Below are 72,089 nucleotides of genomic sequence, written 5' to 3' on the forward strand. Positions count from 1 at the left end.
TATACTACAGGTGTATACCGAGTGTGTTCTCCAAAAACTCTCTTCACCAAGAGACTGAACCTCCGCATTAACTCTGTACACAGTTGTACATAGCAGTGTACCTGTGTCCTGGTGGCGGCTGTGTTAGTCTTGTCTTCGCTCTCTCTGTTTTAGTCCACATTTTTTGGTTGTCTTTTGTCAGAGGTGTAAAGTGGCTCATAGCCCGGCCCTCTTACACTGCTTGTGGCTGTGATACCCATCTGTGGCACCATCACACGGCACTCACGACTTATATATGACACCATCACATGTCCCAGACACCATCACGTATCCCAGACATCATAACTGACACTATCACGTGTCCCAGACATCATAACTGACACTATCACGTGTCCCAGACACCATCACGTGTCCCAGACATCATAACTGACAACAACACGTGGTTCAAACATCATAACTGACACCATCACGTGGTCCAAACATCATAACTGACACCATCACGTGGTCCAGACATCATAACTGCCACCATCACGTGGTCCAAACATCATAACTGACACCATCACGTGGTCCAAACATCATAACTGACACCATCACGTGGGCTAAACATCATAACTGCCACCATCACGTGGTCTAAACATCATAACTGCCACCATCACGTGGTCCAAACATCATAACTGACACCATCACGTGGTCCAAACATCATAACTGACACCATCACGTGGTCCAAACATCATAACTGCCACCATCACGTGGTCTAAACATCATAACTGCCACCATCACGTGGTCCAAACATCATAACTGACACCATCACGTGGTCCAAACATCATAACTGACACCATCACGTGGTCTAAACATCATAACTGCCACCATCACGTGGTCTAAACATCATAACTGCCACCATCACGTGGTCCAAACATCATAACTGACACCATCACGTGGTCCAGACATCATAACTGACACCATCACGTGGTTCAAACATCATAACTGACACCATCACGTGGTCCAAACATCATAACTACCACCATCACGTGGTCCAAACATCGTAACTGACAACATCACGTGGTCCAAACATCATAACTGACACCATCACGTGGTTCAAACATCATAACTGACACCATCACGTGGTTCAAACATCATAACTGACACCATCACGTGGTCCAGACATTATAACTGCCACCATCACGTGGTCCAGACATCATAACTGACACCATCACTTACACCATCACTGACACCGTCAGATAACACATAATGCAGCATAAAACAGTAACCATCAACAGTAAACAGAGAGATGCGGCCGTCATCTCCTCATTTTTCACTTCCCTGTTTTTTTTGTGTCATCGTCGGAAGCTAAATGTTGTGTCATGATAATAGACCATATGCCCACACTGTGTATTCTTTTGTGGTACCTTCCCTTCCCTTCCCTCTCTCCCTCCTTCCCTCCCCACATCATCACTGTCTCTCCCTCCTTCCCTCCCCACATCAACACTGTCTCTCCCTCCTTCCCTCCCTCTTTCCTTACGTTCTCTCTACCTTCCTACATACTCTCATCCCGTCTCACTTCTCTGTTCTTCTCTTCCTCTTCTTTCCTACCTTCCTCTTCTCTCCATCTACTTGCCTCTTTTTCTCCCGCCCCTCTCTCCCTTTAATCCCTCTCATCTCCCTCTGTTCCTTACTATTCCTCCTCATCTCCCTCGCTTCCCTCTCTTCTCTTTATCTTTTTTCCCTCCCATCTAACTTCCTCTCCCTGTCTCCCTCCCCGGTATCCTCCCCACTACCCACCCTCCCTCCCTCCCCCCTTCCCTCCCCAGGATGCTCCCCACACCTCCCCTCCCCCCCACCAACCACTCTCCTCAAACTTACACAGCAGACACAGGGTACATTACGTCTCTTAAGGGCCATCTTCTCGCGGTCCCAAGGCAGAAATTTCACCCCTATAGCGTGCTTAGCCGAGTGGGGGATGGCTCCTTCCTGGCCCCTCTGACAATGGACTCTGGCTCTTACGAGGTCCGGACGTAAGGTTGACCGGCTCCTCCCTCTCAGCCAATTTGAGACTTAATCCCAAATGAATGAATGTGTTAGATCTGAATTAAAACACGATGGCTACAATAAAGTGTGATATCCATGGGGGGGGGGGGTGATTTATCAGCGGAAAGACTGGTTGAGGGCACCTTCCCCCATTTCTTCCCCCATCTCTTCCCCCATTTCTTCCCCCATCTCTTCCCTCATCTCTTCCCTTATCTCTTCCCCCATCTCTTCCCCCATTTCTTTCCCCATCTCTTCCCTCATCTCTTCCCTCATCTCTTCCCCCATCTCTTCCCCCATCTCTTCCCCCATTTCCTCCCCCATCTCTTCTCTCATCTCTTCCCTCATCTCTTCCCTCATCTCTTCCCCCATCTCTTCCCCCATCTCTTCCCTCATCTCTTCCCTCATCTCTTCCGCCAGCTCGTCCCCCATCTCTTCCCCCATCTCTTCCCTCATCTCTTCCCTCATCTCTTCCCCTATCTCTTCCCCCATCTCTTCCCCCATCTCTTCCCTCATCTCTTCCCTCATCTCTTCCCTCATCTCTTCCCTCATCTCTTCCCTCATCTCTTGCCTCATCTCTTCCCCATCTCTTCCCCATCTTTTCCCCCATCTCTTCCCTCATCTCTTCCCTCATCTCTTCCCCATCTCTTCCCCATCTTTTCCCCCATCTCTTCGTTCCTTCTTTCTCCTTATCGTCCGCTCGTTTCCTTCTAATGGTGGGGAAGTTCACTAGCTCAAGTGTGTATCTAGTGGGTTAAAGGTGGAATATTGCGTGTGTGTATGTGTGTATGTGTGTGTGTGTGTGTGCACTCACCTACTTGTGGTTGCAGGGGTCGATTCATAGCTCCTGGCCCCACCTCGTCACTGGTCGCTACTAGGTCCGCTCTTTCCCTGCTCCATGAGGTTTATCGTATCTCTTCTTAAAGCTGTGTATGGATCCTGCCTCCACTACATCACTTTCCAGACTATTTCACTTCCTGACAACTCTCTGGAACTCATCTGAGTTTTCAACTTCCAGTTGTGACCCCTTGTTACTGACTGTGTGTGTGTGTGTGTGTGGCGTCGCAAGCGACTGTACGACTTGCGGCAGACGGGTGCGACTCGCGGCAGACGGGTGCGACCTGCGACAGACGGGTGCGACCTGCGACAGACGGGTGCGACCTGCGACAGACGGGTGCGACCTGCGACAGACGGGTGCGACACTTCTGGCCACCCTCCCTCACCATGGTTATTTGTAAGTCATCAATATCGGGTCTGTGATCGCTCCCTAATGTTGACTTTGGAACCAGATAAAGGGAATAAAAATTTACAGCGCCATTGCGCTTTCTGTCCATCCTATTGTATCATGGTAGATAATCTACCCGAGGGCCATGATGGAGTAGATATATATTTATATCTGGTGGGTTTAGCGCGGCGCATGGCAGTGCGGGGCTCCTCGCTGCCACGCCATAACTAACGTTCGCCTTCGCAACCCTCCGTATTTACCGACTTGGTTTTGCGCACGTGGAAGTGGATACGGAAATTAGGTAATGAAATTTAGGTTACTCATAACCGGAGGGACCCGGGTTCGATCATAGGGTGACTCGAGTTCTACGGGCGAATTTCTTGACTTTTTTGCTGTCTATGTTCACTTAGCAGTAAGTAGTATCTAGGAGTTAGGTGACATGCGCCTGGCAAACGGAAATTAATCCACAATATATATATATATATATATATATATATATATATATATGTATATATATATATATATATATATATATATATATATATATATATATATACGACACACACACACACACACACACACACACACACACACACACACACACACACACACACACACACACACACATATATATATATATATATATATATATATATATATATATATATATATATATATATATATATATATATATATATATATATATATATATATATGTCGTGCCGAATATGTAAAACTGGTCAGTTAGCAAGAAATCATTTAAAATTAAGTCCTTTCTAAAATTTTCTTTTATACATTTAAAGATACATTTTTTCATTAATAATTTTGTACCAAAAGCACTTTAGAAAACTTACCTAACCTTATTATAACAAGCGCAATTTAATTTAGAATATTCCAAATAAATATATTTTAGATAAGTTTACAGTTTAATAATTGTAGATGAATGGTTCAGAGAACCGACATGTTGATAAATTAGACACATGTGCAACTCTTGTGTATCTTTATTGAGGAAACGTTTCGCCCCACAGTGGCTTTATCAGTCCATACAAAGGAGAATCTTGAACAGGGGTAGAATGAGGTAATCAGTCCCTCAACCTTGAGTCGATGTGGTCAGTCCAGATTGATGGACTGACCACATCGTCTCAAGGTTGAGGGACTGATTACCTCATTCTCCTCCTGTTCTTCAAGATTCTCCTTTGTATGGACTGATGAAGCCACTGTGTGGCGAAACGTTTCCTTAATAAAGATACACAAGAGTTGCACATGTGTCTAATTTATTACAGTTTAATAATAAACAAACACAATGGAATATATTTTTTCGTTAGGTTCAGAATGATTTTTACGAAATTATTGCATACACAAATTTTTACTTGTCTTATTCGGAAAGAAGAGCGTTGCGATTTAAGCCAAAATCGCAAGTTTTACCTATTCGGCACGACACACACACATTACCCAGTAGCAGCCATTGAAGAGGCGGGGCCAGGAGCTGGGACTCGACCCCTGCAACCACAACTAGGTGAGTATATATATATATATATATATATATATATATATATATATATATATATATATATATATATATATATATATATATATATATATATATATATATATATATATATATATATATATAAGCATATATTTTATGACTGCTGTTAATATTCATATTTATATTACTATTGCTAATATCATATTAGTACTATTACTACTGCTGTTACTACTGCTATTACTACTACTATTACTGCTATTATTATCTGTATTGTTACTACTATTAATAATACTATTACTACTACTATTCCCACTATTACTACTACTATTACTGCTATTATTACTACTCTCTCTCCCACTGCTTCCCCTTCCCACCCTTCCCCCTCCCTTCCCCCTCCCTTCCCCCACCCTTCCCCCTCGCTTCCCCCACCCCTCCCTGCCCCAGGGGGGGGGTTGAGGGGAGGTGTGTTGACAGAAGATAAAACTTCACGTGTCGCCTGGGAAACCCATTGTTTACTGAAGAATAAAATCAGAATAAAAGCATAATGCTGGAGAATACGCGGGATAAAGGCGGGGTAGGGATGGCACGCACGCCCACACGCCCACATTGTGACGCTGATACCCTCCCGTCACGCCCACTCCTGATTTATGGGCGGGGGGACAATACGCAGTGGTGGCGGTGGTAGTGGTGATGGTGGTGGTGGTAGTAGTGGTGGTTATCGTGGTAGTGGTGGTGGTGGTGGTGGTAGCGGTGGTGGTGGTGGTGGTTATCGTTGTGATGGTGGTTATGGTGGTGGTCGTGGTGGTGGTAGTGGTGATGGTAGTGGTGGTGTTGGTTCTATTGGTGATGGTGATGGTGGTTATGATGGTGGTAGTGGTGGTAGTTGTTGATGGTGGTGGTTGTTGATGGTGGTGGTTGTTGATGGTGGTGGTTGTTGATGGTGGTGGTTGTTGATGGTGGTGGTTGTTGATGGTGGTGGTTGTTGATGGTGGTGGTTGTTGATGGTGGTGGTTGTTGATGGTGGTGGTTGTTGATGGTGGTGGTTGTTGATGGTGGTGGTTGTTGATGGTGGTGGTTGTTGATGGTGGTGGTTGTTGATGGTGGTGGTTGTTGATGGTGGTGGTTGTTGATGGTGGTGGTTGTTGATGGTGGTGGTTGTTGATGGTGGTGGTTGTTGATGGTGGTGGTTGTTGATGGTGGTGGTTGTTGATGGTGGTGGTTGTTGATGGTGGTGGTTGTTGATGGTGGTGGTTGTTGATGGTGGTGGTTGTTGATGGTGGTGGTTGTTGATGGTGGTGGTTGTTGATGGTGGTGGTTGTTGATGGTGGTGGTTGTTGATGGTGGTGGTTGTTGATGGTGGTGGTTGTTGATGGTGGTGGTTGTTGATGGTGGTGGTTGTTGATGGTGGTGGTTGTTGATGGTGGTGGTTGTTGATGGTGGTGGTTGTTGATGGTGGTGGTTGTTGATGGTGGTGGTTGTTGATGGTGGTGGTTGTTGATGGTGGTGGTTGTTGATGGTGGTGGTTGTTGATGGTGGTAGTTGTTGATGGTGGTGGTTGTTGATGGTGGTGGTTGTTGATGGTGGTGGTTGTTGATGGTGGTGGTTGTTCATGGTGGTGGTTGTTGATGGTGGTGGTTGTTGATGGTGGTGGTTGTTGTTGGTGTGGTAGTAGTGATGATAGAGGTAGGTTTACACATACTAAGAGTAAATAGCACTTAGAGTAACAGTAGCAGACAAGACAACTGGACAAAGTATAACACATTATACCAGTGACACTGTACTAACTGACATACATAAAGTACTTTATAGAAGACCCTGGTTATATAGAACACTTCAGTCAATGATAAATTAGACACATGTGCAACTCTTGGGTATCTTTATTGAGGAAACGTTTCGCCCCACAGTGGTTTGTTTAGTCCAGTAGAAAGCATAGAGGGGTTTTCAATCATTTGTCATTTCTTCAGTCCAGTATACAGGAGACTACAGCAGTAGTAGAGGTGTAGAGACGATGTAATAGTGTTCCATGGTCAGGAACATTGTTCCATGGTCAGGAACATTGTTCCATGGTCAGGAACATTGTTCCAGACTATGGAACAAAACACTTCTCCAGGCTGAAGGACTGACCATTTCAAAACTACGACTTGAAGGCTGATGGACCAATTACATCGTCTCTATATCTCTACTGCTGCTGCTGACTCCTCTGTATACGACTGAAGAAGCCTGCTGTGAAGGCGAAGCATTTCGGAGAAAAGGTACCTAACTGTGTCTTACTTATCTGTGAAGTACAATAAATTTTATGCTATTACTACATATATGTGTGAACTACATAGTGTCACCGTCAGTATTGATGGTGATAGTGTCACCGTCAGTATTGATGGTGATAGTGTCACCGTCAGTATTGATGGTGATAGTGTCACCGTCAGTATTGATGGTGATAGTGTCACCGTCAGTATTGATGGTGATAGTGTCACCGTCAGTATTGATGGTGATAGTGTCACCGTCAGTATTGATGGTGATAGTGTCACCGTCAGTATTGATGGTTTATTGAGAACATTTGTGAAGCAGCTGACTGTAGGGACACATTGGTCCCTCTACAAGGAACCTCTATATTTAAGGTCCCTTTATTTGCATGGAGTTGGTGTCTAGGTTGAGTCCAACACCTGGTATATCAAAGAGGTACTTATTTCTTGTAATGTGTGTTGTGTTGTATCGCAGCTCTCCAGGAAGTGTCGTAGCGTTGTGTTGACGTTGGTTCTGACGCTCCTGCTACTACCATTATCTCTACCAATACTTATCCACGTCTTTTTTTCTTCCTGTGTTTGTGCCGTCCGTGTTCTCCTCTCCTGTGTATACTGGCTCCCTCATCTTCGTGTGTTAGTGTCACTAGTCAATGCTCAAAGTCGGACCAAATGTACTATGTGTGTAAACACATGAAAGCACTCAGGTGTTTTTCCTATTTTTTACTGTAGCATTTTTCTATACGTAGTAATAAGCGTAGATGTGTTGCATGTTCAGTGAGACTTATAAGTTGCAGGGGATGAAGAGGTGTTGTCTGCACCCTGAGTGAGGGATTATTCTGACGGCTGATTTCTGTTGAGTAACAATGGGTGATTACCTGAAGCACGTCCCCAGGGCATAAATATCGTAAGTGAAGTCAAGATATGCACTAGAGTAGTACAGAGTAATGTTGCCTGGCCAACAAAGTAGCGTGTTTGTGATAGAACCACCACAGTTTTGGAAATTTTCTTAGCTATTTGTTAGATGGGAGTGTTGAATGTCGGGTTACAGCTCAGGTGAAGCACCAATAATTCGTCCCCTGGTCTTGGATTTCTACGAGTGACTTACTTATTTTCAAATGGATATGTTTAGATTTTCCCGAACAAAATATAGATGGTCTTGTCAGCACTGAGAGTAAGTTTGTTGGTTAACATACAGGTGGAAGTCTTGACTGTCTACTCACTCACTGTGTTGTTGAAGACCACACCACCTGGAGTACATACAACTGTAACATTAATAAGTATGACTGGTTTAAATTCCTGGAAGGCTTTTGCTAGCTCACTGATGTAGATAAGGGACCGAGGTAGTGTGATTGTCACATGCTTGTGTCTGTTAGTAAGGTACGACTGTGTGAGTGCATGACCTCTCATGTGTGAGTGCATGACCTCTCATGTGTGAGTGCATGACCTCTCATATGCAGTAATACTCTACTTTTAACAGGAAGATGTTGTGTTTTACAATGGATAGTTTATTGTGCACCTCATATCCATCCTGTGGAGGGTAGCACCAGAACATATATGTGTCTGCCAAACTTCCAGAGGTACTTGCAACCCAGCGTAAGCCTGGCTACTACAACATCAGTCAGTCTGTGTGTCTGCCAAACTTCCAGAGGTACCTGTAACCCAGCGTAAGCCTGGCTACTACAACATCAGTCAGTCTGTGTGTCTGCCAAACTTCCAGAGGTACTTGTAACCCAGCGTAAGCCTGGCTACTACAACATCAGTCAGTCTGTGTGTCTGCCAAACTTCCAGAGGTACCTGTAACCCAGCGTAAGCCTGGCTACTACAACATCAGTCAGTCTGTGTGTCTGCCAAACTTCCAGAGGTACCTGTAACCCAGCGTAAGCCTGGCTACTACAACATCAGTCAGTCTGTGTGTCTGCCAAACTTCCAGAGGTACTTGTAACCCAGCGTAAGCCTGGCTACTACAACATCAGTCAGTCTGTGTGTCTGCCAAACTTCCAGAGGTACTTGTAACCCAGCGTAAGCCTGGCTACTACAACATCAGTCAGTCTGTGTGTCTGCCAAACTTCCAGAGGTACCTGTAACCCAGCGTAAGCCTGGCTACTACAACATCAGTCAGTCTGTGTGTCTGCCAAACTTCCAGAGGTACTTGTAACCCAGCGTAAGCCTGGCTACTACAACATCAGTCAGTCTGTGTGTCTGCCAAACTTCCAGAGGTACTTGTAACCCAGCGTAAGCCTGGCTACTACAACATCAGTCAGTCTGTGTGTCTGCCAAACTTCCAGAGGTACCTGTAACCCAGCGTAAGCCTGGCTACTACAACATCAGTCAGTCTGTGTGTCTGCCAAACTTCCAGAGGTACTTGTAACCCAGCGTAAGCCTGGCTACTACAACATCAGTCAGTCTGTGTGTCTGCCAAACTTCCAGAGGTACCTGTAACCCAGCGTAAGCCTGGCTACTACAACATCAGTCAGTCTGTGTGTCTGCCAAACTTCCAGAGGTACTTGTAACCCAGCGTAAGCCTGGCTACTACAACATCAGTCAGTCTGTGTGTCTGCCAAACTTCCAGAGGTACTTGTAACCCAGCGTAAGCCTGGCTACTACAACATCAGTCAGTCTGTGTGTCTGCCAAACTTCCAGAGGTACCTGTAACCCAGCGTAAGCCTGGCTACTACAACATCAGTCAGTCTGTGTGTCTGCCAAACTTCCAGAGGTACTTGTAACCCAGCGTAAGCCTGGCTACTACAACATCAGTCAGTCTGTGTGTCTGCCAAACTTCCAGAGGTACCTGTAACCCAGCGTAAGCCTGGCTACTACAACATCAGTCAGTCTGTGTGTCTGCCAAACTTCCAGAGGTACTTGTAACCCAGCGTAAGCCTGGCTACTACAACATCAGTCAGTCTGTGTGTCTGCCAAACTTCCAGAGGTACCTGTAACCCAGCGTAAGCCTGGCTACTACAACATCAGTCAGTCTGTGTGTCTGCCAAACTTCCAGAGGTACCTGTAACCCAGCGTAAGCCTGGCTACTACAACATCAGTCAGTCTGTGTGTCTGCCAAACTTCCAGAGGTACTTGTAACCCAGCGTAAGCCTGGCTACTACAACATCAGTCAGTCTGTGTGTCTGCCAAACTTCCAGAGGTACCTGTAACCCAGCGTAAGCCTGGCTACTACAACATCAGTCAGTCTGTGTGTCTGCCAAACTTCCAGAGGTACTTGTAACCCAGCGTAAGCCTGGCTACTACAACATCAGTCAGTCTGTGTGTCTGCCAAACTTCCAGAGGTACTTGTAACCCAGCGTAAGCCTGGCTACTACAACATCAGTCAGTCTGTGTGTCTGCCAAACTTCCAGAGGTACTTGCAACCCAGCGTAAGCCTGGCTACTACAACATCAGTCAGTCTGTGTGTCTGCCAAACTTCCAGAGGTACCTGTAACCCAGCGTAAGCCTGGCTACTACAACATCAGTCAGTCTGTGTGTCTGCCAAACTTCCAGAGGTACTTGTAACCCAGCGTAAGCCTGGCTACTACAACATCAGTCAGTCTGTGTGTCTGCCAAACTTCCAGAGGTACTTGTAACCCAGCGTAAGCCTGGCTACTACAACATCAGTCAGTCTGTGTGTCTGCCAAACTTCCAGAGGTACCTGTAACCCAGCGTAAGCCTGGCTACTACAACATCAGTCAGTCTGTGTGTCTGCCAAACTTCCAGAGGTACTTGTAACCCAGCGTAAGCCTGGCTACTACAACATCAGTCAGTCTGTGTGTCTGCCAAACTTCCAGAGGTACCTGTAACCCAGCGTAAGCCTGGCTACTACAACATCAGTCAGTCTGTGTGTCTGCCAAACTTCCAGAGGTACCTGTAACCCAGCGTAAGCCTGGCTACTACAACATCAGTCAGTCTGTGTGTCTGCCAAACTTCCAGAGGTACTTGTAACCCAGCGTAAGCCTGGCTACTACAACATCAGTCAGTCTGTGTGTCTGCCAAACTTCCAGAGGTACTTGTAACCCAGCGTAAGCCTGGCTACTACAACATCAGTCAGTCTGTGTGTCTGCCAAACTTCCAGAGGTACCTGTAACCCAGCGTAAGCCTGGCTACTACAACATCAGTCAGTCTGTGTGTCTGCCAAACTTCCAGAGGTACCTGTAACCCAGCGTAAGCCTGGCTACTACAACATCAGTCAGTCTGTGTGTCTGCCAAACTTCCAGAGGTACTTGTAACCCAGCGTAAGCCTGGCTACTACAACATCAGTCAGTCTGTGTGTCTGCCAAACTTCCAGAGGTACCTGTAACCCAGCGTAAGCCTGGCTACTACAACATCAGTCAGTCTGTGTGTCTGCCAAACTTCCAGAGGTACTTGTAACCCAGCGTAAGCCTGGCTACTACAACATCAGTCAGTCTGTGTGTCTGCCAAACTTCCAGAGGTACCTGTAACCCAGCGTAAGCCTGGCTACTACAACATCAGTCAGTCTGTGTGTCTGCCAAACTTCCAGAGGTACTTGTAACCCAGCCTAAGCCTGGCTACTACAACATCAGTCAGCGTTCACATTACAAATGTGAGTGAGTGAGGATGTTGCAGGTGTAACGTGAGGTGTGTACAGCTGCACCTGACTTCTGTATTGATCACTTCAATAAAAAATGGTGCTTTTTATTTGCATAGGAATGACTGTATGTTTTCTGGGGTGATTAATTGTACACACACACACACACACACACACACACACACACACACACACACACACACACACACACACACACACACACACACACACACACACACACAAGGTGGACAGAGACAAGATGTTCCAGAGAGGGGACACAGAAACAAGGGGTCACTCATGGAAGTTGAAGATTCAGATGAGCCACAGGGATGTTAGGAAGCATTTCTTCAGCCATAGAGTGGTCAGGAAATGGAACAGTCTGGCGAGCGATGTAGTGGAGGCAGGAACCATACATAGATTTAAGACGAGGTATGATGAAGCTCATGGAGCAGGGAGAGAGAGTACCTAGTAGCGTTCAGTGAAGAGGCGGGGCCAGGAGCTGAGTATCGACCCCTGCAACTACAATTAGGTGACTACACACACATACACACATGTAGACGATGATTGGCGTCGACATCAATCCTGTTTGTTAACGTTACTGATGAGGAGAGATAAGATGAGAGAGGAAGAAAGAGGGAGGAGGGGAGAAAGAGGGAGGGATAGGGAGGAAGGGAGAGGGAGGAAGGGAGAGAGAGGAAAGGAGAGGGAGGAGAGAGAGGGAGGGACGGGGAGGAAGGGAGAGGGAGGAAGGGAGAGGGGGAAGGGAGAGAGAGGACGGTAGAGGAAGGGAGAGAGAGGAAGGGAGAGAGAGGAATGGAGAGAGAGGAAGGGAGAGAGAGGAATGGAGAGAGAGGAAGGGAGAGAGGGGAAGGGAGAGAGAGGAATGGAGAGAGAGGAAGGGAGAGAGAGGAATGGAGAGAGAGGAAGTGAGAGAGGAAGGGAGAGAGAGGAATGGAGAGAGAGGAAGGGAGAGAGAAAAAGGGAGAGAGAGGAATGGAGAGAGAGGGAGAGAGAGGAAGGGGGAGAGAGGAAGGGAGAGAGAGGAAGGGAGAGAGAGGAATGGAGAGAGGAAGGGAGAGAGAGGAATGAAGAGAGAAGAAGGGAGAGAGAGGAAGGGAGAGAGAGGAAGGGAGAGAGAGGAAGGGAGAGGGAGGAAGGGAGAGAGAGGAATAGGGAGAGAGAGGAATAGAGAGAGAGGAAGGGAGAGAGAGGAAGGGAGAGAGAGGAATGGAGAGAGAGGAAGGGAGAGAGAGGTATGGAGAGAGAGGGAGAGAGAAGAATGGAGAGAGGAAGGGAGAGAGAGGAAGGGAGAGAGAGGAAGGGAGAGAGAGGAATGGAGAGAGAGGTATGGAGAGAGAGGGAGAGAGAAGAATGGAGAGAGGAAGGGAGAGAGAGGAAGGGAGAGAGAGGAAGGGAGAGAGAGGAATGGAGAGAGAGGTATGGAGAGAGAGGGAGAGAGAAGAATGGAGAGAGGAAGGGAGAGAGAGGAAGGGAGAGAGAGGAAGGGAGAGAGAGGAATGGAGAGAGAGGTATGGAGAGAGAGGGAGAGAGAAGAATGGAGAGAGGAAGGGAGAGAGAGGAAGGGAGAGAGAGGAAGGGAGAGAGAGGAATGGAGAGAGAGGAAGGGAGAGGGAGGAAGGGAGAGAGAGAGAGAGTATGAAAATAAGTGAAAGGAAAAATATGAAAGGGACCGAAAGGGCAGATTGAGAATAAGGTGGAAAGTGACCAAGAGAAATGAATGAGAGAGAAAGAAGGGGAGAGAATGAGGGAAGGAAGGGAAATAAAGGTGAGAAGAGACGAAAAAGTTTGAGAGAGAAAGAAGGCAAGAAGCAAAAAGCGAAGGTTGAAGGAAGGGAGAGAAGGAGGGAGGAGAAGAGAAAGTGAATAAGGGAGGCAGAAGAGAGTGTAAATGATGGAGAAGAGCGAGGCAGAGTGAAAGTCAACCTTGATGAAAGTGGAGAAATAGAGAGAAGGAAGGAAATAGGGAGAAGGAAGTAGGCAGAAGGAAGGAAATAGGCAGAAGGAAGGAAGGAAATAGGGAGAAAGAAGGAAGGAAATAAGGAGAAGGAAGGAGAGAAAGAGTCAGTTGTCCTTGATAACAGTGGTAATACCCACTGTTTATGTGACCTAGAAAGTGATGATCTGACTGTCTGTTGTCGTAAGATTCCTGGTGTTCCCTGTTCTCTGTTGCTGTCTCTTGTTCCCTGTTGCTCCCTGTTCTCTGTTGCTGTCTCTTGTTCCCTGTTGCTTCCTGTTCTCTGTTGCTGTCTCTTGTTCCCTGTTGCTTCCTGTTCTCTGTTGTTCTTTGATGTTGCTTCTTGTTCCCTCTTCATTCCTGTTCTCTGTTGTTCCCTGATTATTACAACCCAGGAATCCAAAGGCCTGTTATCCTGGGTGTAAAGGGACCAAAATAAACACAGCAGGAAAAACTTTTGACTTATATTATCCTTCACCAAGTAAGAACAGAAGTATGTACACTATATACACTATGTACAACAATAGGTATTAGTGCACTCCACGGTAAGCAAGGCAGAATAGATGCCACTAGAGAGCAGACCGTGCTTCAACCAGCTCTAGAATGGGAATTACAAGGGCAGACAGGTGTGTGGTACTCACAACACCTCTGCGATTGCCAAAACCATCTTCTCATTGGCTGAAACCTGGGTACTGATCGAACGACGGGGCCCCGTCGTTAACCCTTAGCACCTGGTTCCCTGGTTGGGGGAGATAGCCTTTCAATGAAGGTGTGTACATGCGCCGAATAAACGGTACGTACTCTGTATGCCACACTGATGCTCTCTCTTGTTCCCTGTTGCTGCCTGTTCTCTGTTGTTCTTTGATGTTCCCTCTTGTTCCCTCTTACTTCCTGTTCTCTGTTGTTTCCTAATGCTGCCTCTTGTTCCCTGTCGCTCCCTGTTCCCTGTTGCTCCTTGTTCTCTGTTGCTGACTCTTGTTCCCTGTTGCTTCCTGTTCTTTGTTGTTCCCTATTGTTGTCTCTTGTTTCCTGTTGCTTCCAGGTTAACATTAACATAACCCAGGTTGGTGAGGTCAGCTTGTGACCTCAGTTGACCTACATCACGGTGGGCGTGGGAGAGTAGGCCTGCTGGTGGTGGGCGTGGGAGAACAGGCCTGCTGGTGGTGGGCGTGGGAGAGTAGGCCTGTTAGTGGCGAGCGTGGGAGAGTAGGCCTGCTGGTGGTGGGCGTGGGAGAGTAGGCCTGCTGGTGGTGGGCGTGGGAGAGTAGGCCTGCTAGTGGTGGGCGTGGGAGAGTAGACCTGCTAGTGGTGGGCGTGGGAGAGTAGGCCTGCTGGTGGTGGGCGTGGGAGAGTAGGCCTAGTGGTGGGCGTGGGAGAGTAGGCCTGCTAGTGGTGGGCGTGGGAGAGTAGGCCTGCTAGTGGTGGGCGTGGGAGAGTAGGCCTGCTAGTGGTGGGCGTGGGAGAGTAGGCCTGCTAGTGGTGGGCGTGGGAGAGTAGGCCTGCTAGTGGTGGGCGTGGGAGAGTAGGCCTAGTGGTGGGCGTGGGAGAGTAGGCCTGCTAGTGGTGGGCGTGGGAGAGTAGGATTGCTAGTGGTGGGCGTGGGAGAGTAGGCCTGCTGGTGGTGGGCGTGGGAGAGTAGGCCTGCTAGTGGTGGGTGTGGGAGAGTAGGCCTGCTAGTGGTGGGCGTGGGAGAGTAGGCTTGCTAGTGGTGGGCGTGGGAGAGTAGGCCTAGTGGTGGGCGTGGGAGAATAAACTTGCTAGTGGTGGGCGTGGAAGAGTAGGCCTGCTAGTGGTGGGCGTGGGAGAGTAGGCCTGCTAGTGGTGGGCGTGGGAGAGTAGGCCCGCAAGTGGTGGGCGTGGGAGAGTAGGCTTGCTAGTGGTGGGCGTGGGAGAGTAGGCCTGCTAGTGGCGGGCGTGGGAGAGTAGGCCCGCTAGCGGTGGGCGTGGGAGAGTAGGCCTGCTAGTGGTGGGCGTGGGAGAGTAGGCCTAGTGGTGGACGTGGGAGAGTAGGCCTGCTAGTGGTGGGCGTGGGAGAGTAGGCCTGCTAGTGGTGGGTGTGGGAGAGTAGGCCTGCTAGTGGTGGGCGTGGGAGGGTAGGCCTGCTAGTGGTGGGCGTGGGTGAGTAGGCCTGCTAGTGGTGGGCATGGGAGGGTAGACCTGCTAGTGGTGGGCGTGGAAGAGTAGGCCTGCTAGTGGTGGGTGTGGGAGAGTAGGCCTTCTAGTGGTGGGCGTGGGAGAGTAGGCCTGCTAGTGGTGGGCGTAGGAGAGTAGGCCTGCTAGTGGTGGGCGTGGGAGGGTAGGCCTGCTAGTGGTGGGCGTGGGAGAGTAGGCCTGCTAGTGGTGGGCGTGGGAGGGTAGACCTGCTAGTGGTGGGCGTGGAAGAGTAGGCCTGCTAGTGGTGGGTGTGGGAGTAGGCCTTCTAGTGGTGGGCGTGGGAGAGTAGGCCTAGTGGTGGGCGTGGGAGAGTAGGCCTGCTAGTGGTGGGCGTGGGAGAGTAGGCCTGCTAGTGGTGGGTGTGGGAGAGTAGGCCTGCTAGTGGTGGGCGTGGGAGGGTAGGCCTGCTAGTGGTGGGCGTGGGTGAGTAGGCCTGCTAGTGGTGGGCGTGGGAGGGTAGACCTGCTAGTGGTGGGCGTGGAAGAGTAGGCCTGCTAGTGGTAGGCGTGGGAGGGTAGCCCTGCTAGTGGTGGGCGTGGGAGAGTAGGCCTGCTAGTGGTGGGCGTGGTAGAGTAGGCCTGCTAGTGGTGGGCGTGGGAGAGTAGGCCTGTTAGTGGTGGGCGTGGGAGAGTAGGCCTGCTAGTGGTGGGTGTGGGAGAGTAGGCCTGCTAGTGGTGGGCGTGGGAAAGTAGGCCTGCTAGTGGTGGGCGTGGGAGAGTAGGATTGCTAGTGGTGGGCGTGGGAGAGTAGGCCTGCTAGTGGTGGGCGTGGTAGAGTAGGCATGCTAGTGGTGGGCGTGGGAGAGTAGGCCTGCTAGTGGTGGGGGTGGGAGAGTAGGCCTGCTAGTGGTGGGCGTGGGAGAGTAGGCCTGCTAGTGGTGATCGTGGGAGAGTAGGCCTGCTAGTGGTGGACGTGGGAGAGTAGGCTTGCTAGTGGTGGGCGTGGGAGAGTAGGCCTGCTAGTGGTGGGCGTGGGAGGGTAGGCCTGCTAGCGGTGGGCGTGGGAGAGTAGGCTTGCTAGTGGTGGGCGTGGGAGAGTAGGCCTGCTAGTGGTGGGTGTGGGAGAGTAGGCCTGCTAGTGGTGGGCGTGGGAGGGTAGGCCTGCTAGTGGTGGGCGTGGGTGAGTAGGCCTGCTAGTGGTGGGCGTGGGAGGGTAGACCTGCTAGTGGTGGGCGTGGAAGAGTAGGCCTGCTAGTGGTAGGCGTGGGAGGGTAGCCCTGCTAGTGGTGGGCGTGGGAGAGTAGGCCTGCTAGTGGTGGGCGTGGTAGAGTAGGCCTGCTAGTGGTGGGCGTGGGAGGGTAGACCTGCTAGTGGTGGGCGTGGGAGAGTAGGCCTGCTGGTGGTGGGCGTGGGAGAGTAGGCCTAGTGGTGGGCGTGGGAGAGTAGGCCTGCTAGTGGTGGGCGTGGGAGAGTAGGCCTGCTAGTGGTGGGCGTGGGAGAGTAGGCCTGCTAGTGGTGGGCGTGGGAGAGTAGGCCTGCTAGTGGTGGGCGTGGGAGAGTAGGCCTGCTAGTGGTGGGCGTGGGAGAGTAGGCCTAGTGGTGGGCGTGGGAGAGTAGGCCTGCTAGTGGTGGGCGTGGGAGAGTAGGATTGCTAGTGGTGGGCGTGGGAGAGTAGGCCTGCTGGTGGTGGGCGTGGGAGAGTAGGCCTGCTAGTGGTGGGTGTGGGAGAGTAGGCCTGCTAGTGGTGGGCGTGGGAGAGTAGGCTTGCTAGTGGTGGGCGTGGGAGAGTAGGCCTAGTGGTGGGCGTGGGAGAATAAACTTGCTAGTGGTGGGCGTGGAAGAGTAGGCCTGCTAGTGGTGGGCGTGGGAGAGTAGGCCTGCTAGTGGTGGGCGTGGGAGAGTAGGCCCGCAAGTGGTGGGCGTGGGAGAGTAGGCTTGCTAGTGGTGGGCGTGGGAGAGTAGGCCTGCTAGTGGCGGGCGTGGGAGAGTAGGCCCGCTAGCGGTGGGCGTGGGAGAGTAGGCCTGCTAGTGGTGGGCGTGGGAGAGTAGGCCTAGTGGTGGACGTGGGAGAGTAGGCCTGCTAGTGGTGGGCGTGGGAGAGTAGGCCTGCTAGTGGTGGGTGTGGGAGAGTAGGCCTGCTAGTGGTGGGCGTGGGAGGGTAGGCCTGCTAGTGGTGGGCGTGGGTGAGTAGGCCTGCTAGTGGTGGGCGTGGGAGGGTAGACCTGCTAGTGGTGGGCGTGGAAGAGTAGGCCTGCTAGTGGTGGGTGTGGGAGAGTAGGCCTTCTAGTGGTGGGCGTGGGAGAGTAGGCCTGCTAGTGGTGGGCGTAGGAGAGTAGGCCTGCTAGTGGTGGGCGTGGGAGGGTAGGCCTGCTAGTGGTGGGCGTGGGAGAGTAGGCCTGCTAGTGGTGGGCGTGGGAGGGTAGACCTGCTAGTGGTGGGCGTGGAAGAGTAGGCCTGCTAGTGGTGGGTGTGGGAGTAGGCCTTCTAGTGGTGGGCGTGGGAGAGTAGGCCTAGTGGTGGGCGTGGGAGAGTAGGCCTGCTAGTGGTGGGCGTGGGAGAGTAGGCCTGCTAGTGGTGGGTGTGGGAGAGTAGGCCTGCTAGTGGTGGGCGTGGGAGGGTAGGCCTGCTAGTGGTGGGCGTGGGTGAGTAGGCCTGCTAGTGGTGGGCGTGGGAGGGTAGACCTGCTAGTGGTGGGCGTGGAAGAGTAGGCCTGCTAGTGGTAGGCGTGGGAGGGTAGCCCTGCTAGTGGTGGGCGTGGGAGAGTAGGCCTGCTAGTGGTGGGCGTGGTAGAGTAGGCCTGCTAGTGGTGGGCGTGGGAGAGTAGGCCTGTTAGTGGTGGGCGTGGGAGAGTAGGCCTGCTAGTGGTGGGTGTGGGAGAGTAGGCCTGCTAGTGGTGGGCGTGGGAAAGTAGGCCTGCTAGTGGTGGGCGTGGGAGAGTAGGATTGCTAGTGGTGGGCGTGGGAGAGTAGGCCTGCTAGTGGTGGGCGTGGTAGAGTAGGCATGCTAGTGGTGGGCGTGGGAGAGTAGGCCTGCTAGTGGTGGGGGTGGGAGAGTAGGCCTGCTAGTGGTGGGCGTGGGAGAGTAGGCCTGCTAGTGGTGATCGTGGGAGAGTAGGCCTGCTAGTGGTGGACGTGGGAGAGTAGGCTTGCTAGTGGTGGGCGTGGGAGAGTAGGCCTGCTAGTGGTGGGCGTGGGAGGGTAGGCCTGCTAGCGGTGGGCGTGGGAGAGTAGGCTTGCTAGTGGTGGGCGTGGGAGAGTAGGCCTGCTAGTGGTGGGTGTGGGAGAGTAGGCCTGCTAGTGGTGGGCGTGGGAGGGTAGGCCTGCTAGTGGTGGGCGTGGGTGAGTAGGCCTGCTAGTGGTGGGCGTGGGAGGGTAGACCTGCTAGTGGTGGGCGTGGAAGAGTAGGCCTGCTAGTGGTAGGCGTGGGAGGGTAGCCCTGCTAGTGGTGGGCGTGGGAGAGTAGGCCTGCTAGTGGTGGGCGTGGTAGAGTAGGCCTGCTAGTGGTGGGCGTGGGAGAGTAGGCCTGTTAGTGGTGGGCGTGGGAGAGTAGGCCTGCTAGTGGTGGGTGTGGGAGAGTAGGCCTGCTAGTGGTGGGCGTGGGAAAGTAGGCCTGCTAGTGGTGGGCGTGGGAGAGTAGGATTGCTAGTGGTGGGCGTGGGAGAGTAGGCCTGCTAGTGGTGGGCGTGGTAGAGTAGGCATGCTAGTGGTGGGCGTGGGAGAGTAGGCCTGCTAGTGGTGGGCGTGGGAGAGTAGGCCTGCTAGTGGTGGGCGTGGGAGAGTAGGCCTGCTAGTGGTGATCGTGGGAGAGTAGGCCTGCTAGTGGTGGACGTGGGAGAGTAGGCTTGCTAGTGGTGGGCGTGGGAGAGTAGGCCTGCTAGTGGTGGGCGTGGGAGGGTAGGCCTGCTAGCGGTGGGCGTGGGAGAGTAGGCTTGCTAGTGGTGGGCGTGGGAGGGTAGGCCTGCTAGTGGTGGGCGTGGGAGCGTAGGCTTGCTAGTGGTGGGCGTGGGAGAGTAGGCCTGCTGGTGGTGGGCGTGGGAGAGTAGGCCTGCTAGTGGTGGGTGTGGGAGAGTAGGCCTGCTGGTGATGGGCGTGGGAGTAGGCCTGCTAGTGGTGGGCGTGAGAGAGTAGGCTTGCTAGTGGTGGGCGTGGGTGAGTAGGCCTGCTAGTGGTGGGCGTGGAAGAGTAGACCTGCTAGTGGTGGGCGTGGGAGAGTAGGCTTGCTAGTGGTGGGCGTGGGAGAGTAGGCCTGCTGGTGGTGGGCGTGGGAGAGCAGGCTTGCTAGTGGTGGGCGTTGGAGAGTAGGCCAGCTGGTGGTGGGCGTGGGAGAGTAGGCTTGCTAGTGGTGGGTGTGGAAGAGTAGGCCTGCTGGTGGTGGGCGTGGGAGAGTAGGCCTGCTAGTGGTGGGCGTGGGAAAGTAGGCCTGCTAGTGGTGGGTGTGGGAGAGTAGGCGTGCTAGTGGTGGGCGTGGCAGAGTAGGCCTGCTAGTGGTGGGCGTGGGAGAGTAGGCCTGCTAGTGGTGGGTGTGGGAGAGTAGGCCTGCTAGTGGTGGGCGTGGCAGAGTAGGCCTGCTAGTGGTGGGCGTGGGAGAGTAGGCCTGCTGGTGGTGGGCGTGGGAGAGTAAGCCTGCTAATGGTGGGCGTGGGAGAGTAGGCCTGCTAGTGGTGGGCGTGGGAGAGTAGGCCTGCTAGTGGTGGGCGTGGGAGAGTAGGCCTGCTAGTGGTGGGCGTGGGAGAGTAGGCCTGCTAGTGGTGGGCGTGGGAGAGTAGGCCTGCTAGTGGTGGGCGTGGGAGAGTAGGCCTGCTAGTGGTGGGCGTGGGAGAGTAGGCCTGCTAGTGGTGGGCGTGGGAGAGTAGGCCTGCTAGTGGTGGGCGTGGGAGAGTAGGCCTGCTAGTGGTGGGCGTGGGAGGGTAGGCCTGCTAGTGGTGGGCGTGGGAGAGTAGGCCTGCTAGTGGTGGGCGTGGGAGAGTAGGCCTGCTAGTGGTGGGCGTGGGAGAGTAGGCCTGCTGGTGGTGGGCGTGGGAGAGTAGGCCTGCTAGTGGTAGGCGTGGGAGAGTAGGCCTGCTAGTGGTGGGCGTGGGAGAGTAGGCCTGCTAGTGGTGGGCGTGGGAGAGTAGGCCTGCTAGTGGTGGGCGTGGGAGAGTAGGCCTGCTAGTGGTGGGCGTGGGAGAGTAGGCCTGCTAGTGGTGGGCGTGGGAGAGTAGGCCTGCTAGTGGTGGGCGTGGGAGGGTAGGCCTGCTAGTGGTGGGCGTGGGAGAGTAGGCCTGCTAGTGGTGGGCGTGGGAGAGTAGGCCTGCTAGTGGTGGGCGTGGGAGAGTAGGCCTGCTAGTGGTGGGCGTGGGAGAGTAGGCCTGCTAGTGGTGGGCGTGGGAGAGTAGGCCTGCTAGTGGTGGGCGTGGGAGAGTAGGCCTAGGCAGGCCTAGGTAAGGTGTCGTCTGGTCGTGCACTAACAGACATTCTTACACTGATGTCTCTTCCACCTTGTCTTCTCCTCCTCTCTTATTATCTCCTCTTATTTCCTACCTTATTCGTCTTATTCTTTATTAATTTTATTCCACCTTTACTCTTCTTATTCCTAATTTATTCGCCTTCTTATTCCTACCTTCTTCTTGTATCTCCTTTATTATTCTCTTTGTTTCTCCTTTATTCTTCTCTTTGTTTCTCCTTTATTCTTCTCCTTATTTCTCCTTTATTCTTCTCCTTATTTCTTCTTTATTCTTCTCCTTATTTCTCCTTTATTCTTCTCCTTGTATCTCCTTTATTCTTCTCCTTGTATCTCCTTTATTCTTCTCCTTGTATCTCCTTTATTCTTCTCCTTGTATCTCCTCTATTCTTCTCCTTGTATCTCCTCTATTCTTCTCCTTGTGTCTCCTTTATTCTTCTTGTATCTCCTCTATTCTTCTCCTTGTGTCTCCTTTATTCTTCTCCGTGCATCTCCTTTATTCTTCTTCTTATTCCCCCTTTATTGGTTTCTCTATCCGTCTTTATTCATATTATTCCAATTTATTTTCCTATTCTTCATTTATTCGTCATTTTTATTTTCCGTTTGTTCTTTTTTATTCTTCTCCAATTCTTTCCTTTTTTCTATTCTCATTATCTTTATTTGTCTTATTGTTTTCATTTTCTTCCTCACATATTTCCCATCGTACACTGAGAGAGAACTCAGTGTTAGGGGACCACGACTCTTCAACACTCCTGGGACCTCAGTAAGTGTTAGGGAACCACGACTCTTCAACACTCCTGGGACCTCAGTAAGTGTTAGGGGACCACGACTCTTCAACACTCCTGGGACCTCAGTAAGTGTTAGGGAACCACGACTCTTCAACACTCCTGGGACCTCAGTTAGTGTTAGGGGACCACGACTCTTCAACACTCCTGGGACCTCAGTAAGTGTTAGGGGACCACGACTCTTCAACACTCCTGGGACCTCAGTAAGTGTTAGGGGACCACGACTCTTCAACACTCCTGGGACCTCAGTAAGTGTTAGGGGACCACGACTCTTCAACACTTCTGGGACCTCAGTTAGTGTTAGGGGACCACGACTCTTCAACACTCCTGGGACCTCAGTTAGTGCTAGGGGACCACGACTCTTCAACACTCCTGGGACCTCAGTAAGTGTTAGGGAACCACGACTCTTCAACACTCCTGGGACCTCAGTAAGTGTTAGGGGACCACGACTCTTCAACACTCCTGGGACCTCAGTTAGTGTTAGGGGACCACGACTCTTCAACACTCCTGGGACCTCAGTAAGTGTTAGGGGACCACGACTCTTCAACACTCCTGGGACCTCAGTTAGTGTTAGGGGACCACGACTCTTCAACACTCCTGGGACCTCAGTAAGTGTTAGGGAACCACGACTCTTCAACACTCCTGGGACCTCAGTTAGTGTTAGGGAACCACGACTCTTCAACACTCCTGGGACCTCAGTAAGTGTTAGGGGACCACGACTCTTCAACACTCCTGGGACCTCAGTTAGTGTTAGGGGACCACGACTCTTCAACACTCCTGGGACCTCAGTAAGTGTTAGGGGACCACGACTCTTCAACACTCCTGGGACCTCAGTTAGTGTTAGGGGACCACGACTCTTCAACACTCCTGGGACCTCAGTAAGTGTTAGGGGACCACGACTCTTCAACACTCCTGGGACCTCAGTTAGTGTTAGGGGACCACGACTCTTCAACACTCCTGGGACCTCAGTAAGTGTTAGGGAACCACGACTCTTCAACACTCCTGGGACCTCAGTTAGTGTTAGGGAACCACGACTCTTCAACACTCCTGGGACCTCAGTAAGTGTTAGGGGACCACGACTCTTCAACACTCCTGGGACCTCAGTTAGTGTTAGGGGACCACGACTCTTCAACACTCCTGGGACCTCAGTAAGTGTTAGGGGACCACGACTCTTCAACACTCCTGGGACCTCAGTTAGTGTTAGGGGACCACGACTCTTCAACACTCCTGGGACCTCAGTTAGTGTTAGGGGACCACGACTCTTCAACACTCCTGGGACCTCAGTAAGTGTTAGGGAACCACGACTCTTCAACACTCCTGGGACCTCAGTTAGTGTTAGGGGACCACGACTCTTCAACACTCCTGGGACCTCAGTAAGTGTTAGGGGACCACGACTCTTCAACACTACTGGGACCTCAGTTAGTGTTAGGGGACCACGACTCTTCAACACTCCTGGGACCTCAGTTAGTGTTAGGGGACCACGACTCTTCAACACTCCTGGGACCTCAGTAAGTGTTAGGGAACCACGACTCTTCAACACTCCTGGGACCTCAGTTAGTGTTAGGGGACCACGACTCTTCAACACTCCTGGGACCTCAGTAAGTGTTAGGGGACCACGACTCTTCAACACTCCTGGGACCTCAGTAAGTGTTAGGGGACCACGACTCTTCAACACTCCTGGGACCTCAGTTAGTGTTAGGGGACCACGACTCTTCAACACTCCTGGGACCTCAGTAAGTGTTAGGGAACCACGACTCTTCAACACTCCTGGGACCTCAGTTAGTGTTAGGGGACCACGACTCTTCAACACTCCTGGGACCTCAGTAAGTGTTAGGGGACCACGACTCTTCAACATTCCTGGGAACTCAGTAAGTGTTAGGGGACCACGACTCTTCAACACTCCTGGGACCTCAGTTAGTGTTAGGGAACCACGACTCTTCAACACTCCTGGGACCTCAGTAAGTGTTAGGGGACCACGACTCTTCAACACTCCTGGGACCTCAGTAAGTGTTAGGGGACCACGACTCTTCAACACTCCTGGGACCTCAGTTAGTGTTAGCGGACCACGAGTCTTCAACACTCCTGGGACCTCAGTAAGTGTTAGGGGACCACGACTCTTCAACACTCCTGGGACCTCAGTTAGTGTTAGGGGACCACGACTCTTCAGCACTCCTGGGACCTCAGTAAGTGTTAGGGGACCACGACTCTTCAACACTCCTGGGACCTCAGTAAGTGTTAGGGGACCACGACTCTTCAACACTCCTGGGACCTCAGTAAGTGTTAGGGGACCACGACTCTTCAACACTCCTGGGACCTCAGTAAGTGTTAGGGGACCACGACTCTTCAACACTCCTGGGACCTCAGTAAGTGTTAGGGAACCACGACTCTTCAACACTCCTGGGACCTCAGTAAGTGTTAGGGAACCACGACTCTTCAACACTCCTGGGACCTCAGTTAGTGTTAGGGGACCACGACTCTTCAACACTCCTGGGACCTCAGTTAGTGTTAGGGAACCACGACTCTTCAACACTCCTGGGACCTCAGTTAGTGTTAGGGGACCACGACTCTTCAACACTCCTGGGACCTCAGTAAGTGTTAGGGGACCACGACTCTTCAACACTCCTGGGACCTCAGTAAGTGTTAGGGAACCACGACTCTTCAACACTCCTGGGACCTCAGTTAGTGTTAGGGAACCACGACTCTTCAACACTCCTGGGACCTCAGTAAGTGTTAGGGAACCACGACTCTTCAACACTCCTGGGACCTCAGTTAGTGTTAGGGGACCACGACTCTTCAACACTCCTGGGACCTCAGTTAGTGTTAGGGGACCACGACTTTTCAACACTCCTGGGACCTCAGTAAGTGTTAGGGAACCACGACTCTTCAACACTCCTGGGACCTCAGTAAGTGTTAGGGGACCACGACTCTTCAACACTCCTGGGACCTCAGTAAGTGTTAGGGAACCACGACTCTTCAACACTCCTGGGACCTCAGTTAGTGTTAGGGAACCACGACTCTTCAACACTCCTGGGACCTCAGTTAGTGTTAGGGGACCACGACTCTTCAACACTCCTGGGACCTCAGTTAGTGTTAGGGGACCACGACTCTTCAACACTCCTGGGACCTCAGTTAGTGTTAGGGAACCACGACTCTTCAACACTCCTGGGACCTCAGTTAGTGTTAGGGGACCACGACTCTTCAACACTCCTGGGACCTCAGTTAGTGTTAGGGGACCACGACTCTTCAACACTCCTGGGACCTCAGTAAGTGTTAGGGAACCACGACTCTTCAACACTTCTGGGACCTCAGTAAGTGTTAGGGAACCACGACTCTTCAACACTCCTGGGACCTCAGTTAGTGTTAGGGAACCACGACTCTTCAACACTCCTGGGACCTCAGTAAGTGTTAGGGAACCACGACTCTTCAACACTCCTGGGACCTCAGTAAGTGTTAGGGGACCACGACTCTTCAACACTCCTGGGACCTCAGTAAGTGTTAGGGAACCACGACTCTTCAACACTCCTGGGACCTCAGTAAGTGTTAGGGGACCACGACTCTTCAACACTCCTGGGACCTCAGTAAGTGTTAGGGGACCACGACTCTTCAACACTCCTGGGACCTCAGTAAGTGTTAGGGGACCACGACTCTTCAACACTCCTGGGACCTCAGTAAGTGTTAGGGGACCACGACTCTTCAACACTCCTGGGACCTCAGTAAGTGTTAGGGGACCACGACTCTTCAACACTCCTGGGACCTCAGTAAGTGTTAGGGAACCACGACTCTTCAACACTCCTGGGACCTCAGTAAGTGTTAGGGAACCACGACTCTTCAACACTCCTGGGACCTCAGTAAGTGTTAGGGGACCACGAGTCTTCAACACTCCTGGGACCTCAGTAAGTGTTAGGGAACCACGACTCTTCAACACTCCTGGGACCTCAGTAAGTGTTAGGGAACCACGACTCTTCAACACTCCTGGGACCTCAGTAAGTGTTAGGGAACCACGACTCTTCAACACTCCTGGGACCTCAGTAAGTGTTAGGGGACCATGACTCTTCAACACTCCTGGGACCTCAGTAAGTGTTAGGGGACCACGACTCTTCAACACTCCTGGGACCTCAGTAAGTGTTAGGGGACCACGACTCTTCAACACTCCTGGGACCTCAGTAAGTGTTAGGGAACCACGACTCTTCAACACTCCTGGGACCTCAGTTAGTGTTAGGGAACCACGACTCTTCAACACTCCTGGGACCTCAGTAAGTGTTAGGGGACCAGGACTCTTCAACACTCCTGGGACCTCAGTAAGTGTTAGGGAACCACGACTCTTCAACACTCCTGGGACCTCAGTAAGTGTTAGGGGACCACGACTCTTCAACACTCCTGGGACCTCAGTAAGTGTTAGGGGACCACGACTCTTCAACACTCCTGGGACCTCAGTAAGTGTTAGGGAACCACGACTCTTCAACACTCCTGGGACCTCAGTAAGTGTTAGGGAACCACGACTCTTCAACACTCCTGGGACCTCAGTAAGTGTTAGGGGACCACGACTCTTCAACACTCCTGGGACCTCAGTAAGTGTTAGGGAACCACGACTCTTCAACACTCCTGGGACCTCAGTTAGTGTTAGGGGACCACGACTCTTCAACACTCCTGGGACCTCAGTAAGTGTTAGGGGACCACGACTCTTCAACACTCCTGGGACCTCAGTAAGTGTTAGGGGACCACGACTCTTCAACACTCCTGGGACCTCAGTAAGTGTTAGGGGACCACGACTCTTCAACACTCCTGGGACCTCAGTTAGTGTTAGGGGACCACGACTCTTCAACACTCCTGGGACCTCAGTAAGTGTTAGGGGACCACGACTCTTCAACACTCCTGGGACCTCAGTAAGTGTTAGGGAACCACGACTCTTCAACACTCCTGGGACCTCAGTAAGTGTTAGGGGACCACGACTCTTCAACACTCCTGGGACCTCAGTAAGTGTTAGGGAACCACGACTCTTCAACACTCCTGGGACCTCAGTAAGTGTTAGGGAACCACGACTCTTCAACACTCCTGGGACCTCAGTAAGTGTTAGGGGACCACGACTCTTCAACACTCCTGGGACCTCAGTAAGTGTTAGGGAACCACGACTCTTCAACACTCCTGGGACCTCAGTTAGTGTTAGGGGACCACGACTCTTCAACACTCCTGGGACCTCAGTTAGTGTTAGGGGACCACGACTCTTCAACACTCCTGGGACCTCAGTAAGTGTTAGGGAACCACGACTCTTCAACACTCCTGGGACCTCAGTTAGTGTTAGGGGACCACGACTCTTCAACACTCCTGGGACCTCAGTAAGTGTTAGGGGACCACGACTCTTCAACACTCCTGGGACCTCAGTAAGTGTTAGGGGACCACGACTCTTCAACACTCCTGGGACCTCAGTTAGTGTTAGGGGACCACGACTCTTCAACACTCCTGGGACCTCAGTAAGTGTTAGGGAACCACGACTCTTCAACACTCCTGGGACCTCAGTTAGTGTTAGGGGACCACGACTCTTCAACACTCCTGGGACCTCAGTAAGTGTTAGGGGACCACGACTCTTCAACATTCCTGGGATCTCAGTAAGTGTTAGGGGACCACGACTCTTCAACACTCCTGGGACCTCAGTTAGTGTTAGGGAACCACGACTCTTCAACACTCCTGGGACCTCAGTAAGTGTTAGGGGACCACGACTCTTCAACACTCCTGGGACCTCAGTAAGTGTTAGGGGACCACGACTCTTCAACACTCCTGGGACCTCAGTTAGTGTTAGGGGACCACGAGTCTTCAACACTCCTGGGACCTCAGTAAGTGTTAGGGGACCACGACTCTTCAACACTCCTGGGACCTCAGTTAGTGTTAGGGGACCACGACTCTTCAGCACTCCTGGGACCTCAGTAAGTGTTAGGGGACCACGACTCTTCAACACTCCTGGGACCTCAGTAAGTGTTAGGGGACCACGACTCTTCAACACTCCTGGGACCTCAGTAAGTGTTAGGGGACCTCGACTCTTCAACACTCCTGGGACCTCAGTAAGTGTTAGGGGACCACGACTCTTCAACACTCCTGGGACCTCAGTAAGTGTTAGGGAACCACGACTCTTCAACACTCCTGGGACCTCAGTAAGTGTTAGGGAACCACGACTCTTCAACACTCCTGGGACCTCAGTTAGTGTTAGGGGACCACGACTCTTCAACACTCCTGGGACCTCAGTTAGTGTTAGGGAACCACGACTCTTCAACACTCCTGGGACCTCAGTTAGTGTTAGGGGACCACGACTCTTCAACACTCCTGGGACCTCAGTAAGTGTTAGGGGACCACGACTCTTCAACACTCCTGGGACCTCAGTAAGTGTTAGGGAACCACGACTCTTCAACACTCCTGGGACCTCAGTTAGTGTTAGGGAACCACGACTCTTCAACACTCCTGGGACCTCAGTAAGTGTTAGGGAACCACGACTCTTCAACACTCCTGGGACCTCAGTTAGTGTTAGGGAACCACGACTCTTCAACACTCCTGGGACCTCAGTTAGTGTTAGGGGACCACGACTCTTCAACACTCCTGGGACCTCAGTAAGTGTTAGGGAACCACGACTCTTCAACACTCCTGGGACCTCAGTAAGTGTTAGGGGACCACGACTCTTCAACACTCCTGGGACCTCAGTAAGTGTTAGGGAACCACGACTCTTCAACACTCCTGGGACCTCAGTTAGTGTTAGGGAACCACGACTCTTCAACACTAATGGGACCTCAGTTAGTGTTAGGGGACCACGACTCTTCAACACTCCTGGGACCTCAGTTAGTGTTAGGGGACCACGACTCTTCAACACTCCTGGGACCTCAGTTAGTGTTAGGGAACCACGACTCTTCAACACTCCTGGGACCTCAGTTAGTGTTAGGGGACCACGACTCATCAACACTCCTGGGACCTCAGTTAGTGTTAGGGGACCACGACTCTTCAACACTCCTGGGACCTCAGTAAGTGTTAGGGAACCACGACTCTTCAACACTTCTGGGACCTCAGTAAGTGTTAGGGAACACGACTCTTCAACACTCCTGGGACCTCAGTTAGTGTTAGGGAACCACGACTCTTAACACTCCTGGGACCTCAGTAAGTGTTAGGGAACCACGACTCTTCAACACTCCTGGGACCTCAGTAAGTGTTAGGGGACCACGACTCTTCAACACTCCTGGGACCTCAGTAAGTGTTAGGGAACCACGACTCTTCAACACTCCTGGGACCTCAGTAAGTGTTAGGGGACCACGACTCTTCAACACTCCTGGGACCTCAGTAAGTGTTAGGGGACCACGACTCTTCAACACTCCTGGGACCTCAGTAAGTGTTAGGGGACCACGACTCTTCAACACTCCTGGGACCTCAGTAAGTGTTAGGGGACCACGACTCTTCAACACTCCTGGGACCTCAGTAAGTGTTAGGGGACCACGACTCTTCAACACTCCTGGGACCTCAGTAAGTGTTAGGGAACCACGACTCTTCAACACTCCTGGGACCTCAGTAAGTGTTAGGGAACCACGACTCTTCAACACTCCTGGGACCTCAGTAAGTGTTAGGGAACCACGACTCTTCAACACTCCTGGGACCTCAGTAAGTGTTAGGGAACCACGACTCTTCAACACTCCTGGGACCTCAGTAAGTGTTAGGGAACCACGACTCTTCAACACTCCTGGGACCTCAGTAAGTGTTAGGGAACCACGACTCTTCAACACTCCTGGGACCTCAGTAAGTGTTAGGGGACCACGACTCTTCAACACTCCTGGGACCTCAGTAAGTGTTAGGGGACCACGACTCTTCAACACTCCTGGGACCTCAGTAAGTGTTAGGGGACCACGACTCTTCAACACTCCTGGGGCCTCAGTAAGTGTTAGGGAACCACGACTCTTCAACACTCCTGGGACCTCAGTTAGTGTTAGGGAACCACGACTCTTCAACGCTCCTGGGACCTCAGTAAGTGTTAGGGGACCACGACTCTTCAACACTCCTGGGACCTCAGTAAGTGTTAGGGAACCACGACTCTTCAACACTCCTGGGACCTCAGTAAGTGTTAGGGGACCACGACTCTTCAACACTCCTGGGACCTCAGTAAGTGTTAGGGGACCACGACTCTTCAACACTCCTGGGACCTCAGTAAGTGTTAGGGAACCACGACTCTTCAACACTCCTGGGACCTCAGTAAGTGTTAGGGAACCACGACTCTTCAACACTCCTGGGACCTCAGTAAGTGTTAGGGGACCACGACTCTTCAACACTCCTGGGACCTCAGTAAGTGTTAGGGAACCACGACTCTTCAACACTCCTGGGACCTCAGTTAGTGTTAGGGGACCACGACTCTTCAACACTCCTGGGACCTCAGTAAGTGTTAGGGGACCACGACTCTTCAACACTCCTGGGACCTCAGTAAGTGTTAGGGGACCACGACTCTTCAACACTCCTGGGACCTCAGTAAGTGTTAGGGGACCACGACTCTTCAACACTCCTGGGACCTCAGTTAGTGTTAGGGGACCACGACTCTTCAACACTCCTGGGACCTCAGTAAGTGTTAGGGGACCACGACTCTTCAACACTCCTGGGACCTCAGTAAGTGTTAGGGAACCACGACTCTTCAACACTCCTGGGACCTCAGTAAGTGTTAGGGGACCACGACTCTTCAACACTCCTGGGACCTCAGTAAGTGTTAGGGAACCACGACTCTTCAACACTCCTGGGACCTCAGTAAGTGTTAGGGAACCACGACTCTTCAACACTCCTGGGACCTCAGTAAGTGTTAGGGGACCACGACTCTTCAACACTCCTGGGACCTCAGTTAGTGTTAGGGGACCACGACTCTTCAACACTCCTGGGACCTCAGTAAGTGTTAGGGGACCACGACTCTTCAACACTCCTGGGACCTCAGTTAGTGTTAGGGGACCACGACTCTTCAACACTCCTGGGACCTCAGTAAGTGTTAGGGGACCACGACTCTTCAACACTCCTGGGACCTCAGTAAGTGTTAGGGAACCACGACTCTTCAACACTCCTGGGACCTCAGTAAGTGTTAGGGGACCACGACTCTTCAACACTCCTGGGACCTCAGTTAGTGTTAGGGAACCACGACTCTTCAACACTCCTGGGACCTCAGTAAGTGTTAGGGAACCACGACTCTTCAACACTCCTGGGACCTCAGTAAGTGTTAGGGAACCACGACTCTTCAACACTCCTGGGACCTCAGTGTTAGGGAACCACGACTCTTCAACACTCCTGGGACCTCAGTAAGTGTTAGGGAACCACGACTCTTCAACACTCCTGGGACCTCAGTTAGTGTTAGGGAACCACGACTCTTCAACACTCCTGGGACCTCAGTAAGTGTTAGGGGACCACGACTCTTCAACACTCCTGGGACCTCAGTAAGTGTTAGGGGACCACGACTCTTCAACACTCCTGGGACCTCAGTAAGTGTTAGGGAACCACGACTCTTCAACACTCCTGGGACCTCAGTAAGTGTTAGGGGACCACGACTCTTCAACACTCCTGGGACCTCAGTAAGTGTTAGGGAACCACGACTCTTCAACACTCCTGGGACCTCAGTAAGTGTTAGGGGACCACGACTCTTCAACACTCCTGGGACCTCAGTAAGTGTTAGGGGACCACGACTCTTCAACACTCCTGGGACCTCAGTTAGTGTTAGGGAACCACGACTCTTCAACACTCCTGGGACCTCAGTAAGTGTTAGGGGACCACGACTCTTCAACACTCCTGGGACCTCAGTAAGTGTTAGGGAACCACGACTCTTCAACACTCCTGGGACCTCAGTAAGTGTTAGGGAACCACGACTCTTCAACACTCCTGGGACCTCAGTAAGTGTTAGGGGACCACGACTCTTCAACACTCCTGGGACCTCAGTAAGTGTTAGGGAACCACGACTCTTCAACACTCCTGGGACCTCAGTAAGTGTTAGGGAACCACGACTCTTCAACACTCCTGGGACCTCAGTAAGTGTTAGGGGACCACGACTCTTCAACACTCCTGGGACCTCAGTAAGTGTTAGGGAACCACGACTCTTCAACACTCCTGGGACCTCAGTTAGTGTTAGGGGACCACGACTCTTCAACACTCCTGGGACCTCAGTAAGTGTTAGGGAACCACGACTCTTCAACACTCCTGGGACCTCAGTAAGTGTTAGGGGACCACGACTCTTCAACACTCCTGGGACCTCAGTAAGTGTTAGGGGACCACGACTCTTCAACACTCCTGGGACCTCAGTAAGTGTTAGGGAACCACGACTCTTCAACACTCCTGGGACCTCAGTTAGTGTTAGGGAACCACGACTCTTCAGCACTCCTGGGACCTCAGTAAGTGTTAGGGGACCACGACTCTTCAACACTCCTGGGACCTCAGTTAGTGTTAGGGGACCACGACTCTTCAACACTCCTGGGACCTCAGTTAGTGTTAGGGGACCACGACTCTTCAACACTCCTGGGACCTCAGTAAGTGTTAGGGAACCACGACTCTTCAACACTCCTGGGACCTCAGTTAGTGTTAGGGAACCACGACTCTTCAACACTCCTGGGACCTCAGTAAGTGTTAGGGAACCACGACTCTTCAACACTCCTGGGACCTCAGTAAGTGTTAGGGAACCACGACTCTTCAACACTCCTGGGACCTCAGTAAGTGTTAGGGGACCACGACTCTTCAACACTCCTGGGACCTCAGTAAGTGTTAGGGAACCACGACTCTTCAACACTCCTGGGACCTCAGTAAGTGTTAGGGAACCACGACTCTTCAACACTCCTGGGACCTCAGTAAGTGTTAGGGGACCACGACTCTTCAACACTCCTGGGACCTCAGTAAGTGTTAGGGAACCACGACTCTTCAACACTCCTGGGACCTCAGTAAGTGTTAGGGAACCACGACTCTTCAACACTCCTGGGACCTCAGTAAGTGTTAGGGAACCACGACTCTTCAACACTCCTGGGACCTCAGTAAGTGTTAGGGAACCACGACTCTTCAACACTCCTGGGACCTCAGTAAGTGTTAGGGAACCACGACTCTTCAACACTCCTGGGACCTCAGTAAGTGTTAGGGAACCACGACTCTTCAACACTCCTGGGACCTCAGTAAGTGTTAGGGGACCACGACTCTTCAACACTCCTGGGACCTCAGTAAGTGTTAGGGAACCACGACTCTTCAACACTCCTGGGACCTCAGTTAGTGTTAGGGGACCACGACTCTTCAACACTCCTGGGACCTCAGTAAGTGTTAGGGAACCACGACTCTTCAACACTCCTGGGACCTCAGTAAGTGTTAGGGAACCACGACTCTTCAACACTCCTGGGACCTCAGTTAGTGTTAGGGGACCACGACTCTTCAACACTCCTGGGACCTCAGTAAGTGTTAGGGGACCACGACTCTTCAACACTCCTGGGACCTCAGTAAGTGTTAGGGAACCACGACTCTTCAACACTCCTGGGACCTCAGTAAGTGTTAGGGAACCACGACTCTTCAACACTCCTGGGACCTCAGTTAGTGTTAGGGGACCACGACTCTTCAACACTCCTGGGACCTCAGTAAGTGTTAGGGAACCACGACTCTTCAACACTCCTGGGACCTCAGTAAGTGTTAGGGGACCACGACTCTTCAACACTCCTGGGACCTCAGTAAGTGTTAGGGAACCACGACTCTTCAACACTCCTGGGACCTCAGTAAGTGTTAGGGAACCACGACTCTTCAACACTCCTGGGACCTCAGTAAGTGTTAGGGAACCACGACTCTTCAACACTCCTGGGACCTCAGTAAGTGTTAGGGTTTACCAACTTGTGTCGATACTAATAATAGCAATAATAATAATATTAATATAATAGTAATGATGATGATAATATAAGGAATGAGGAGGAAGAAGAAGAAAGAAGAAGGAAGAAGACGGTGAAGAAAGAAGGAAGAAGTCATTAAAGGCGGTAAGGAATATTTTCATCAGTGTGTTAGTCACTCCAGAGCTGTTACCAGGTGTCATCACAGCAGCACCAGCTGGATGCTGCACGTGGTCATAAAAACAGCAGCACCAGCTGGATGCTGCACGTGGTCACCATCTTAGTCATGTTGTTGTTGTTGTTGTTGTTGTTGTTGTTGTTGTTGTTTGTGGGGTTGATCGAGGAAGCAAGATTTGTTTAACCACAGAGAAGACGACAACACTTGTGCGGTTATTTACAGAGCTGATCCCCCTTTCTCCCCCCCATCCCTTGCCCCCCTTCCTCCCATCCCCTGCCTCCATCCCTTGCCCCCATTCCCTGCTTCTTACCTACCATCCCCTTCCCCCTACCACCCACCCCCTGCCTCCATCCACTGCAGGACCTTCGTACGCCATCATCATCTGTACCTTATCTATCTCCTCGTACCCTGGCTTGCCCGGACTTAATTTCCTCGGTTACTTTCTTGCCAGACACTGTCTTGCCAGACACTGTCTAGTCAAGACACTGTACTTTCTGAACCTCCACAGATACAAGAAGTTATTTATTCCCGGTTAAGCCTCGTTTAAGTCCGGGTCGCTTTTATTTGGCGGTGAGAAAGATCTATGTCAACACTCGTTTCTCACGCCAGCAGGCTAGCCTAGCCTAGCCTAGCCTAGCCTAGCCTATTCTATCCTGGTATAGTCTGACCTGGTTTGGTCTGGCCTGGCCTGGCCTGGTTTGGTCTGGCCTGGCCTTGCCTGGCCTGGCCTGGCTTGGTCTGGCCTGGCCTGGCCTGGCCTGGCTTGGTCTGGCCTGGCCTGGCGTGGCGTGGCCTAGCTTGGCATGGCCTAGTAGCGGAGCTGAAGATTGAGACACTTATGCAACATATGGGAATCTTTATTCAGGAAACGTTTCGCCACACAGTGCCTTCATCAGTCCAATACAAAGTAGAAAGGCGTAAGGAGAGGAGTGACGAAGGACTGATGAAGCCACTGTGTGGCGAAACGTTCCTGAATAAAGATTCCCATATGTTGCATAAGTGTCTCAATCTTCAACTTGTCGGTTTTTCAAACCCTTCATCACAACTGTCAGACACTGCAGCATCATGGGATCTTGTTACAAAGAATTCTTCAACACTTGTTCAACCTTTGGACGAAGACCTTCTTCGACTAGTGGATGATACCACTATGACCCCACCTCCTCCTGCTTCGCCTTACCTCACTACAGTATATAAGCCACGTCTACGGCCCTGTGCTGTACATTCTACAAGATTGATGGACTGAACACATCGACTCCAGGCTGAGGGACTGATTACCTCAAACCCCTCCTCTCCTTATGCCTTTCTACTTTGTATTGGACTGATGAAGCCACTGTGTGGCGAAACGTTTCCTGAATAAAGATTCCCATATGTTGCATAAGTGTCTCAATCTTCAACTGGTCGGTTTTTCAAACCCTTCATCACACACTAGTAGCGGAGCGTAACGCCAGGCCTTGCTAGCGTTCAATGGATCCAAGTCTGTTGATAGTGTTTGTCTAGATCCGTTCTTCACCAGAGGATCTGACTGGCGATTTATGGCCTCCTGAAGGTGAAGCAGAAGGGCCAGCTGCTGCTGCTGCTTCCCCGCCAGGTGTGCTTAAAGTTAATTAGTGACCAGTGATAGTTTGGCTAAACACACATGAAAGGCCTCACCACTTGGCTAAGTAATCCCACCACACTTTTTTTTTTTAATTAGTTAGTTGAAGTAAACAAGTGTGAAACACATGTGTTTCTTTGATGTATATATATATATATATATATATATATATATATATATATATATATATATATATATATATATATATATATATATATATATGTATATATATATATATATATATATATATATATATATATAAATATATATAGATATATATATATATATATATATATATATATATATATATATATGTCGTGCCGAATAGGCAGAATTTGCGATCTTGGCTTAAATAGCAACGCTCATCTTGCCATATAGGACAAGCGAAAATTTGTGTATGCAATAATTTCGCCAAAATCATTCTGAACCTAACGAAAAAAATATATTTCACTGTGTTTGTTTAGTATTAAATTACTGTAAACAAATCTAAAATATATTTAGTTGGGTTAGGCTAAAATAAATTGCTCTTGTTATAATAAGGTTAGGTAAGTTTTCTAAGATTCTTTTGGTGCAAAATTATAAATTTTTACAGTAACATTAATGAAAAAAATATATCTTTAAATGTGTAAGAGAAAATTCCAGAGAGAACTTAATTTTAAATGAGTTCTTGCTAATTGACCAGTTTTACATATTCGGCACGACATATATATATATATATATATATATATATATATATATATATATATATATATATATATATATATATATATATATATATATATATATATATATATATATATATATATATATGTTGCAGTTTAAAAACTGTAGTGTAAAGCACCCTTCTGGCAAGACAGTGATGGAGTGAATGATGGTGAGTTTTTCTTTTTCGGGCCACCCTGCTTTGGTGGGAATCGGCCAGTGTGATAATAAAAATTTATATATATATATATATATATATATATATATATATATATATATATATATATATATATATATATATATATATATATATATATAATTTGTCAGGTCAGCCTTGCTTAACAAGTATGGATGGAGCCGTGCTCTCTCTCTCTCTCTCTCTCTCTCTCTCTCTCTCTCTCTCTCTCTCTCTCTCTCTCTCTCTCTCTCTCTCTCTCTCTCGCTCGCTCGCTCGCTCGCATTCGCTCTCGCTCTCGCTCTCACTGACGTGTTCCGTGGGCGTGGGAGAGGACAACCATGAAGGCAGGAGTGGGTTTGGGTGTTTCCTGGGCGTGCAGTAGTCGACATTCCTACCCGGGATCCTGCCTCCCAACTCGTCCCCTCTTTCTCTCCCAACCTTTCCCTCACCCTCATGTGAGGGAAAAGTTCAATAGATAGGAGTAGCGAGGGAGTATATAGTAACAATAGTTTCATTGCCGGCTACTTGTTAAGGTAGGGTAAGTCCAGATCCCGCTATTCCCCCCCCCCCCATTTTTTCCCCCTCCCCGAAAGTGATAGTTTGATTGCCGGCTGCTTGTTAAGGTAGGGTCAGTCTAGCTCCCGCTATCCCTTCCCCTCCCTCTTCCCCCCCCCCCGAAAGGTGACGTGTGGGGCTCCGGTCAAACAGTAAATCACTCGACTCACAGCTCCCAACACTACTGTAAGTACACGCCTGATCATATTTTAGTGGACTTATTGGTTGAAAGCTTCACTTTTGACCAATAATTAACTTAGTCCTTTCAGTCTTTATCTGTTAAATGTTTTAATAATCACCACATCTTTTAGGTATTGTACTTATCATGGAGAGTGATTTCTTAAGCAGTGGGTAATCTGTCTCTCTTTACAGCTTGGAATGACAGAGAGGGTCACCTGCCAACCAACGAGAAGAATAGAAGGAGACGGACTAACGTCCTGAGACGTCCCATGTTTAGTCTACTTACCTGTTATGTAAGCCAACACAGGACCTAACCCCTCATCATAGCAGTGGTAACGAACCTGTTTTCCTGTCATCTGAAGTAATTACACACGGCTATACTCTGTGAAGAACGAGCCAGTGGTGGTCACCAACACCTGCTACCCCCCCACATCAGCAACGGCTACGATTTCAACAACACTCAGTGTCACCAACACCTGACACCCCATTACCACGATATACCTATATTAGCGTTGAGTTCAAATGTAATTTTTTTCATTTCATTTTTCATTTTTCTTTCAATTAGGATACCCATTCATGTTTTATTGTTTTACATTTTCCGTTTCTAAATAATAAAGTGTTTATCATTGTCTGTTATTATTTCTTTTTCTATTCATTAATTTTCCTGAGGAGGAGCCAGCCTTGGTAATACTGACTGAAGTTGTTACAGGGCTGAGTAAGCCTTCACAAGTGGCGACCTTGCCAGGATCAACTCTACTGAATCAAGATTCAATTCCATCTCGAATCTACCATTGGAACTTCAACGCCGCATACCACAGACGGTTACCACCAGCCATGAGTAATCATTCTCTATGGTAGGACTACGGTACAGGTATTTAAAAGATTTGGTGATTGTTATAGTCTCAATTTATTGTAAGTCAAGTCAGGCAGGATATAATATTTAATTCTGCCACCTTTTCGAGCTTGAAACACTTTGGAGGATTAGACTCTAGGGACCCGAGATTTTCCAGTGACAATTTGTTTCATTGAGCTCTTTATTATATCAAGGGAACTGTCGTAGGACACTCTTGATTTGTGGGTGAGAAGATTGGATGGTCAAGTGACCCCATTCTACTTACTGTTTGCTCAGAGCCGGCATAGAACCCTTCGTTTTAATTAATACATATTGTTTAATTGAAGTAGGGATCGAGCCCTCTGGTTTATTTACAGTTTGAGCAGAGCAGGAATTGAACCCTCCATTTTCTTTAATACCCGTTTCATTTCCCCTGATAGTTTAAGTTATTCTTGCAAGTATGGAGGAATACCAGTTTTGGATGAATGCTGGAAGTAAGTTAGGAATAACAGGGAAAAATTTAGAATCTTTCATTAGTGCTAAGATCCAGGAAAGACTTGAAAGAGAGAGAGAGAGAGAGAGAATCGAAAGAGAAGAGAATAAGGAGAGAGAAAGAATAGAGAGAGAGAATCAAGAAAGACAGTTAGAAAGAGAAAGAGAGGATAAAAAGGAGAGAGATCGAATTGAAAGAGAAAACCAAGATAGACAGTTAGAAAGAGAGAGAGAAGACAAAAAGGAGCGTGATAGACTTGATCGTGAGGAGAGAGCTAGAGTACGTGAGGAACAAGCTAAAGTACGTGAGGAACAAGTTAAATTAAGAGAACTTGAGGAAAGAGCAAAGGATAGAGAAGTTGAGGAACGAGCTAGAGAATGTGAGGAAAGAGCTAGAGAACATGAGGAAAAAGCGAGAGAGCATGAGTTAATAGAGAGAGAAAAGGATCGCAAGCTCGAAAAAGCTCGCCTTGAATTAGAGAATAAAAAGTTAACTCTTACACAACAACAATTAGAGGAAGGAGTAATTGAACATCATGCAGCTAGTGCACATATTCCAACACCTAATTTACCTCCCTTCACAGAGGGTGAAGACATTACTTCATACATCATCAGGTTTGAAAATACCGCTACCCTCTGTGAATGGCCTGCTGACACCTGGGCTACCAGGTTAGGAATGTTATTTTCTGGTACAGCCTTGAATATCTATGCAACTTTGTCGCAGGATATCATATGTAATTATAACCTACTGAAGAAGGCAATCCTTAAAGCATATCAAAAAACCACTAATTCTTACAGGAAAGATTTCAGGTATGCCACCTTACAGCCTGGCCAGAACTTTCAGCAGTTACAGGTAACACTCTTTCGTTTGTTCGACTTTTGGATAGAGAGTTCAGGAATTGATCACAGTTATGAATCTCTTAGAGACTTCATGGTTGCTGACCAGTTCCTGACAGCTCTTCCCCACCAGATAAGAACATTCATTAGAGAACGTAACCTGATTAAAGCTGAGGAAGTTGCTGAGGCCGCTGACTTGTATGCTGAGGCTCACAATTCCTATAAAGACCTAAAGGGATCGAACCCTAAGGGCAAGGGTTCATCAGACCTTAAGAAATCAAAGCCTCTAGTGGAAAGTAAAGTGACTTCTTTTATTCCTGTTTGTCATTTGTGTGGTGTTAAGGGACATAAACGTCCAGATTGTCCTTCTAAGAAGGTCCAAAAAGTTGGAAGATGTTTTAAAGACTGTAATGACCAAGCACCCTTCTGTTCAGGAACAGTTAATGGACTTAATGTATCTACCATTTTACGAGACACTGGATGCACATGTATAGTCATTTCTGATAAGCTGTTCCCTAATCTTAAAGAAACTCATTCCTCTGCTATACTTTCAGACTACTTGGGCCGTACAGACACTTTTCCTACCATCCGTTGTTACATTAGGTCTAAATGGTTCACAGGTTGGTCTGAAGCCGTACTAGCTCCCATCACTTCTTGCTCCGTACTAATAGGTAATGTAAAAGGTGCCATTCTTCCTTCTGAGGTTGACCTTTCATCACCAAAGATGGACATAAGTGTTTCAGATCCTCTTCCTGTAGAGTCAGAGAAGCCCCTCGAAAGTTCAGATGAGACAATGTCTCGTGAGATTCATGTGGGATTAAAAACCAGTGATGCTACTCTCGAAAGCGAGGTAGTAGGATCACCGGTTCACTTGTTAGATGAAAGTGAAGATATCACCTCCGATACCATAAATGTCTTGACTAGGGCTCAGACCAAAGCCCAGGCTTCTCCTACTGTCCGTCCTTTGATTTTCCCTGACTTTAAGCCTTTAGATATATCGAAGGACTCCTTTGCCAATTTACAACGTAATTGCCCTTCTCTTCAGAATTGCTATAATGCCGCTAAACAAAATCAAGTTATCCAAAGGAAAAACTTTTCATATAAATTTGAATATATAAAAGGTATCTTGTACAAGTCAGTATTCTAATTAAATTCAGATGAGATAGACTATTCCATCTTAGTTGTTCCAAGTCAATGCAGAGAGACTGTTCTTAAAATGGCTCATGACTTACCAGTGGCCGGACATTTCTCGCATCGTAAAACCTTAAATAAAATTAGGGAAACCTTTTTTTGGCCAAAAATATCCTCTGATGTCACTACCTATTGTAGATCGTGTAAAGTTTGCCAACTGTCATCCTCCCGAGGTACCAGGCGAGTATCTATGGTCAAAATGCCAGTCTTTACGGAACCCTTTTAAAGAGTAGCTATTGACATCGTTGGTCCTTTATCACCACTTTCATCTGGATGACATAGATATATATTAACATTAATTGATAATGCTTCGAGTTTCCCTGAAGCCATACCCTTAAAGACCATAACTACTACAGAGGTGGCTGAAGCCCTTTTGTCTATCTTCTCCAGAGTGGGCATCCCTAAAGAAATTTTGTCTGACCGTGGGACACAATTCACATCTGACTTAATGCAACATCTCTACCAACTTCTGGGAGTGAAGCCTCTCTTCACCACACCCTATCATCCCAGCTGTAATGGGAGGATTGAGCGCCAGCATTCGATTCTTAAGTCCATTTTAAGGAAACTTTGCTCCCTTAAACCTAAGGAGTGGCATCGTTACCTACCCTGTGCTTTGTTTGCCATGAAGGAAGTTCCCAGTGACTCTTTGGGGTTTTCACCTTTTGAACTTCTCTATGGTAGACAGGCCAGAGGTCCATTGTCCATCCTTCATGACTTATGGACTAATGAGGAGGTAAATGCTGAGGTTCAGTCTTCTTACCAGTTTCTCCTTGACCTTAGATCCAAACTTGAGGAGACCTCTGACATAGTTTCGAAAAACCTAAGCTTGTCAATGGACCAGTACAAAACCTATTTTGATTCCAAAAGTCAGAGGAGAAGTTTTAAAGTAGGGGATGAAGTTCTGGTACTTTTGCCTATCAAGTCAAATAAATTATTAGTAGCATGGAAAGGTCCATATAAAGTATTAAAAATTTGTGGGAAAGTTGACTACCTCATAGAAGTCAAGGGGAAACCTAAGCTTTATCATATCAACATCCTTAAGAAATATTACCGAAGAAATTCGGTTAACTGCCTTAATAACTTTGACTTAGTTTTTCCACACGAACTTGATAAGACAACTGAAGAATGTAAGGTGTGCGTAATTGACACCTCTAACTTAGACTATGATGAAGAACTACATGACTTGGTGACTCTTGACCACTCGGGCGCAACCAACATTAATATTAATGAATCTTTGGATGACCATAAGAGACATGAACTACTTCAATGTGTGAGTAACTTTTCAGACGTCTTTACTGATATTCCAGGTGTTACCTCCACGGTAGTCCATAAGATTGACTTATTGACGGACAATCCGATCAAACGGAAATTATACCCAGTTCCAGTTCACCTTAGGGATGCATTTGACCGAGAGGTAGACAAATTATTAAAACTAAAGATCATTGAACCTTCAGTATCTGCATATTGCTCACCAGTAGTCATGGTTAAGAAGGAGGATAATTCATATAGACTTGCTATTGACTTCAGAGGCCTTAATGCTATAACTCGGTGGGATGCTGAACCTATGCCCTTAATAGATAGCGATCTACACAAATTTTATGACGCTTCCTTCTTTTCAGAGATTGATATTGCGCAGGCATATCATCAAGTAATGTTAGATCCTTCTTCTAAGCAGTACACTGCTTTTCCTACCCACCAAGGACTGATGCAGTATAGAACTATGCCCTTCGGTTTGGTAACTGCCTGTGCTACCTACGTGAGACTGATGAGAAAGGTCTTGGGTAATATGCCAAATGTTTCAGTTTATTTTGATAACATTTACGTAATGACATCCACGTGGGGTGAACATATCCAAACATTAACATCAGTTTTGCGTAGGTTACGCTCACATGGCCTCACTGCCAAGCCGAAGAAATGCTTCCTTGGGTATAACAAGATTAGATATCTTGGACTGATACTTTCTAATAACTCTTTGCAGCCTCTCCCCAGTAAGATCAAAGCTTTATTAGAATTTAAATTCCCCAAAACCAAGAAGCTCATGCGTAGCTTTCTTGGTTCTGTAAATTTTTATGCACGGTTTATCCCGAACCTTACTGATCTTACAGGCATCTTATCTGACTTCCTTAAAAAGTCTGTGAAGGAACCTCTTGAACTTTCCGACGTAGCTCGGGAAAAGTTTAATGAGATTAAAAGTATCTTTTCGAAAGACCCTATACTTAAGATTCCAGATATTAATAAAACATTTTGTTTAAGAACTGATGCCTCCAATACTGGCTTAGGTGCGGTGCTACTACAATACCATGATGGTACTCCCTTCCCTGTATGCTTCCTAAGCCAGAAACTCCTTCCTGCAGAAACGAGATACTCCACCATAGAAAAGGAATGTTTGGCCCTTGTGTGGGGTATCTCCAAACTTAAATTTTATTTGCTGGGAAAAGAATTCATTTTAGAAACAGACCACAAACCTTTGATATACCTAGAAACTTTTAAGGGAACCAACAGTCGCCTCTTGAGGTGGACATTGGCACTCCAGGCTTTTAAGTTCCATATTGTGTATATCAATGGTTCATCCAATTATTTCTCTGACTGGTTAAGTCGTGACAGTCAGTAGAAGATTTGTTGCCTTATGCGACTTCCACATGTTAGAACTTTTTCCTCGCCTATTCTTCTTATACTCCTTGACTATAAGTCTTGGTATGGGGGAGTGTGAGGGAAAAGTTCAATAGATAGGAGTAGCGAGGGAGTATATAGTAACAATAGTTTCATTGCCAGCTACTTATTAAGGTAGGGTAAGTCCAGCTCCCGCTATTCCCCCTCCCCCCTTTTTCCCCCTCCCCGAAAGTGATAGTTTGATTGCCGGCTGCTTGTTAAGGTAGGGTCAGTCTAGCTCCCGCTATCCCTTCCCCTCCCTCTTCCCCCCCCCCGAAAGGTGACGTGTGGGGCTCTGGTCAAACAGTAAATCACTCGACTCACAGCTCCCAACACTACTGTAAGTACACACCTGATCATATTTTAGTGGACTTATTGGTTGAAAGCTTCACTTTTGACCAATAATTAACTTAGTCCTTTCATTCTTTATCTGTTAAATGTTTTAATAATCACCACATCTTTTAGGTATTGTACTTATCATGGAGAGTGATTTCTTAAGCAGTGGGTAATCTGTCTCTCTCTACAGCTTGGAATGACAGAGAGGGTCACCTGCCAACCAACAAGAAGAATAGAAGGAGACAGACTAACGTCCTGAGACGTCCCATGTTTAGTCTACTTACCTGTTATGTAAGCCAACACAGGACCTAACCCCTCATCATAGCAGTGATAATGAACCTGTTTTCCTGTCATCTGAAGTAATTACACACGGCTGTACTTGGTGAAGAACGAGCCAGTGGTGGTCACCAACACCTGCTACCCCCCCCCACATCAGCAACGGCTACGATTTCAACAACACTCAGTGTCACCAACACCTGATGCCCCATTACCATGATGTATCTATATTAGCGTTGAGTTCAAATGTAATTTTTTTCATTTCATTTTTCATTTTTCTTTCAGTTAGGATACCCATTCATGTTTTGTTTTACATTTTCCGTTTCTAAATAATAAAGTGTTTATCATTGTCTGTTATTATTTCTTTTTCTATTCATTAATTTTCCTGAGGAGGAGCCAGCCTTGGTAATACTGACTGAAGTTGTTACAGGGCTGAGTAAGCCTTCACAATCCTACTAACAAAACATTTGCCCAACCCAGTTTTCAATGCCACCCAAGTAATAGCTCTGATAACTCTATCCACTCTCATATGCAACTCCCACTCAAATCCAACCCCTCTCACTCATGTATTTATCCAACCTATATTTGAAACTACCCAAGGTTTTAGCCTCAATAACCCAACTAGGTAGACTGTTCCACTCATCAACTACCCTATTTCCAAACCAATACTTTCCTACATCCCTTCTAAATCTAAACTTGTCCAATTTGAATCCATTACTGCGGGTTCTCTCCTGGAGAGATATCCTCAAGACCTTGCTAATATCTCCCTTATTAATACCTATCTTCCACTTACACACTTCGATCATGTCTCCCCTCATTCTTCGTCTAACAAGTGAATGTAATTTAAGGGTCTTCAATCTTTCTTCATAAGGAAAATTTCTAATGCTATGTATTAATTTAGTCATTCTATGCTGAATGTTTTCTAACGAATTTATGTCCATTCTGTAATATGGAGACCAGAACTGAGCTGCATAATCTAGGTGAGGCCTTACTAATTATGTATAAAGCTGAAGTATAACCACTGGTCTTCTGTTGCTTACACTAATTGATATAAATCCCAATAATCTATTTGCCTTATTACGCACGCTTAGGCACTGGTGTCTTGGTTTAAGGTTGCTGCTCACCATAACCCCCAAATCCTTCTCACATTCTATACGGCTAAGTTCAACATTATTAAGCTGGTAGGTGCTAGGGTTATGGACATTTCCGAGCTTTAGAACTTTACATTTATCTACATTGAACTGCATCTGCCACTTTTCTGACCACGAATTCAGTTTTTCTGAATCCTCTTGAAGTTGTGAGACATAACTTATGAATCGATTGTCCTACCTATCTTCGTGTCATCAGCAAATTTGCTTATGTCACTAGTAATTTCCTCGTCAAGGTCATTGATATATATAATGAACAACAATGGGCCTAAAACTGATCCCTGCGGAACGCCACTTGTTACAGATCCCCACTCAGATTTAACCCCATTTATGCACACTCTCTGCTTCCTATTAGTGAGCCATGACTCGATCCATGACAGCATTTTTCCCCCAGTGCCATGAGCTGCCACTTTCTTCAAAAGTCTCTGATGTGGTACTCTATCAAAATCCTTACTAAAATCTAAATAAACAATATCGAATTCTTTTATCCTGATCAACGGCCTCAAAAGCTTTGCTGAAGAAGGTTAATAAATTAGTTAGGCAGGAACGGCCCCTCGTGAACCCATGTTGAGTATCATTAATCAAATTATGCCTATCGAGATGGCTTCTTATATTATCAGCTATAATTGACTCTAGTAATTTGCCTACAATTGAGGTTAGGCTTATTGGGCGGTAATTTGACGGTAACGACTTGTCCCCTGTTTTAAAAATAGGAACCACATTAGCCATCTTCCACATATCAGACACTACACCTGTTTGAAGAGATAAATTAAAAATATTAGTTAAAGGTTCACAGAGTTCCACTTTACACTCTTTAAGAATCCTTGAAAAAAGTTCATCAGGGCCAGGGGATTTATTTTGCTTTAATCGGTCTATCTGTTTGATAACCATTTCGCTAGTGACTGTGATATTGCATAATTTATCATCTTCAAGCCCCCTATAAAAATTAATTACTGGGATATTGTCAGTGTCTTCCTGAGTGAAAACCGAGAGAAAATAATTATTAAGAATAGAGCACATTTCATTCTCCTTGTCAGTGAGATGCCCAGAGTTATTTTTAAGGGGACCTATATTATTTCTAACTTTTGTTCTATATATCTGGAAAAAACTTTTTGGGTTAGTTTACGAATCCCTGGGAACTTTAATTTCAGAGTTCCGTTTACCTTTTCTTATACCCTTTTTAACGTCCCTCTTAATGTCAATATACTGATTCATAAGATGACCCTCACCTCTTTTGATACGCCTATAAATTCCCTTCCTCTGTCTTAAAAGATATTTGAGCCTATTATTCATCCATTTGGGGTCATTTCTATTCGATCTAATTTCCTTATATGGGATAAATGTCCTTTGGGCAGCATGTATTGCGTTAAGAAAGCTGTCATACTGATAGCTCTCTTCGTTACTCCAGTCTACAGATGATAAGTGTTCTCTAAGCCCATCGTAATCTGCTAAGCGAAAATCTGGAACTGTTAATGAGTTATCCCTACTATCATACTTCCATTCAATGCTAAATGTAATTGATTTGTGGTCGCTAGCTCCAAGTTCCTCTGAAATTTCTAAATTATTAACAAGGGATTCATTGTTTGCCAGAACTAAGTCAAGCAGGTTATTTCCCCTTGTAGGCTCTGTCACAAACTGCTTCAAAAAACAATCCTGAACTACTTCTAAGAAGTCGTTTGATTCTAAATTCCCTGTCAAGAAATTCCAATCAATATGACCAAAGTTAAAGTCTCCTAGAATTACTACGTTATCGTGCCTTGTGGCCTTAACAATTTCCTCCCATAGTAGTCTCCCTTGGTCCCTATCTAAGTTTGGGGTGGACGGTATATTACACCTAAAATCAATTTTTCATGTCCCTCTGAAAATTCTATCCAAACAGACTCTGTATGTGTTTCTTCAGACTTAATACCTATTTTTATGCAACAGTTCAAGCGATCTCGGACATACAGTGCCACCCCCCCCCCTTCTCGATACTTCTGTGTACTTGGAACAATTTAAAACCCTGTATGTGACATTCAGCAGGCATGTCCCGATTTTTCGTATTGAACCACGTCTCAGTTAAGGCAAATACATCAGTGTTACCTGCACTAGCAACTAGTCTCAACTCGTCCATCTTATTCCTAGCACTACGACTATTTGTGTAATATATATTCAAGGACCCTCCCTTCTCTTTTTTCTTCCTGATTTCTGTTCCTCCACTATGCCTGTTACTCTCCTTATCACCTAATGCCATTGGCTTTCCCGTGTTCATCAATAACTCTTCCTCATTCTGCCTATAACTGGTTTCCTTAAAACTCACAGTATCGCTACACTCAAAATTCATTGATTTTCCACGTAAACCCATACCACTATCTATTTCTAGTTTAAAGACCTAACTGCTCCCTCAACTGCGTTGGCCAGTGCTCCCACCCCAAACCTAGATAAGTGAACCCCATCCCTGGCATACATGTCATTTCTGCCATAGAAGAGGTCCCAGTTGTCAATGAATGTTACCACATTTTCCTTACAGTATTTGTCCAGCCACCAATTGACACCAATTGCCCTGGACAACCGTTCATTTCCAACTCCTCTCCTTGGCAAAATGCCACATATGACAGGTTTCCCACCCTTCCTCCTAATTATCTCTATTGCTGACATATACCTGCTAATCAGGTCCTCACTCCTATGTCTGCCAACATCGTTGCCTCCAGCACTGAGACAGATAATAGGATTGCTCCCATTACCTCTCATGATGTCATCCAGACGGCTAACAATATCCTTCATCCCAGCCCCAGGAAAACACACTCTCTGCCTCCTACTCCTATCCTTCAAGCAGAATGCCCTATCCATGTACCTAATCTGGCTATCCCCAACAACAATAATGTTTTTACCTTCCTTGGCGTCGTCCGTCGTGATGCTCCCAGTAGTCGACTCGCATTCGTCAGTTAGCGTTACACCTTCACTTGTGGAATTTGTCAAGATGTTCTCGATGGTTTTCGTTGGGGCTTGTAGGGGTGTCTCACTCACGTCAGCCAATGCTTCCTTGGTGCTCGTTGTGACATTCCCAGTAGAACACCCACATTCGTCAGGTAGCACCGAAAATTGGTTGGAAGTTTCCACAGTAGTCTTCTGGGTCCTCGTTGTTTCTGCCTCTCCAAAAGTCTTCTTGATCCTCAGCTTGGTTCCATGTTGCCCGGCCACTGACCAAGTTCCCCTCTTAACCTGGGGACTCACAACAGGAGGATTACTTCGAATCCTCTTGTTCTCCTTCGTTAATCGCCGTATCTCCTGCTTAGCAACCCTAAGCTCTTCTTTCAGCTGCTGATAAAGTTGCTCAAGAGAGGGCATCCTGGTTCAGATTCACAGAGAGCACACAAACAGGTCTTCACAGAGCTAAGTACACGTCACCACTCTTAACTTGATCAACTTTCCATTTCAAACTTCAGGTAATCTAGAAGACGGTCATAAGGATAATTGTTGTAATAAAGTTGGTAGAATTACCGACTATGTAAAGTAAAAGGACACAAGTGCAACTAATGTGACATTTTATTGTGGCAACGTTTCGCTTGACAAAGCTTCTGGAGAGCGAAACGTTGCCACAATAAAATGTCACATTAGTTGCACTTGTGTCCTTTTACTTTACAGGATAATTGTTAGTACAAAGTGCACTGGAATCATAAACACGAGGGAGGAATTGAAGCTTCGTACTGTATGTAAGACAGTAGCTCGGTTAAGCACCAACTTCCCTGGTAACATCATGAAGGATGGGACGCCACCAATCACGGCTCAGGAATGTGATGTTTCATGTCTGCAACATGCTAGACTTCAGAACTGTCAACCTGAACTACAGACTTCAGTAGGACAATGTAAATATCATTCAGTAATTCATTAATGCAGAGAGAGGTTCTGAATCTTTGTACGATAATACACCACCAATGGATTGTCCAATATGTGCCTGAACCTCCTTCACCAGACTGTGTAAATTACCATACCACCAGTACTATCAGGTACCTGATAGTACTGGTACCTGATAATACTGGTATGACCTCAAAAGATAACTTTACACATGGATAACTAGCAACACAACACCTGAAAAAATAAGGATTTTTATCATATTTATTGAAAAAACTGCAAATTTTCAGAGATGAGTCTTATACCCCCATTATTTAGTTCCCATACCCCCATTATTTAGTTCCTATACCCCCATTATTTAGTTCCCATACCACCATTATTTAGTTCCCATACCCCCATTATTTAGTCCCCATCCCCTCATTATTTAGTTCCCATGCCCCATTATTTAGTTCCCATACCCCAATTATTTAGTTCCCATACCCCCATTATTTAGTTCCCTTACCCCCATTATTTAGCTCCCATTCCTCCATTATTTAGTCCCTATACACCCATTAATTAACTCCCATATCCCATTATTTAATTCCCATACGTCATTATTTATTTCCCATACCCCCATTATTTAGTTCCCATACCCCATTGTTTAGTTCCTATACCACATTATTTAGTTCCCTTACCCCCATTATTTAGCTCCCATATCCCATTATTTAGTTCCCATTCCTCCATTATTTAGTCCCTATACACCCATTAATTAACTCCCATATCCCATTATTTAATTCCCATACCCCCGTTATTTAGTTTCCATACCCCCATTATTTTCTTCCCATACCCCCATTATTTATTTCCCATACCCCCATTATTTAGTTTCCATACCCCTATTATTTAGTTCCCATGCCCCCATTATTTTGTTCCCATACCCTCATTGTTTTGTTCCCTTACCACGAGGGGTTAGTATCGATACCTCCGATTAAGAACATATGCATTATAGGTTTGGTTGCAGCAGAGCTGGAGTTACTGTAACGTGAGTTACCATCTCTTCTGTGTTGTTAACACTGTTGTTAACTCTGTTAGTGTTCAACCCATCCAAGTTATTCACTGTGATCATACTAGTCTTTATACACTTGTTACCTTTGTGTATTTAGCAGGCTGCTGCTGCTGCTGCTGCTGCTGCTGCTGCTGCTGCTGCTGCTGTGGTAGTAGTGTTACCTTTGTGTATTTAGCAGGCTGCTGCTGCTGCTGCTGCTGCTGCTGCTGTGGTAGTAGTGTTACCTTTGTGTATTTAGCAGGCTGCTGCTGCTGCTGCTGCTGCTGCTGCTGTGGTAGTAGTGTTACCTTTGTGTGTTTAGCAGGCTGCTGCTGCTGCTGTGGTAGTAGTGTTACCTTTGTGTATTTAGCAGGCTACTGCTGCTGCTGCTGCTGCTGTGGTAGTAGTGTTACCTTTGTGTATTTAGCAGGCTGCTGCTGCTGCTGCTGCTGTGGTAGTAGTGTTACCTTTGTGTATTTAGCAGGCTGCTGCTGCTGCTGCTGCTGCTGCTGCTGTGGTAGTAGTGTTACCTTTGTGTGTTTAGCAGGCTGCTGCTGCTGCTGTGGTAGTAGTGTTACCTTTGTGTATTTAGCAGGCTACTGCTGCTGCTGCTGCTGCTGTGGTAGTAGTGTTACCTTTGTGTATTTAGCAGGCTGCTGCTGCTGCTGCTGCTGTGGTAGTAGTGTTACCTTTGTGTATTTAGCAGGCTGCTGCTGCTGCTGCTGCTGCTGTGGTAGTAGTGTTACCTTTGTGTATTTAGCAGGCTGCTGCTGCTGCTGCTGCTGCTGTGGTAGTAGTGTTACCTTTGTGTATTTAGCAGGCTGCTGCTGCTGCTGCTGCTGCTGTGGTAGTAGTGTTACCTTTGTGTATTTAGCAGGCTGCTGCTGCTGCTGCTGCTGCTGCTGCTGCTGCTGCTGCTGCTGCTGTGGTAGTAGTGTTACCTTTGTGTATTTAGCAGGCTGCTGCTGCTGCTGCTGCTGCTGTGGTAGTAGTGTTACCTTTGTGTATTTAGCAGGCTGCTGCTGCTGCTGCTGCTGCTGTGGTAGTAGTGTTACCTTTGTGTGTTTAGCAGGCTGCTGCTGCTGCTGTGGTAGTAGTGTTACCTTTGTGTATTTAGCAGGCTGCTGCTGCTGCTGCTGCTGCTGCTGCTGTGGTAGTAGTGTTACCTTTGTGTATTTAGCAGGCTGCTGCTGCTGCTGCTGCTGCTGCTGCTGTGGTAGTAGTGTGGCCTGTAGTCTCCTGAAGTAACTTATCAGTGTAGGCAGTCAGGTATCTTCATGTGAGACAACAGGTTCTTGCAGTGTTATCTTAAGTGACTTCTCAGTGTTGTTAGTGACTGGTCATTATGATAGCCCTATAGCGGGTAGTTAGTCGGGAGGATACATGGACACGTCTACTACATTTATTGCAGGTATTCACTCTATATACTAACTGGCCTTCAGCCAGTTAGTATATAGAATATTAACTGATGTGTTATTGTGCTAGCTCAGGCTGACACTACTGAAGTTTGCCAGCTCAGGCTGACACTACTGAAGCTTGCCAGCTCAGGCTGACATTACTGAAGTTTGCCAGCTCAGGCTGACACTACTGAAGTTTGCCAGCTCAGGCTGACATTACTGAAGTTTGCCAGCTCAGGCTGACACTACTGAAGCTTGCCAGCTCAGGCTGACACTACTGAAGCTTGCCAGCTCAGGCTGACACTTTTCAATACCTTATGTATGACTGTCAACCTGTGTGATAGAATATGACAGGGAAATGCAGCTAGCTTTTGATTCCACAATGTAACTATCATATAGAATAGTGTAGCAACACACTGCTGGTGTTCCTACTATGTAACTATCATACAGAATAGTGTAGCAACACACTGCTGGTGTTCCTACTATGTAACTATCATACAGAATAGTGTAGCAACACACTGCTGGTGTTCCTACTATGTAACTATCATACAGAATAGTGTAGCAACACACTGCTGGTGTTCCTACTATGTAACTATCATACAGAATAGTGTAGCAACACACTGCTGGTGTTCCTACTATGTAACTATCATACAGAATAGTGTAGCAACACACTGCTGGTGTTCCTACTATGTAACTATCATACAGAATAGTGTAGCAACACACTGCTGGTGTTCCTACTATGTAACTATCATACAGAATAGTGTAGCAACACACTGCTGGTGTTCCTATGTAACTATCATACAGAATAGTGTAGCAACACACTGCTGGTGTTCCTACTATGTAACTATCATACAGAATAGTGTAGCAACACACTGCTAATGTATATTCCCTGCCAATACCCCTTTAACTCTGCTGCCCCTTCTCTTCCTCTACCCCAATTTCATTCACCTCTCCCCCTTCCCCCTATCCCATCCCCTCTCCCTCTTCCTCCCCTCTCTCCCCCTTCCTAAATTTGGGATTGCTTGTGTAACTTCAAGAATCCACAGGAGTCTTTGGGAATTGGAAGTTGGGTGAGGGGAGGAAGAGGGGAGGGAGGGGAGCAAAGTGGGGATGATAGAGATAAAGGAGAATAGAGAAGAAGGAGGGAGAATAATGGAAGAAGGAGGAAGAAAGGACTGAACATTAAATCAAAGCTAAGATACTGAACACCATCTGTCAAGTCTAAGGTAGTGAACACCATCTGTCAAGTCTAAGGTAGTGAACACCATCTGTCAAGTCTAAGGTAGTGAACACCATCTGTCAAGTCTAAGGTAGTGAACACCATCTGTCAAGGCTAAGGTAGTGAACACCATCTGTCAAGTCTAAGGTAGTGAACACCATCTGTCAAGTCTAAGGTAGTGAACACCATCTGTCAAGTCTAAGGTAGTGAACACCATCTGTCAAGTCTAAGGTAGTGAACAACATCTATCAAGTCTAAGGTAGTGAACACCATCTGTCAAGTCTAAGGTAGTGAACACCATCTGTCAAGTCTAAGGTAGTGAACACCATCTGTCACTTCTAAGGTAGTGAACACCATCTGTCAGTTCTAAGGTAGTGAACACCATCTGTCAGTTCTAAGGTAGTGAACACCTCAAAATTACCTCACCGTTCACTGTCTCCAGTAAATATATATGTATCCTGTGGGTTACAGTGTCATGTGATTTTCCCTCACCATGAGGCTGGCCAAAACGACATGGGTTCGAGTCCTCGGCTAGTAGCAGTGTTGTTGTTGACTAAGTACCACTCGTCCATGATTACAGTAATATATATATATATATATATATATATATATATATATATATATATATATATATATATATATATATATATATATATATATATATATATATATATATATTTTTTTTTTTTTTTTTTTTTTTTCAACAAACCGCCCGTATCCCACCAAGGCAGGGTGGCCCAAAAAGAAAAACGAAAGTTTCTCTTTTTAAATTTAGTAATTTATACGGGAGAAGGGGTTACTAGCCCCTTGCTCCTGGCATTTTAGTCGCCTCTTACAACACGCATGGCTTACGGAGGAAGAATTCTGTTCCACTTCCCCATGGAGATAAGAGGAAATAAACAACAACAAGAACTAGAAAGAAAATAGAAGAAAACCCAGAGGGATGTGTATATATACATATATATGCTTGTACATGCATGTGTAGTGTGACCTAAGTGTAAGTAGAAGTAGCAAGACGTACCTGAAATCTTGCATGTTTATGAGACAGAAAAAAAGGACACCAGCAATCCTACCATCATGTAAAACAATTACAGGCTTTCGTTTTACACTCACTTGGCAGGACGGTAGTACCTCCCTGGGCGGTTGCTGTCTACCAACCTATATATATATATTTTTTTTTTTTTTTTTTTTTCAACAAGTCGGTCGTCTCCCACCGAGGCAGGGTGACCCAAAAAAAGAAAATCCCCAAAAAGAAAATACTTTCATCATCATTCAACACTTTCACCACACTCGCACATTATCACTGTTTTTGCAGAGGTGCTCAGAATACAACAGTCTAGAAGCATACACACATAAAGATACACAACATATCCCTCCAAACTGCCAATATCCCAAACCCCTCCTTTAAAGTGCAGGCATTGTACTTCCCATTTCCAGGACTCAAGTCCGACTATATGAAAATAACCGGTTTCCCTGAATCCCTTCACTAAATATTACCCTGCTCACACTCCAACAGATCGTCAGGTCCCAAGTACCATTCGTCTCCATTCACTCCTATCAAACACGCTCATGCACGCTTGCTGGAAGTCCAAGCCCCTTGCCCACAAAACCTCCTTTACCCCCTCTCTCCAACCCTTTCGAGGACGACCCCTACCCCTCTTTCCTTCCCCTATAGATTTATATGCTTTCCATGTCATTCTACTTTGATCCATTCTCTCTAAATGACCAAACCACCTCAACAAACCCTCTTTTGCCCTCTGACTAATGCTTTTATTAACTCCACACCTTCTCCTAATTTCCACACTCCGAATTTTCTGCATAATATTTACACCACACATTGCCCTTAGACAGGACACCTCCGCTGCCTCCAACCGTCTCCTCGCTGCTGCATTTACCACCCAAGCTTCACATCCATATAAGAGTGTTGGTACTACTATACTTTCATACATTCCCTTCTTTGCCTCCATAGATAACGTTTTTTGACTCCACATATACCTCAACGCACCACTCACCTTTTTTCCCTCATCAATTCTATGATTAACCTCATCCTTCATAAATCCATCCGCCGACACTTCAACTCCCAAGTATCTGAAAACATTCACTTCTTCCATACTCCTCCTCCCCAATTTGATATCCAATTTTTCTTTATCTAAATCATTTGATACCCTCATCACCTTACTCTTTTCTATGTTCACTTTCAACTTTCTACCTTTACACACATTCTCAAACTCATCCACTAACCTTTGCAATTTTTCTTTAGAATCTCCCATAAGCACAGTATCATCAGCAAAAAGTAACTGTGTCAATTCCCATTTTGAATTTGATTCCCCATAATTTAATCCTACCCCTCTCCCGAACACCCTAGCATTTACTTCTTTTACAACCCCATCTATAAATATATTAAACAACCATGGTGACATTACACATCCCTGTCTAAGACCTACTTTTACCGGGAAGTATTCTCCCTCTCTTCTACACACCCTAACCTGAGCCTCACTATCCTCATAAAAACTCTTTACAGCATTTAGTAACTTACCACCTATTCCATATACTTGCAACATCTGCCACATTGCTCCTCTATCCACTCTATCATATGCCTTTTCTAAATCCATAAATGCAATAAAAACTTCCCTACCTTTATCTAAATACTGTTCACATATATGCTTCAATGTCAACACTTGATCTACACATCCCCTACCCACTCTGAAACCTCCTTGCTCGTCCGCAATCCTACATTCTGTCTTACCTCTAATTCTTTCAATTATAACCCTACCGTACACTTTTCCTGGTATACTCAGTAAACTTATTCCTCTATAATTTTTACAATCTCTTTTGTCCCCTTTCCCCTTATATAAAGGGACTATACATGCTCTCCGCCAATCCCTAGGTACCTTCCCCTCTTTCATACATTTATTAAACAAAAGTACCAACCACTCCGACACTATATCCCCCCCTGCTTTTAACATTTCTGTCATGATCCCATCAGTTCCAGCTGCTTTACCCCCTTTCATTCTACGTAATGCCTCACGTACCTCCCCCACACTTACATTCTGCTCTTCTTCACTCTCTCTTATATTATCTTATATTATATATATATATATATATATATATATATATATATATATATATATATATATATATATATATATATAAGAGAGAATGGCGTCAAAGAACACTTCAAGAAAGTTGTGTTTTATAAAGTTTTGATAAAGTGTGGAGAAAGTTGTGTGTGGCTCCGTGTGGCGAGGAACACGGTGCTCGCTACCGTAAAGCTGAGTGATGTAGGACAGACAGGTGGTTGTGGTGGTGGTGGTAGGTGGTGGTGGTAGTTGGTAGGTGGTGGTGGTGGTAGTTGGTGGTGGTAGGTGGTGGTGGTGGTAGGTAGTAGGTGGTGGTAGATGGTGGTGGTGGTAGTTGGTGGTGGTAGGTGGTGGTGGTGGTAGGTAGTAGGTGGTGGTAGATGGTGGTGGTGGGAGTTGGTGGTGGTAGGTGGTGGTGGTGGTAGTTGGTGGTGGTGGTGGTAGTTGGTGGTGGTAGGTGGTGGTGGTAGGTGGTAGTGGTAGGTGGTAGTGGTAGGTGGTGGTGGTAGGTAGTGATGGTAGGTGGTGATGATAGGTGGTTGTGGTAGGTGGTGATGGTAGGTGGTGGTGCTGGTAGGTGGTGGTGGTAGGTGGTGGTGGTGGTAGTTGGTGGTGGTGGTGGTAGTTGGTGGTGGTAGGTGGTGGTGGTAGGTGGTAGTGGTAGGTGGTGATTATATGTGGTGGTGGTAAGTAGTGATGGTAGGTAGTGGTAGGTGGTAGTGGTAGGTGGTGGTGTTGGTAGTTGGTAGTGGTGGTGGTGGTAGTTGGTAGTGGTAGGTGGTGGTGGTGGTGGTGGTAGTTGGTGGTGGTGGTGGTAGTTGGTGGTGGTAGGTGGTGGTTATATGTGGTGGTGGTAAGTAGTGATGGTAGGTGGTGGTAGGTGGTGATGGTAGGTGGTGGTGGTAGGTGGTAGTGTTGGTAGGTGGTGGTAGGTAGGTGGTGGTGGTAGGTGGTGATGGTAGGTGGTGGTGGTATGTGGTGATTGTAGGTCGTGGTGGTAGGTGGTAGTGGTAGGTGGTAGTGGTAGGTGGTGGTGGTAGGTAGTGATGGTAGGTGGTGATGATAGGTGGTTGTGGTAGGTGGTGGTAGGTGGTGGTGCTGGTAGGTGGTGGTAAGTAGATGGTGGTAGGTAGTTGGTGGTGGTAGATGGTGGTGGTAGGTGGTGGTGGTAGGTGGTGATGGTAAGTGGTTGTGGTAGGTGGTGATGATAGGTGGTTGTGGTAGGTGTTGATGGTAGGTGGTTGTGGTAGGTGGTGATGGTAGGTGGTTGTGGTAGGTGGTGATGGTAGGTGGTTGTGGTAGTTGATTGTGGTAGGTGGTGGTGGTAGGTGGTAGTGGTGGTAGTTGGTGTGTGTGTGTCTCTCTCTCTCTCTCACCTCTGCACCATCAATACTACGACCACCGCTTTAATTAATGACTCTCCCATCAACCCCCTCCTGTTACTGTGTGTGGCTGTAACTACCACCATCACCACCTCCACCATCACCACCACCATCACCACCACCACCACCACCATCACCATCACCACCTCTACCATCACCACCACCATCACCACCACCATCACCACCTCCACCATCACCACCACCATCACCACCACCACCACCATCACCATCACCACCACCATCACCACCACCATCACCACCACCATCACCACCACCACCTCCACCATCACCACCACCACCACCACCATCACCACCACCATCACCACCACCACCACCATCACCATCACCACCTCTACCATCACCACCACCATCACCACCACCATCACCACCTCCACCATCACCACCACCATCACCACCACCACCACCATCACCATCACCACCACCACCACCACCACCACCACCATCAACACCACCATCAACACCACCACCACCACCACCATCACTACCACCACCACCATCACCACCACCATCACCACCACCATCACCACCACCACCTCCACCATCACCACCACCACCACCACCATCACCACCACCACCACCACCACCACCACCACCACCATCAACACCACCATCAACACCACCACCACCACCACCATCACTACCACCACCACCATCACCACCACCATCACCACCATCACAGCCCTCACCACCCCACCATCATCACCACCCCCATCACCACCACAATCACCACCTCCACCACTATCACAGCCATCACCATCACCACCATCACAGCCCTCACCACCCCACCATCACCACCATCACCACCATCACCACCACAATCACCACCTCCACCACCACCACTATCACAGCCATCACCACCACCACCACCACTATCACGGCCATCACCACCACCACCATCACCACCACCATCACCTCCACCATCACCATCACCACCATCACTATCACCACCATCACTATCACCAGCATCATCACCACCATCACCACCATCACCACCATCACCACCACCATCACCACCACCATCATCACTATCACCACCATCACCACCACCATCACCACCATCACCACCACCATCACCACCATCACCACCATCACCACCACCACCATCACCACCATCACCATCACCACCATCACCACCACCACCACCACCACCATCACCACCATCACCACCATCACCACCACCACCATCACCACCATCACCACCATCACCATCACCACCATCACCATCACCACCACTAGTGTCAGAGGAGACAGCGGTACTAACAGAGGAAGAAACAGAGATACTAACAGAAGGAGAGGCAGTGATACTAACATAGAGAGAGCGATACAAACGGGAAGAGACAGTGATACTAACAGAGGTAGAGGCAGTAATACTAACAGAGAGAGATACTAACAGAGATAGAGGCAGTAATACTAACAGAGAGATACTAACAGAGATAGAGGCAGTAATACTAACAGAGAGAGATACTAACAGAGATAGAGGCAGTAATACTAACAGAGAGATACTAACAGAGATAGAGGCAGTAATACTAACAGAGAGATACTAACAGAGATAGAGGCAGTAATACTAACAGAGAGAGATACTAACAGAGATAGAGGCAGTAATACTAACAGAGAGAGATACTAACAGAGGTAGAGGCAGTAATACTAACAGAGAGAGATACTAACAGAGGTAGAGGCAGTAATACTAACAGAGATACTAACAGAGGTAGAGGCAGTAATACTAACAGAGAGATACTAACAGAGGTAGAGGCAGTAATACTAACAGAGAGAGATACTAACAGAGATAGAGGCAGTAATACTAACAGAGATACTAACAGAGATAGAGGCAGTAATACTAACAGAGAGAGATACTAACAGAGGTAGAGGCAGTAAAACTAACAGAGAGAGATACTAACAGAGGTAGAGGCAGTAATACTAACAGAGATACTAACAGAGGTAGAGGCAGTAATACTAACAGAGAGAGATACTAACAGAGGTAGAGGCAGTAAAACTAACAGAGAGAGATACTAACAGAGATAGAGGCAGTAATACTAACAGAGAGAGATACTAACAGAGGTAGAGGCAGTAATACTAACAGAGAGAGATACTAACAGAGGTAGAGGCAGTAATACTAACAGAGAGAGATACTAACAGAGATAGAGGCAGTAATACTAACAGAGAGAGATACTAACAGAGATAGAGGCAGTAATACTAACAGAGAGAGATACTAACAGAGGTAGAGGCAGTAATACTAACAGAGAGAGATACTAACAGAGGTAGAGGCAGTAATACTAACAGAGAGAGATACTAACAGAGGTAGAGGCAGTAATACTAACAGAGAGATACTAACAGAGATAGAGGCAGTAATACTAACAGAGAGAGATACTAACAGAGATAGAGGCAGTAATACTAACAGAGAGATACTAACAGAGATAGAGGCAGTAATACTAACAGAGATACTAACAGAGGTAGAGGCAGTAATACTAACAGAGATACTAACAGAGATAGAGGCAGTAATACTAACAGAGAGAGATACTAACAGAGGTAGAGGCAGTAATACTAACAGAGAGATACTAACAGAGGTAGAGGCAGTAATACTAACAGAGAGAGATACTAACAGAGGTAGAGGCAGTAATACTAACAGAGAGATACTAACAGAGGTAGAGGCAGTAATACTAACAGAGATACTAACAGAGATAGAGGCAGTAATACTAACAGAGAGAGATACTAACAGAGGTAGAGGCAGTAATACTAACAGAGAGATACTAACAGAGGTAGAGGCAGTAATACTAACAGAGATACTAACAGAGATAGAGGCAGTAATACTAACAGAGAGAGATACTAACAGAGGTAGAGGCAGTAATACTAACAGAGATACTAACAGAGGTAGAGGCAGTAATACTAACAGAGATACTAACAGAGATAGAGGCAGTAATACTAACAGAGAGAGATACTAACAGAGGTAGAGGCAGTAATACTAACAGAGATACTAACAGAGATAGAGGCAGTAATACTAACAGAGAGAGATACTAACAGAGGTAGAGGCAGTAATACTAACAGAGATACTAACAGAGATAGAGGCAGTAATACTAACAGAGAGAGATACTAACAGAGGTAGAGGCAGTAATACTAACAGAGAGAGATACTAACAAAGGTAGAGGCAGTAATACTAACAGAGAGAGATACTAACAAAGGTAGAGGCAGTAATACTAACAGAGAGAGATACTAACAAAGGTAGAGGCAGTAATACTAACAGAGAGAGATACTAACAGAGGTAGAGGCAGTAATACTAACAGAGAGAGATACTAACAGAGGTAGAGGCAGTAATACTAACAGAGAGAGATACTAACAAAGGTAGAGGCAGTAATACTAACAGAGAGAGATACTAACAAAGGTAGAGGCAGTAATACTAACAGAGATACTAACAGAGATAGAGGCAGTAATACTAACAGAGATACTAACAGAGATAGAGGCAGTAATACTAACAGAGATACTAACAGAGATAGAGGCAGTAATACTAACAGAGAGAGATACTAACAGAGATAGAGGCAGTAATACTAACAGAGATACTAACAGAGATAGAGGCAGTAATACTAACAGAGATACTAACAGAGGTAGAGGCAGTAATACTAACAGAGAGAGATACTAACAGAGATAGAGGCAGTAATACTAACAGAGATACTAACAGAGATAGAGGCAGTAATACTAACAGAGATACTAACAGAGATAGAGGCAGTAATACTAACAGAGATACTAACAGAGATAGAGGCAGTAATACTAACAGAGAGAGATACTAACAAAGGTAGAGGCAGTAATACTAACAGAGAGAGATACTAACAGAGGTAGAGGCAGTAATACTAACAGAGAGAGATACTAACAGAGGTAGAGGCAGTAATACTAACAGAGAGATACTAACAGAGGTAGAGGCAGTAATACTAACAGAGAGAGATACTAACAAAGGTAGAGGCAGTAATACTAACAGAGAGAGATACTAACAAAGGTAGAGGCAGTAATACTAACAGAGAGAGATACTAACAGAGGTAGAGGCAGTAATACTAACAGAGAGAGATACTAACAAAGGTAGAGGCAGTAATACTAACAGAGAGAGATACTAACAAAGGTAGAGGCAGTAATACTAACAGAGAGAGAGATACTAACAAAGGTAGAGGCAGTAATACTAACAGAGAGAGATACTAACAGAGGTAGAGGCAGTAATACTAACAGAGAGATACTAACAGAGATAGAGGCAGTAATACTAACAGAGATACTAACAGAGGTAGAGGCAGTAATACTAACAGAGAGAGATACTAACAGAGGTAGAGGCAGTAAAACTAACAGAGAGATACTAACAGAGATAGAGGCAGTAATACTAACAGAGATACTAACAGAGGTAGAGGCAGTAATACTAACAGAGAGATACTAACAGAGGTAGAGGCAGTAAAACTAACAGAAATACTAACAGAGATAGAGGCAGTAATACTAACAGAGATACTAACAGAGGTAGAGGCAGTAATACTAACAGAGAGAGATACTAACAGAGATAGAGGCAGTAATACTAACAGAGAGAGATACTAACAGAGATAGAGGCAGTAATACTAACAGAGATACTAACAGAGGTAGAGGCAGTAATACTAACAGAGAGAGATACTAACAGAGATAGAGGCAGTAATACTAACAGAGATACTAACAGAGGTAGAGGCAGTAATACTAACAGAGAGAGATACTAACAAAGGTAGAGGCAGTAATACTAACAGAGAGAGATACTAACAAAGGTAGAGGCAGTAATACTAACAGAGAGAGATACTAACAGAGATAGAGGCAGTAATACTAACAGAGAGAGATACTAACAGAGATAGAGGCAGTAATACTAACAGAGAGAGATACTAACAGAGATAGAGGCAGTAATACTAACAGAGATACTAACAGAGGTAGAGGCAGTAATACTAACAGAGAGAGATACTAACAGAGATAGAGGCAGTAATACTAACAGAGATACTAACAGAGGTAGAGGCAGTAATACTAACAGAGAGAGATACTAACAGAGATAGAGGCAGTAATACTAACAGAGATACTAACAGAGGTAGAGGCAGTAATACTAACAGAGAGAGATACTAACAAAGGTAGAGGCAGTAATACTAACAGAGAGAGATACTAACAGAGATAGAGGCAGTAATACTAACAGAGAGAGATACTAACAGAGATAGAGGCAGTAATACTAACAGAGAGAGATACTAACAGAGATAGAGGCAGTAATACTAACAGAGAGAGATACTAACAGAGATAGAGGCAGTAATACTAACAGAGAGAGATACTAACAGAGATAGAGGCAGTAATACTAACAGAGAGAGATACTAACAGAGATAGAGGCAGTAATACTAACAGAGAGAGATACTAACAAAGGTAGAGGCAGTAATACTAACAGAGAGAGATACTAACAGAGATAGAGGCAGTAATACTAACAGAGATACTAACAGAGGTAGAGGCAGTAATACTAACAGAGAGAGATACTAACAAAGGTAGAGGCAGTAATACTAACAGAGAGAGATACTAACAAAGGTAGAGGCAGTAATACTAACAGAGAGAGATACTAACAAAGGTAGAGGCAGTAATACTAACAGAGAGAGATACTAACAAAGGTAGAGGCAGTAATACTAACAGAGAGAGATACTAACAAAGGTAGAGGCAGTAATACTAACAGAGAGAGATACTAACAGAGATAGAGGCAGTAATACTAACAGAGAGATACTAACAGAGATAGAGGCAGTAATACTAACAGAGAGACAGTGATACTAAGAGAGGAAGACAAGCACAAAGTTGAGATCAGACTTAATGACTATAATTTAGTTCGACTCTCATGTTTTAAACGTGAAGTTAAATCATTGTTATTGATATTTAGGAATAACCAGACGTTGAAAGACATGTTTGAAGACGATCGTGAAGGAGCAGGTGATAAGAGTGAAGGAAGGAAGGAAGGAAGGAAGGAAGGAAGGAAGGAAGGAAGGAAGGACAGGCCGTGAGGGATGGCAAGGAAGTTTTTGAACTCATAAGTTAAGAAGTTCTCAAGTTCTGAAGGACAACATGTACACCATCAGACAGGAAGAATGTTATGAAAAACAGCAGTACCAGCAGTACCAGCAGTACCAGCAGTACCAGCAGTACCAGCAGTACCAACAGTACCAGCAGTACCAACAGTACCAGCAGTACCAGCAGTACCAACAGTACCAACAGTACCAGTAGTACCAGCAGTAACAGCAGTACCAACAGTACCAACAGTACCAGCAGCACCAGCAGTACCAACAGTACCAGCAGTACCAGCAGTACCAACAGTACCAGCAGTACCAGCAGTACCAGCAGTACCAGCAGTACCAACAGTACCAACAGTACCAGCAGTACCAGCAGTACCAGCAGTACCAGCAGTACCAACAGTACCAGCAGTACCAACAGTACCAGCAGTACCAGCAGTACCAGCAGTACCAACAGTACCAGCAGTACCAACAGTACCAGCAGTACCAACAGTACCAGCAGTACCAACAGTACCAGCAGTACCAACAGTACCAGCAGTACCAACAGTACCAACAGTACCAGCAGCACCAGCAGTACCAACAGTACCAGCAGTACCAGCAGTACCAACAGTACCAGCAGTACCAGCAGTACCAGCAGTACCAGCAGTACCAACAGTACCAGCAGTACCAACAGTACCAGCAGTACCAGCAGTACCAACAGTACCAACAGTACCAGCAGTACCAGCAGTACCAGCAGTACCAACAGTACCAACAGTACCAGCAGCACCAGCAGTACCAACAGTACCAGCAGTACCAGCAGTACCAACAGTACCAGCAGTACCAGCAGTACCAGCAGTACCAGCAGTACCAACAGTACCAACAGTACCAGCAGTACCAGCAGTACCAGCAGTACCAGCAGTACCAACAGTACCAGCAGTACCAACAGTACCAGCAGTACCAACAGTACCAGCAGTACCAGCAGTACCAGCAGTACCAACAGTACCAGCAGTACCAACAGTACCAGCAGTACCAACAGTACCAGCAGTACCAGCAGTACCAACAGTACCAGCAGTACCAGCAGTACCAGCAGTACCAGCAGTACCAGCAGTACCAACAGTACCAGCAGTACCAACAGTACCAGCAGTACCAACAGTACCAGCAGTACCAACAGTACCAGCAGTACCAGCAGTACCAGCAGTACCAGCAGTACCAGCAGTACCAACAGTACCAGCAGTACCAACAGTACCAACAGTACCAACAGTACCAGCAGTACCAGCAGTACCAACAGTACCAGCAGTACCAGCAGTACCAGCAGTACCAACAGTACCAGCAGTACCAACAGTACCAGCAGTACCAACAGTACCAGCAGTACCAACAGTACCAGCAGTACCAGCAGTACCAGCAGTACCAACAGTACCAGCAGTACCAACAGTACCAGCAGTACCAACAGTACCAGCAGTACCAGCAGTACCAACAGTACCAGCAGTACCAGCAGTACCAGCAGTACCAGCAGTACCAGCAGTACCAACAGTACCAGCAGTACCAACAGTACCAGCAGTACCAACAGTACCAGCAGTACCAACAGTACCAGCAGTACCAGCAGTACCAGCAGTACCAGCAGTACCAACAGTACCAGCAGTACCAGCAGTACCAGCAGTACCAACAGTACCAGCAGTACCAACAGTACCAGCAGTACCAACAGTACCAGCAGTACCAGCAGTACCAGCAGTACCAGCAGTACCAGCAGTACCAACAGTACCAACAGTACCAGCAGTACCAGCAGTACCAGCAGTACCAGCAGTACCAGCAGTACCAACAGTACCAGCAGTACCAGCAGTACCAGCAGTACCAACAGTAGCAGCAGTACCAGCAGTACCAGCAGTACCAGCAGTACCAACAGTACCAGCAGTACCAACAGTAGCAGCAGTACCAGCAGTACCAGCAGTACCAGCAGTAGCAGCAGTACCAGCAGTACCAGCAGTACCAGCAGTACCAGCAGTACCAACAGTACCAGCAGTACCAACAGTACCAGCAGTACCAGCAGTACCAACAGTACCAGCAGTACCAACAGTAGCAGCAGTACCAGCAGTACCAACAGTACCAGCAGTACCAGCAGTACCAGCAGTACCAGCAGTACCAACAGTAGCAGCAGTACCAGCAGTACCAACAGTACCAGCAGTACCAGCAGTACCAGCAGTACCAACAGTACCAGCAGTACCAGCAGTACCAGCAGTACCAGCAGTAGCAGTACCAGCAGCACCAGCAGTACCAGCAGTACCAGCAGTACCAGCAGTACCAACAGTACCAGCAGTACCAACAGTACCAGCAGTACCAGCAGTACCAACAGTACCAGCAGTACCAGCAGTACCAGCAGTACCAGCAGCACCAGCAGTACCAGCAGTACCAGCAGTACCAGCAGCACCAGCAGTACCAACAGTACCAGCAGTACCAACAGTACCAGCAGTACCAGCAGTACCAGCAGTACCAGCAGTACCAGCAGTAGCAGTACCAGCAGCACCAGCAGTACCAACAGTAGCAGCAGTAGCAGTACCAGCAGCACCAGCAGTACCAACAGTAGCAGCAGTAGCAGTACCAGCAGCACCAGCAGTACCAACAGTAGCAGCAGTAGCAGTACCAGCAGCACCAGCAGTACCAACAGTACCAGCAGTACCAGCAGTACCAGCAGTACCAACAGTACCAGCAGTAGCAGTACCAGCAGCACCAGCAGTACCAACAGTAGCAGCAGTAGCAGTACCAGCAGCACCAGCAGTACCAACAGTAGCAGCAGTAGCAGTACCAGCAGCACCAGCAGTACCAACAGTAGCAGCAGTAGCAGTACCAGCAGCACCAGCAGTACCAACAGTACCAGCAGTACCAGCAGTACCAGCAGTACCAGCAGTACCAACAGTACCAGCAGTACCAGCAGTACCAACAGTACCAGCAGTACCAGCAGTACCAGCAGTACCAGCAGTACCAGCAGTAGCAGCAGTAGCAGTACCAGCAGCATCAGCAGTACCAACAGTACCAACAGTACCAGCAGTACCAGCAGTACCAACAGTAGCAGCAGTAGCAGTACCAGCAGCACCAGCAGTACCAACAGTACCAACAGTACCAGCAGTACCAGCAGTACCAGCAGTACCAACAGTAGCAGCAGTAGCAGTACCAGCAGCACCAGCAGTACCAACAGTACCAGCAGTACCAGCAGTACCAGCAGTACCAGCAGTACCAGCAGTACCAACAGTAGCAGCAGTAGCAGTACCAGCAGCACCAGCAGTACCAACAGTACCAACAGTACCAGCAGTACCAGCAGTACCAGCAGTACCAACAGTAGCAGCAGTAGCAGTACCAGCAGCACCAGCAGTACCAACAGTACCAACAGTACCAGCAGTACCAGCAGTACCAGCAGTACCAACAGTAGCAGCAGTAGCAGTACCAGCAGCACCAGCAGTACCAACAGTACCAGCAGTACCAGCAGTACCAGCAGTACCAGCAGTACCAACAGTAGCAGCAGTAGCAGTACCAGCAGCACCAGCAGTACCAACAGTACCAACAGTACCAGCAGTACCAGCAGTACCAGCAGTATCAACAGTACCAACAGTACCAGCAGTACCAGCAGTACCAGCAGTACCAGCAGTACCAACAGTAGCAGCAGTAGCAGTACCAGCAGCACCAGCAGTACCAACAGTACCAGCAGTACCAGCAGTACCAGCAGTACCAGCAGTACCAGCAGTACCAGCAGTACCAACAGTAGCAGCAGTAGCAGTACCAGCAGCACCAGCAGTACCAACAGTAGCAGCACTAGCAGTACCAGCAGTAGCAGTACCAGCAGTAGCAGTACCAGCAGTACCAACAGTACCAGCAGTACCAGCAGTACCAGCAGTACCAACAGTAGCAGCAGTACCAGCAGTAGCAGCAGTACCAACAGTAGCAGTACCAGCAGTAGCAGTACCAGCAGTAGCAGTACCAGCAGTACCAACAGTAGCAGCAGTACCAGCAGTACCAACAGTAGCAGCAGTACCAGCAGTACCAACAGTAGCAGCAGTACCAGCAGTACCAGCAGTACCAACAGTAGCAGCAGTACCAGCAGTACCAACAGTAGCAGCAGTACCAGCAGTACCAACAGTACCAGCAGTACCAGCAGTACCAGCAGTACCAGCAGTACCAGCAGTAGCAGCAGTACCAACAGTAGCAGCAGTACCAACAGTAGCAACAGTAGCAGCAGTAGCAGTACCAGCAGTACCAGCAGTACCAACAGTAGCAGTACCAGCAGTACCAGCAGTAGCAGTACCAACAGTAGCAGTACCAGCAGTACCAGCTGTACCAGCAGTACCAGCAGTACCAACAGTAGCAGTACCAGCAGCACCAGCAGTACCAGCAGTAGCAGTACCAGCAGTAGCAGCAGTACCAACAGTAGCAGCAGTAGCAGTACCAGCAGCACCAGCAGTACCAGCAGTAGCAGCACTAGCAGTACCAGCAGTAGCAGCAGTAGCAGTACCAGCAGTACCAGCAGTACCAACAGTAGCAGCAGTAGCAGTACCAGCAGCACCAGCAGTACCAACAGTAGCAGCACTAGCAGTACCAGCAGTAGCAGTACCAGCAGTAGCAGTACCAGCAGTACCAACAGTACCAGCAGTACCAGCAGTACCAACAGTAGCAGCAGTACCAGCAGTACCAGCAGTAGCAGCAGTACCAACAGTAGCAGTACCAGCAGTAGCAGTACCAGCAGTAGCAGTACCAGCAGTACCAGCAGTACCAACAGTAGCAGCAGTACCAGCAGTACCAACAGTAGCAGCAGTACCAGCAGTACCAACAGTAGCAGCAGTAGCAGCAGTACCAGCAGTAGCAGCAGTACCAGCAGTACCAGCAGTACCAACAGTAGCAGCAGTAGCAGTACCAGCAGTACCAGCAGTAGCAGTAGCAGCAGTAGCAGTACCAGCAGTAGCAGTACCAGCAGTAGTAGTAGCAGTACCAACAGTAGCAGCAGTAGCAGTACCAGCAGTACCAGCAGCACCAACAGTAGCAGCAGTAGCAGTACCAGCAGTACCAGCAGTAGCAGTACCAGCAGTACCAACAGTACCAGCAGTAGCAGTACCAGCAGTAGCAGTACCTGCAGTAGCAGTACCAGCAGTAGCAGTACCAGCAGTAGCAGTACCAGCAGTAGCAGTACCTGCAGTAGCAGTACCTGCAGTAGCAGTACCAGCAGTAGCAGTACCTGCAGTAGCAGTACCAGCAGTAGCAGTACCTGCAGTAGCAGTACCAGCAGTAGCAGTACCTGCAGTAGCAGTACCAGCAGTAGCAGTACCAGCAGTAGCAGTACCAGCAGTAGCAGTACCTGCAGTAGCAGTACCTGCAGTAGCAGTACCTGCAGTAGCAGTACCAGCAGTAGCAGTACCTGCAGTAGCAGTACCTGCAGTAGCAGTACCAGCAGTAGCAGTACCTGCAGTAGCAGTACCAGCAGTAGCAGTACCTGCAGTAGCAGTACCAGCAGTAGCAGTACCAGCAGTAGCAGTACCAGCAGTAGCAGTACCAGCAGTAGCAGTACCTGCAGTAGCAGTACCTGCAGTAGCAGTACCAGCAGTAGCAGTACCAGCAGTAGCAGTACCTGCAGTAGCAGTACCAGCAGTAGCAGTACCTGCAGTAGCAGTACCAGCAGTAGCAGTACCTGCAGTAGCAGTACCAGCAGTAGCAGTACCAGCAGTAGCAGTACCTGCAGTAGCAGTACCAGCAGTAGCAGTACCAGCAGTAGCAGTACCTGCAGTAGCAGTACCAGCAGTAGCAGTACCAGCAGTAGCAGTACCTGCAGTAGCAGTACCAGCAGTAGCAGTACCAGCAGTAGCAGTACCAGCAGTAGCAGTACCTGCAGTAGCAGTACCAGCAGTAGCAGTACCAGCAGTAGCAGTACCAGCAGTAGCAGTACCAGCAGTAGCAGTACCTGCAGTAGCAGTACCAGCAGTAGCAGTACCAGCAGTAGCAGTACCTGCAGTAGCAGTACCAGCAGTAGCAGTACCAGCATTAGCAGTACCAGCAGTAGCAGTACCTGCAGTAGCAGTACCAGCAGTAGCAGTACCTGCAGTAGCAGTACCAGCAGTAGAAGTACCAGCAGTAGCAGTACCAGCAGTAGCAGTACCAGCAGTAGCAGTACCAGCAGTAGCAGTACCTGCAGTAGCAGTACCAGCAGTAGCAGTACCAGCAGTAGCAGTACCAACGTCGAAAATCACAAAGTCTAGACAATGTCCTGTGAACAGAGTTCTACAGAACCAACAAGAAAACTAGAGACGATCTTCCAACAAGGGTCAATAAGGGAGAGTTAGGCACATCTTGTCAGGAATACGTCCAACCACCAAGAGAGTCTAGCCCAGACTGACTACTTCAGGCGAGGTGTGAACACCCCACTTCGATCACGTGATAGCTCCGTGGACAGTTGCTGCCCAGCAACACCGAGAAGCCGGCAGAGTAACGAGCCACGAGCGATAATTACAGTAGTTAGACAATGAAGACTTGAACTATGAGCACATAATATATGAATGTTACATCCTACCTAACAATATAACTAAGTTAAATAATAATATAAAGCAATATATTTACGATTTAGCTATTATCGCAAATATAAGCAATATAAAATTATATGAAAATATACATTGTGACCCATTCAGGGGTTGCAACAATTAGCATCAGCAGCACTAGCAGCAGCAGCATTAGTATCAGCACTAGCAACAGCACCAGCATCAGCACTAGCAGCAGCACCACCACCACTAGCAACAGCACCAGCATCAGCACTAGCAGCAGCAGCAGCACCAGCATCAGCACTAGCAGCAGCAGCAGCACCACTAGCAGCAGCACCACCACTAGCAGCACCACCACCACTAGCAGCACCACCACCACGCAGCACCACCACCACTAGCAGCACGACCACTAGCAGCACCACGACCACTAGCAGCAGCACCACCACTAGCTGCACCACCACTAGCAGCACCACCATTAGCAGCACCACCATTAGCAGCAGCACCACCACTAACAGCACCACTAGCAGCAGTACCACTAGCAGCTCCCCCACTAGCAGCACCACTAGCAGCAGTACCACTAGCAGCCCCCACTAGCAGCACCACCACCTCTAGCAGCACCCCCACTATCAGCACCCCCACTATCAGCACCCCCGCTAGCAGCACCCCCACTAGTAGCACCCCCACTAGCAGCACCCCCACTATCAGCACCACTAGCAGCACCCCCACTAACAGCACCACCGCTAGCAGCACCACCACTAGCAGCACCACCGCTAGCAGCACCCCCACTAGCAGCACCCCCACTAGCAGCACCCCCACTAACAGCACCCCCACTAGCAGCACCACCACTAGCAGCACCACCACTAGCAACACCACCACTAGCAGCACCCCCACTAGCAGCACCCCCACTAGCAGCACCACCACTAGCAGCACCACCACTAGCAGAACCCCCACTAGCAGCACCCTCGCTAGCAGCACCCCACTAGCAGCACCCCCTAGCAACACCCCCACTAGCAGCACCACCACTAGCAGCACCCCCACTAGCAGCACCACCACTAGCAGCACCCCCACTAGCAGCACCCCCACTAGCAGCACCACCATTAGCAACACCACCACTAGCAGTACCCGCACTAGCAGCACCACCACTAGCAGCACCCCCACTAACAGCACCACCGCTAGCAGCACCACCACTAGAAGCACCACCACTAGCAACACCACCACTAGCAGCACCCCCACTAGCAGCACCCCCACTAGCAGCACCACCACTAGCAGCACCACCACTAGCAGCACCCCCACTAGCAGCACCCTCGCTAGCAGCACCCCACTAGCAGCACCCCCTAGCAACACCCCCACTAGCAGCACCCCCACTAGCAGTACCCCCACTAGCAGCACCACCACTAGCAGCACCCCCACAAGCAGCACCCCCACAAGCAGCACCACCATTAGCAACACCACCACTAGCAGCACCCGCACTAGCAGCACCACCACTAGCAGCACCCCCACTAGCAGCACCACCACTAGCAACACCACTAGCAGCACCACCACTAGCAGCTCCCCCACTAACAGCACCACTAGCAGCAGTACCACTAGCAGCACCACCACTAGCAGCACCACCTCTAGCAGCACCCCCACTATCAGCACCCACACTAGCAGCTTCCTCACTAGCAGCACCACCACTAGCAGCACCGCCACTAGCTGCACCACCACTAGCAGCACCACCACTAGCAGCACCACCACTAGCAGCACCCCCACTAGCAGCACCACCACTAGCAGCACCACCACTAGCAGCACCACTAGCAGCAGCACCACTAGCAGCACCACCACTAGCAGCACCCTCACTAACAGCACCACCACTAGCAGCACCACCGCTAGCAGCACCAACACTAACTGCACCACCACCAGCAGCACCACCACTAGCAGCACCACCACTAGCAGCACTACCACTAGCAGCACCACCACTAGCAGCACCCCCACTAACAGCACCACCACTAGCAGCACAACCACTAGCAGCACCACCACTAGCAGCACCAACACTAGCAGCACCACCACTAGCAGCACCACCACTAGCAGCACCACCACTAGCAGCATCACCACTAGCAGCACCCCCACTAGCAGCACCACCACTAGCAGCACCCCCACTAGCAGCACCACCTCTAGCAGCACCACCACTAGCAGCACCCCCACTAGCAGCACCACCACTAGCAGCACCACCACTAGCAGCACCCCCACTAGCAGCACCACCACTAGCAGCACCCCCACTAGCAGCACCACCACTAGCAGCACCACCACTAGCAGCACCACCACTGGCAGCACCACCACTAGCAGCACCACCACTAGCAGCTCCCCCACTAGCAGCACCACCACTAGCAGCACCACCACTAGCAGCACCACCATTAGCAGCACCCCCACTAGCAGCACCACCACTAGCAGCACCACCACTAGCAGCACCACCTCTAGCAGCACCACCACTAGCAGCACCACCACTAGCAGCACCACCACTAGCAGCACCACCACTAGCAGCACCACCTCTAGCAGCACCACCTATAGCAGCACCCCCACTAGCAGCACCACCACTAGCAGCACCACCTCTAGCAGCACCCCCACTAGCAGCACCCCCACTAGCAGCACCACCACTAGCAGCACCACCACTAGCAGCACCCCCACTAGCAGCACCACCACTAGCAGCACCCCCACTAGCAGCACCCCCACTAGCAGCACCACCACTAGCAGCACCACCACTAGCAGCACCACCACTGGCAGCACCACCACTAGCAGCACCACCACTAGCAGCTCCCCCACTAGCAGCACCACCACTAGCAGCACCACCACTAGCAGCACCCCCACTAGCAGCACCCCCACTAGCAGCACCACCACTAGCAGCACCACCACTAGCAGCACCACCACTA

The sequence above is a fragment of the Cherax quadricarinatus genome, chromosome 38, assembly GCF_038502225.1.
Source record: "Cherax quadricarinatus isolate ZL_2023a chromosome 38, ASM3850222v1, whole genome shotgun sequence".
Lineage (NCBI taxonomy): Eukaryota > Metazoa > Arthropoda > Malacostraca > Decapoda > Parastacidae > Cherax > Cherax quadricarinatus.